The following is a 69,519-nucleotide window of genomic DNA, read 5'->3' as shown; positions in this document are numbered from 1 at the left end:
TCCAATTCCAATTCTTGCTCAATGTTCTTATATTAGTATTTAATCTGATTCATTATAAATGTTTTACATTGCAAATTATGCCCTGATTCTAAATATAAATTTGTCCTTTAGCCGTATGTAATGAATTTCAAGAATCATTTTAATCTGTTACATAAAATTTGAAACATAGTTCCATCGTTCCTGGTTTTAAAAGACTCGGACCTCAATCAGCCGATAGTCTTGTCTTATATAGCTTTTTTGCCTATTCTATGCATGTTTAAATGTATTATATAATATTGTATTGTACACTTTTTTAAAGAAATAATATGTAATATGGTTAATTTAGTTTTTGATAATGAAATATCAAAATGTATATTATCTGCATTATTTGTGCAAACAGTGTAAATTATTATATCAGTATTTATTATTAACTAAGAAGTTCCAACACTAATAGATATGTTGAGAGCACTTAAATGATTATGCAATATAACCAAGCCCAATACAGGCATTTTATAGTAGTTCATTGTAACTGCCCAAAATGTTAATTTATGGTTTATTTAAGGACTGTTTAAGCCAGCTGCTACTGTTTAGCACATTTTCTATGAGCAACACTACAATTTGTTTAATTTGGGTAACAAGTGATTTTGTGGACAAGACACTTCAATAATGTCTTTTATTAATTAAAATTGAAATTAATTGAATAATTGTGTGAATGTGAATTCAATAGATTTCCCCAAGATTTTCTCATCTATGACCTATTATATTACATATGTATTTTGTGTGGATTTATGTGGTACAAAGCAATAGCATTTAATATAATTTTGCAATACATGCTTACATGTTAACAGAAATTGTTTCATGGTGTTCATTCACTAACCTGATATACAATAAATATATACCATCTAGTCTGCCCATTTTTCTAATGTAAAGATTCAGACCTTAATCAGTCCTTGTTTTTTTGTCTAACATGCAGGATAGCCAGATTATGTATGCACAAAATTAAAAAAAATCATCTGTCCCCTTGTAATTCTTTATCCTTTACCCACAGATTACCTGGTTAACTCTCATTATGAAACTGCTTACTGTTTCAATTCTAGTTACGCTCCTGGTGGTCTATACAGGTGAGGCGCTCATTATCAATAAATACCTATAATTGTAAATTATAATTGTCAAACTACCTCCCTGCAGTCTGTGTTGGAGCTGCCAAGCTATTCCTTTTAGGTTCATAATTTGTGGCCTTTGCTCCTGACAATGGCCCTGGGTCTCCAACCAGAACCAGCAGTGGCGGAACTACCGGGGTCGCAGGGGTCGCGACTGCGGCCGGGCCCTGGATTTCTGCCACTCAGGGGGGCCCAAGCAGGGCCGGACTGGCCCACCGGTTAATTTACCGGTGGGCCCGCAGATTCGTGGGCCCGGCGGCCGGCGGAGCGGGATTGGAAGGAGCGGGCTGGGCAGGGGGACAATTGCCGAAATCAAATCTAAACGGCCACTGCGTTAAAGCGCTACTTTAATTTTTTTTAAAGGATCGGCTTGCCATATTAAATTAAAAAAAAAGAAAGTGTTAAAGTGTGCAATGGCCGCCTAGTGATGGGAGCAGCGTGAGGGGTGAAAGCTCCGCCCCTCGCACGGACCTTTCACCCATCACGCTGCTCCCATCACTATGCGGCCATCAGATTGCTGGAAATCTAATCTAAACGGCAGATGCGTGCTGATGCCGCCGGCCAGAGCTACTTTAACCCCTTAATGACCGGGCTAATTTTTCGTTTTGTACCCTGTGGGACCGAGGCTGTTTTAATACTTTTGTGGTGCTTGTGTTCAGCTGTAATTTTCTCCTCACCCATTTAGTGTACCCACATAAGTTATATATTGTTTTTTTCAGGACAAGATGGGCTTTCTTCAGATACCATTATTTTGATCGTATCATCTTATTTACTATAAAAAAAATAAAAAAAACATGGTGAAAAATTGAAAAAAAAACACATTTTATGACTTTTATTTGAAAAATCTTTTACTCACCTAAAAAAGCAAGTAAAAAAACTAGCTAAATAGATTCTACTACTTGTCCTGAGTTTAGAAATACCCAATGTTTTTATGTTTTTTTGCTGTTTTTTGTAAGTTATAGGGCAATAAGTACAAGCAGCGTTTTATGATTTCCAAATCTTTTTTAACAAATCTGGTCATTCTGCCTCCATCTCCTCTTTGGAACATCTTTGAAGCCGGTTAACTCAATTTAACCCATTCAAACCATATATTTTTGAAAACTAGACACCCCAGGGTATTCCAAATGCTGTTATTTTAACCCTTTCCATGCACCAATTATACAACTACACTTTGTCAAACTTTGTAATAGTAATTTTTTTTATTTTTTTTTAACACAAATTGTACTTTAGTTATAGATATACAGGTCCTGGTATATGCCACTGTCAAACAACACCCCAATGTGTGTTCAGGAACATCTCCTGAGTACAGTGATACCCAACATGCATGGATTTGTCGTGTTGTTTGAGATTTAAAATGCCACATTTGGGAAGTGCGCTTTTTTTGTCCATTTTGGAAAGTCTGTACCTATCTTTGAGCTCACCCACTCCAATTTACCCCATCAGCCATTTTTTTTTTATATTAGACACCCCTTGGGTATTTGAAGTGCTTTTATTTTAACTCTTTGTTGAGATTTTTGAGAAATTTTAGCACTTGCTCAAAATAATAAACTTTATTTTTTTATTTTATTTTTTTAATACTTTTTTTTTATATATTTTTTTACACATTTTGCTGGATGGTTCATCTAGTGACATCACTGCATAATTATTTTTAAATGTTAGCACTTTTAATTTTTTCCATATTTTTTTTTTCCATATTTTTTTTTTTTTTATATTTTACTAATCACATTGTGATTAGAAAGCTGGGCTCCATTGACTTGCATGGTTGAATGCAGTACCTGTATTCAACCTGCAAGTGGAGCCATCTAGCTAACTTTAAAAACTTGTTTGTTTCTTTTACAGGGCGGCCGCCATCTTGTTGATGGCGAAGAACACCGGCAGCTGCGGCTGTGACCGCTCTCCGGAGCGGTCACAGCCCACCCAGAGGTAAGTGTTTGGTGTCGCTGGATGCCTCCTGATCGAGGCATTCCAGCGACACCATTTAAGTTTAGGAGGCGATCGTTGATCGCCTCCTAAACGCTTTTAAAACGGGCGTCCGCCGCCATACAATGTATGGTGGCTGTTGACGCCTCGGGGAGGGGCCAGACATGGCCCCTGATGCCGATCTCGGCGTTACTGAATGCCTCGACATCGAGGCATTACAGTAACGCCGTTTAAGCGAAGAAAGTGATCGTTGATTACTTTCTAAGCTTATTTTACTTTTTGACGGTTCAGGACCGTCAAAGGTCATTTAGTGACCTTCATGTCATGACGGTCCTGAACCGGCAAAGGTCGCGAAGGGGTTAATACTTTATTTATTTATTTATTTTTAATATGGCAAGCCTATCCGGCATATTAAATAAATAAAAAAAGGATTAAAGTAGCTCTGGCCGGCGGCATCAGCACGTTTAGATTTACATTTCCAGCAATCTGATGGCCGCCTAGTGATGATGAGACTGAGAGCAGCGTGAGGGGTGAAAGCTCCGCCCCCTCGCATTCAGACTGCTGGAGCACCGGATGTCGGGTCAGTGACATCCTGTCAGCAGAGAGAACAGTGTGCAGCTACCAGAGGACGGAGGACAAGATGAAAAAGCCCCAAAGTGGAAGAAGTAGAAGGTCAGTAATTTATTTATTGTTTGAACAAACTGCATAATATTTTTTGTATTTTTTAAAAACAAAAACAATCAGTATGTGTGTGTATGTAAGTGTGTCCGTGGGGGACAAACAACATAATGCTTTTTTAAATTATTATTTTTAAATGATTAAACAAAAAAAATATCTGCCTGTATGTGTTCACAAGTTCAGCTCCCCAGTGCCACCTCTGTCCCCTTTCAGCCCCCCATGTAATCTCTGTCCCCAATGAGCCCCTCCCAGTGTCACCCCTGTCCCCATTCAGCTCCCCAGTGTCACCCTGTCCCCATTCAGCTCCCCAGTGTCACCTCTGTCCCCGTTCAGGAGGCAGAGTGCCCCATGATATGCCTTTTAACCCCCTTTATGCCACTCTGTCTCCAGAAATGCCTTTTAACCCCCTATATGCCAGAGTGGCGTATAGGGGTATAAGGCATTTCTGGAGGCAGAGGGGCATATAGGGGGTTAAAATGCATATCAGGGGGCAGAGTGGCAAGCCTGGGGCAGATGTGCATAACTGGGGGGGGGCAGGTTGGCAAATAAAAGGAAATAAAAACAAAAACCAAAAATTTAGCCTGAGAAGGGGGGGAGAGGGGGTAGATGGTGTGAGAGGAGGGTAGATTGGGTTGAGGGGGGCCCTTAACAGACTCTCGCACCGGGGCCCTGAGGCTTCTAGTTACCAGTGCGTCCTCTTTAGGTTACTGTTTGACTGCAACATGGGTCCAGCTCACAAAAACAAACACCCAATCAGATTGATATTTCTAGATGTTATACTTGCAAAAATAACAGTAGATGTAATAATTTTGAGCATTGTTATGCTTGTGAATGTACAGTAAATTGGGCACACAATGAACTTTAGATGCCAAAGCAAGTGCCAACTATATCTCCTTGTAATACTTTTCAGGGGCAGAAGAGCATTCTGAACAGCAGAGGACGGTACCAGAACAAAAGCATCAAGATGATAGTTCCAACATGGTATTAAGACAAAATCCCTTCTAACAATTCCATTATCTGATTTGGTTTTCCGTGTTCTGCTATATACTGCCCCATAATAAATGGAAATAAAAACATTTTGTTTCCTCCCAGAATATTAAAGAATTTATTAAAGATTGGATTGGATCAGCTAAAGGGACAGTGGAAAAGATTGAGTCCTCAAAAGTGGTTACTGAAGTCAAGTAAGTGACAGTTCCCCAAATCAAGCATTAATACTTCCTCAATTGCCAGACCTTGAAAAGAGTAATCTAAGCCTCAACTACCCCTGTGAGTATTTCAATAAATCACTAACTGCTTTTCCTTCACACTCCATGTATTTTAAACATGTTGTGAGGTTCAGTAGCATAAAATAAAAAAAATTGTATTTCTGGTAACATTAAATGTCTCAAAGGGTTAAAATGTAGTGCAGTATACCTTTTAACCCCCTAAGGAACGGGCTGTTTTTAAAAAAAAAAAATTGTACTCTTCGTGACCGTTGCTGTTTTAAACACTTTTGCGATGCTCTTCTTTAGCTGTAATCTTCTTCTCTCCCATTTACTGTACCCACACAAATTATATATATTGTTTTAAACCTGCTAAATAGCTAACACTATTTGTCCTGAGTTTAAAAATACCCAATTTTTATGGTTTTATTTTTTTTGTTAAAGGGCAATAAGTACAAGTAGCATTTTCAAAACCATTTTTTTCCACGCCCCACTCATTTCACCTTTAGATGAGGGTGTTCTGCCCACTGACATCAGTGAGAATGCTCTGGCATCTCGCAAGGCTAGGCTCCAGGTAGCCTGAGCACACAAGTTACCAAGTGTGTAAATAAGTCAATTTTTTTTTCCATCAATATCTTTGTATTTATGACTGAAATGGCCATCTGCGTTTATTAAATCCCGATCTGAGTTTCCTCCAGTCACTGTTGCCTTCATAAAATTTATCAAGTATTTTTTTTTCTGCACATTAATACCAATATGTTTAATTCCCAGACGCGTGTATAATATTACCATGGATTACCTAGAGGACGTGTATGACCGGACAGTCGGGAAACTGTGGTCAAAGTGGGAGAGTCTGACTGGATAGGGTGGGGACACAGAAGAACTCTTCACAATTTGAACTTTGAGCAACGTGGGCTGTAAATCATATGTATGAAATATTATGTATGTTCATTAAAAAATTAAGTGCTAACATTTGTCCTTTGCTGTATTGTATCGACTAGAAACATAAGGTGTAGAGGTATTTGTATCCAGTTTTACTGGAGTAAGGAATTAGAACTTGATTGTGATCTACTATGGACCAAACATGTTCCAAACACCCACTGCTTATGGGCATTTTGTTGCCATTGAATTTTGGGTCAAGAATATTTTCCTAAATATAGCAAACCAAGCAAATAAAATCTATTAATTAAATTAAAATAAAGTCAACTATACATTAAAATGTTTGGATTGGTAGTGTCTGTGTTATGCTGATTGAAAAAGAAAGTTGAGTGTACTCAAATATCAATTGTTGGAATGTTTCAAATTATTGGAATGGACAAGCATCCTTAAGACAGATATAAGAGACAGAAGCTCCAGCTATACACAATACTACATGAAACTTTTCTACTATAAAGCAAATAATGTATGCAAGAAATCAGAACCATTGCTTTCAAGATCAAGCATCCTGCAAACCTTAACTAAATCCCATGTCTTTGGACTGTACCAGATAAAGTTTGCTTTTCAATGTAGATTATAGGCCATACAGATACAAATATTAACAAGTATTATTACTTGGGTGTGACACACATGAAACTACCAAAATACTAGTTCACTCTCTTGTGGTTATTGCAAGCCTACTAACTGGTCTCCCACTTTCCTTTTAGCACTCCAATCCATCCTCAACACTGGAGCTAGAGTAATCTTTCTCTGTCATCCTTCTTTATCTGCCGGTCCACTGTGCCAATCACTCCACTGGCTCCTCATACCCTTCAGAACCAAATTCAAACTCCTGACCTACAGAGCCTTTAACAACTCTGCCCTCCCTTATATCTCTACTCCTCTATCCAAATACACCCCTAACCACCCTTTTGGTTCCTCTCGTGACCTGTGCCTCTGTAATTACCTCTAACGACTTTTTTCAAGAAGCGTACAACCCTTCTTCCTAACACTTTCAGCCAAGATCCTAATAAAGCCACCTGAATGGCCAAAACCCTGACTCGACCAACTCATCCACATCCAAGCTGTACTCTCCTACTGTTTCACTTCCCCCTCAACCCCCACCAATATTGTAAACTCGCAGGGCCCTCTTCTCCTTTAGAACCAGTTTGTTATTGTTTGCTATTTTAATTTATTTTACTGGCACTATATAAATAAATGTAATGTAATTTCAAATGCTTTGTTCGTCCAGCTAGGCTTAAATTCACCCGGTTACCAGTTAATTCAAAACAACATTACCACCGAATCTCCACTAGATGGCAATGGCGTTTTCATTTGAATTTTGATGTTATCTGTATTGAATGACTGCAATCACTTGCAGGCGGGTTTTTCAAATTTAGATATAATCCTAAATCACAAATGAATTTGAATTACCTCTAAATATCAGTAATAATGACATATCTTATATATCTGCTATTTTTGGAAGGTGACTACCTATAGTTTGGTGCTATTTTAAAGAAAAAATACACATTAGTGGAATGGTAAAACAGTATTTTATCTAAAGAACAGGAATACATGTACTTTAACTTTTTTGGTATCTATTATGCAGTTAGTTACGGTATATACAAACAGAAGCTTGGAAAACCAATAGCCATTTTAAGATCCCTCCTTAATTAATAATGCACCCTTACTTATAGATATGCCAATCTGATATGCTTTATTCCCCCCCAGATATCCCTTATACCCCTATAAGCCACTCTGCCCCCCCAGGCTTACCTATGCATCCCTAGACTTGCCACCCGTGCTTCAAACTCCCTGCTGTCTAGTGGGGTCAGACGGTGAACATCTGCACCACGAGCGTAGACAACCTCCGCTGCTGCCTGTCACTTTCCCCGGGGCTTCTATGGCGGAGAGCCGGAAGCTCATGTCACACCAGCGCTGTGTTATAGAATGCCCTAGGCAGCTGCAGATGTTGCCAGAGAGGAGGGTCCAGGTCCCCTGCAGCGCTGCAAGGAATCCTCCTCTCTGGCAGCCGGGGAACGTCTACGCGATGCATGCAGACAACCACTGCTGCTGCTGGCACTTCCACTGGGGCTTCTATGATGGAGCACCAGAAGATCATGTCACGCCGGCGCTTGGTCATAGATGCCCTAGTGAAAGTGCCGGGCAGTAGCGGAGGTTGCATTCGCCGGCTGCCGGAGAGGAGGATCCAGGTCCCTTGCAGCGCTGCGGGGGACCTGGATCCTATCCCTGCTGCCTGCCCGCAGGCAGCAGGGCTAAATGAAAGAGAAGAAAACGCATCCCTGCGCTTAACCCCCATTATATTATCGGGCCAATATGGTATATGTCAGAATCTGATACATACCTAATGACCAAATGGTCATTTTTCTCATTTGCCAATATTATTCCCATTGAGTAGTTCTTAGAAACAATCCATTAATGGCATTACCAAAGCAACATTTTCAGCGTCCATTTAAAAAAAATGATGTACGTGTCAGCACTACTTATGTATTTACAGAAACAAGCAAAAATGATTTTAAACATGCACAAAGAAATCCGGTGAAATGTGCACCGGGACGAAGAAGTACATTTGGTGACAGAACGTGTACAGCCCAGTTAGCCCTAAAAGCAAGGAATTAAGATTACAAAACTGTTTTAATTACAATAAAATATATTTTCTAATGTTTGAGTGACTGTCCCGCCTTAAAGAGAATCATTCGGATAAATACAATGTATCAGTATTTACAGTGTTTATTCTGACGCTGAGGTAACTCTCCACCAGCTCCTACAACACTCCGGGATAATTATGCAACTAATAAAAATTTAAAACTGGGCGTGGTTAACTTCGTACAGGCAGCCTATGTGGGAGGAGTAAACTGACAGCTGGTTCCGGGTCAGAAGAAGACACGTGTTTGCCTTGGCTTTCGGGGAGGGAGTACGGAATATCCGGGGATACCTTGTGGAGCGGCAGAGAACTGTAGAGGGAATACAGCCTGCAAAGTCGCCATGTCGGTTCTCCATGCAGCGGAAACCCGTAATGCGTCATCTATTTTCCGTGAGATAAACGCTGAAGACGAGGAGCAGCAGCCGGCGGAGATGGAGTCTCTGTGCATGAACTGCTACCAGAACGTAAGAGAAGCTGCAGTGAGGGAGGGAGCTGGAAAGTTCGATATACAGTAGATCCCATGTGATTACACCCTATTAATTACTGATAATAGACCTCACTGCCCGCATCTAATTGTTCTAACCTGTCAATTATTGCACTGGTTGTTGGCAACTATGCTGAGAGCACGCTAGTGCAGGCAGGGATGTGTATTTACATTTAGTTTATGGGCTGAAATGTGATGCACTTAGTATGGTGTTAAATGTATGAATCTCAATGCTGTATGGGAAGCTCTGAGTTTGCATGGAACTCATATGTTTAATTCTCTTTTCCAGGGAGTTACCCGATTACTGCTAACCAAGGTGCCATTTTTCAAGGAGATCATTATCAGTTCGTTCTCGTGTGACGCGTGTTCATGGAGCAACACAGAAATCCAGTCTGCTGGGCGTATACAGGAGCAAGGTGTCCGTTGCACGCTCAGCGTACGAAGCAAACAGGTGTGCCAACTTTTAGGGATCCAGATAATTACAGTAGAAAAAGCTCAATAATTCCTGAAGGGCCCCAACCCACTTAGTAGATTTATCCAATATCTGTGGAAGTTATCTATATAGATTGTACATGTAATCCATATAGTAGGCACACATAAAATAGGGTTAAATGTCATACTTAGTAAACACATTCTGGGGAGAAAATGCACATTTTAGCACAAATGCCACCCTTTCTCTAGCTGGTGCATTTGCTTATGAAGAATATAACTGCAGTCATCCAATTTAATTAGTCTGGCTGAGGGTGGTTAAAGCTGTAGTACACAAAATTTAATGTGGTATTTAATGTTTTCTTTTAATATCTTCTTTCATTACTTTTCATCCGAAGAAGAGAGCTTCACCTTTATGGGTAAACATAACGCATCTGACATTAGTGGACGACTTGCTATGGGGGGACGGAGACGGGGATGGAGAAGGCTTCCAATCAATTCAGTAAAGTTTAAAAGCCCCATAAGGCTGCAGAAAAATATTTTTAATGAATGTTAACAGAAAGTGCCACTACATGGCATCATGAGCCCAGTTTGCCTGCTGTGCATCTCCTGTGTGGTTGGTGCTCCGGGTACATCTGGACATATATACATTAAGCAGATGTTTTTTAAGGCCCTGTACACCTACTAATTATGTTGGCTTCCACATAGAGGGATTTTTTGTTTTTTGCTTGGGGAGGATTCAGACCACAAGCATTTATAAGTTCAATGTACGATCTTCATCACGCAGGATGTGAACCGTGAGGTAGTGAAAACAGACTATGCAACAACACGGATACCTGAACTGGATTTCGAAATTCCTGCGTGCACGCAAAAAGGAGGTGTGTATACCTCACAATGATCACAATGCTGTGGTAGATCTGCTGTTGTGCTTGGGTTCATTGTCCTGTTGTATGACCCAATTTCGGCCAAGCTTTAGCTGTCAGACAGCCTTACGTTTGACTCTAGAATACTTTGGTATACCAAAGTGGTCAACTCAATGACTGCAATGTTCCTAGGTACTGTAGCTGAAAAACAAGCCCAAATCATCACCCCTCCACCACCGTGCTTAAGATCTTTGTGCTGATATGCTGTGTTTGGGTTTCGCCATATGACCAAACCGCTCCACTTTGGTCTAGTCTGTCCAAAGGACATTGTTCCAGAAGTCTTGCGGTTTGTTCAGATGCAACTTTCCAAACCTAAGCTGTGTTGCCATGTTCTTTTTTGAGAAAAGAGACTTTCTCCTAGCAACCATACTTGTTCAGTCTTTTTCTAATTGTATTGTCATGAACTTTAACATTCAACATGCTAACTGAGGCCTGTAGAGTCTGAGATGTGACTCTTGGGTTTTTTGCAATTTCTCTGAGCATTGCATGGTCTGACCTTGGGGTGAATTTGTTGGGATGTCCATTCTTGGGAAGATTGGAAACTGTCTTGAAAGTTTTCCACTTGGGCTTATAACCCTTCCCAGATTGATTAATTACTTCTCTAAGATCATTGCTGATGTCTTTCCTCCTTGGCATAGTGTTAACGCACGCCTGAATGCTCCAGGTCGGCAAACTGCCAAAGCTTCTGCTTTTATAGAGGTGGTCATGCTTGCTGATGATCAATTAAGCAAGGACATTTGATAAGCAGCACCTTTCTGCTACTTAGCATCTTAATTCCTATGGAGGCAGCAAGGGTGTACTTAGTTTTTCACACACAGCTTCTACATTTTGGCTTTATTTTATTAAATAAGTAATGACACTGTGTAATATGTCATGTGATGGTGTTTATCTGAGGTTGTATTTACCTTGTTTTTAGAATTGCTAAGGAACAATTGATTATTATGTCCTGATGTGTAAAACCATAGAAGACAGAGGGTGTGGGCATTCTGCTGGATCTTCCTTTGCATTTGCAAAGTCAACACTGTTAGAATTTTAAAAGGACCACAGTAATTAAAGTGCATATGATATCTGGAAGCATCCCTTCAAGGAAAGGACTTCTGAAATGCTGAATGAAGAGAGAAACCTAAATCATGTATGTACATACAGGTGTTTAGAAAAGTATTTCTTTTAATGTGTATGTGTATATCTTCTCAGCACTCAGTACAATTGAAGGAATCCTGGAAAGAACCATTGTGGGTCTGGAACAGGAGCAACCATTGCGCAGGGTGAGAATCTACAATCTCTACATATGCAAGTGTTTTAGTTATTGGTCTGTAATTTGAACATTTAAACATTTAAATATTTACACAAAAGCTCATATAAATGACATGTTCAACTTTTTTTTTAATCTCTTTTCTCTAGATTGAGAGAGTGGGAAAAAAACTAAAGAAAATGTATAATTGTAAATCACACAGGATTACAGGCCTTACTGCAGATATTTAAGTTATAGTGAAATATGTTCTTATGTTCCATCAAGTCATACATTTTTTAATTTAAGTAGACACCCCATTGGCATTTAACATGCCGGTATTTTAACTCTTTCATGCGAGAATTGTTTTAAGATATAGTGCTAATTTTAGGACTTGCTTGCTTGGACTTCACATCAGTGAAATTATTTTTACATGTTACCATTTTTTTTTTGTAGCATTTATTTTAATAATCACACTGTGATTAGAAAGCTGGGCTCCATTGACGTGCATGGTTGAATGCAGTACCTGTATTCAACCTGCAAATGGAGCCAGAGTTATCAGGAGAGAGAGAGGTCTTTACTTTTGAGAGGACGCACCGCCGTCTTGCAGGTCGCAAAATCTACCCAGAGAGGTCACAGTGCCTTCTGGGGTGGGTGTTCGTGTCATTGAATGCCTCCTATCAAGGCATTTCAGCGACAAAATTGGAGTTTAGGAAGTGATAGTTGATTGACTCCTAAACTCTTTTAAAACTGGCATCCTTGTTGACGATCCGGGAGGGGCCAGATATGGCCCTTGATGCCGATCTCGGTGTTGCTGAATCCTTTGCCATCGAGACACCGACTGGGTGCAGAAAGCGAAGATAGATTGTAAGCTCGCAAGAGCAGGGCCCTCTTCTCCTTTGCACCAATTTATTGTATGTGTTTCTAAATTGTTCTACTGACTAACAGCGCTGTGGAATCTGCCGGTGCTTTATAAATAAATGTAATCGCTTTCTGCACCCTCTTAAAGCCATGACGGTCCTGGCACATCACAATTGTAAGGCATTAGTTATGCAGGACCCTCTTCAGTTTTCTTACGGGAGAACTTGCCAGGATTGGGCCTTTCTAATGCATATTGCAGTCAGGGAGTTGAAACAGCAGATTCGTTACAGACTCCCATTAAACTGAGTTAGTGCCAAAATGTGTTTTACCTCCCTACAGTGTAGCTTATTGTGTCATAAATTGTTAGTCCAACTTTCCCGGATATTTCTAACATGCGAAGTTTTGTAACATGCGAAGGTGAAGTTTATATTCTAATCCTAAAACATGTTACTACAAATCTCTTAGTAACGGAATAGCTGTTTATGCTCTATTGATTAAAAGAATTCATGCTCTGAAAAGACGCCTGTTACAAAGAGGTGTGATTTTTGTGGTGGGGGGGTTGTTTTTTCCCCTGTTTTATATGTCAAGCTGAGTATTTTGTCCTTCTCATACCTGCAGGCTGAAGATGAGTCAGTCGCGAATAAAATTGATGAATTCATCACAAAGCTGAAAAGTCTAAAAGAAGGGGACACCCACTTCACTTTTGTAAGCGAACTGTCTTGAATCTATTGCACTTGCCCGTTTTCTGAAGCTTTTTCTTTGCCTTTTTGAATTTGTGGTTAGCGACGAGATGCTTGAATCAGGAAAGCTCCTGATTCCCGCTAAAATCTTACTGATAAAAGTATACAGTTATGGAGTAGGTCAGAGAGTGTTACATGTGACAGCTAATTACAAACTGTGTGAATGTACAGCCTGGTGGTCTGCTTTTGTGTCAGGTAGTCACTGTGTACTGAATTTACTCCAATTAGATCCTTGATGACCCTTCTGGGAACAGCTTTGTGGAGAACCCTCTTGCCCCCCAGAAGGATGAGGCACTCACGGTTACTCATTACAAGAGGACCCCGGAGCAGGACACGCTGCTGGGACTTGAGGTTAGTTTATTCTATAGTCTTAACTGTTCATTTAACACAACAGAACGCTCGCTCTTTTAAACATGACGGATCAAACGTTGTTGTTTTGGTATAAAGTACTTGTGACTGTTTCAGTATTTATTCTTGACATCTAGAGTACTGTTTCTGCCTAAAAAAAAACACCAAAACGGTTTAATCTTTCTGTTAATCTGTCCAATAATGACCTGTTTTCAGAGGAACCATATGTGATTTTATGAGTGAGAACGTTAGTCCTTTTATGCAAAGTTGGATTAAAAATAAAGATGTATGTGTGTAAAATATATTTATTATAGTGTACTAACTTATAATGCAGTATTGTAGTTTGGTGATTAACATTTCCAAACGCGCGTTTTCCTTACGCATGTCTGCTCTCGTTCAGAGCACTGTCCTTCAGGAAGACTCTAAAGAGGGACCAGAAGCTGGAGCAGAAGAGCTGAGAGACGAGGTACTTTCTAGGCTGTTATATTTCTGTGCGAATTATTAAAATAATTTTAAAGGTTTAATATAATTCGATTCATTCTAAAGAGGTTACGTGATGTGCAAAAAAACCCGTTTTGGAGGTATGTAAACTATAGATTGTGACGTCTGACTCGTATTTATCTCCGGACAGGTCCTGCAATTCCACACCAATTGCCCAGAATGCAATGCTCCTGCAGCCACCAACATGAAACTAGTGCGTATCCTTTACATAGTTAACTGCTTTATATGTTGTGAGTGAACAAGCCAAACACGCTGCTGAGCTGTGCCCATGAGTAACACTGGTCCCCTAGGAACTCCCATAAGACATTTACTGTAAGGTATGTATATGTTGAGTAAAAATAACAATTGAGCTATACGTTTGGCCACCATGTTTGAGTTTAAAGTTGTTCTCATGTCTCATTTGTATACATAATATCTTTTATGGCCACTACTTGATTATTTAAAACGTTTTATTGCTTGATTGGGGTCTGGAAGCAGCTGATCAGGGGGTGAATTGTGTAATAGACTAGAAATAAAACACTGTTTCCCTTAATCGAGCAACAGAAATTCCTCACTTCAAGGAAGTCATTATTATGGCTACAAACTGTGATGCCTGTGGTCACCGAACTAATGAGGTAAGTGTTTGAAAGCTTTCCATTAATGTTTTCAAATAGCTGCAGGTTAGTCATGTGTACGTATGTGTTCTGGCACTGTTATGTTATCCCTGTCTGCTAGACAAACACCCTATTTATCATTCTGCCTCCTCGAAAACTATAGAATGGTCCAGTTTTAGATCTCTCTTAGACGCTGACTAATGGAAGTCTGTGGAGACTAAAATACCGAGAGTCTGTGGAGACTTAAGCGCCGGGGACTCAGATGCAAGGGACCCGGATCCTCCTGTGTTATCCCCCCCCCCAACTTACCAGTGCTTCTGAGTCCCTGGTGGTTAGTTCGGGCAGCGTGTCGAGCTCTACGTGATTCGCGTAGACAACTTCCACTCAAGCATGTAGAGCTCTACACGCTGCCCGGACTAAGCACCGGGGGACTCAGAAGCACCGGTAAGTTTGGAGGAGGGAGGGAGTGTTAAATGGGGGGCATAAGGCATTTCTGGAGGCAGAGTGCTCTGTGAAATGCCTTTTAACCCCCTTAATACCACTCTGCCTCCAGAAATGCCTTTTAACCCTCTATACGCCACTCTACCTCCTGAAATGCTTTCTACCTCCCTATATGCTTCTCATCCCCATAATGCCTTTTAACCCCCTAAATGCCAGAGTGGCATATAGGGGTATAAGGCAATTCTGGAGGCAGAGTGGCACATAGGGGGTCAAAAGGCATATCATGGGGCACAGTGGCATTTAGAGGGTTAAAAGGCATATCATGGGGCACAGTGGCATCTAGAGGATTAAAAGGCATATCATGGGGCACAGTGGCATATAGGGGGTATAAGGCATTTCTGGGGCAGAGTGGCAAGCCTGGGAGCAGATGAGCATAACGGGGGGGGGCAGGTTGAAAAAAAAAAAGGAAATAAAAACAAAATATCTTTCTCAATCATAGCTTTTATTAACAAACAATTGTTCACATAGTTTACATGAATTAACATTTACTGGTAACACTTTTTTCCTATAGGGTCATCTTATATTCAGGCTTTTTCTTTTTTTCATAAATTAATATTCAGATTTTGGGGGGTCCTCTTATAATCATGATTGTCTTATAAGCGAGCAAATACGGTATTACAACGGCAAATGACCAAGCGTTCACAGCGACTTTGTTTATAACAGGTTAAATCAGGAGGGGCTATCGAACCACGTGGCACTAAAATCACCTTGAATATTACTGATCCATCTGACCTCGCGAGGGACGTCCTAAAAGTGAGTATCATGATAAAATCATCATTTTCAAATGTATAACTGCTATTCCATAATTGTCCTCGGACCTTTGGGCTCAAAGCACACAAGGCAGCTTCTTTTACTGCTTTCTATAAGCAAAGGAATCTGTTCAATAAAATAACCTGTTTATGAACGTTGTTGACTGCTATCAATCAAAAGATTGATGCTGTTTCTGCACAGATGATGTATTGTACCTCCCCTTTTCTAGAAGAAATGTCCTCCAGCTTCAGAGTCTATACCAGGGGTGTCCAACCTGTGGCCCCCCAGCTGCTGCAGGACTACATCTCCCATAATGCTCTAGCTAAGCGGCTGGCTGAGGAGTATGGGAGATGTAGTCCTGCAACAGCTGGAGGGCCGCAGGTTGGACACCCCTGGTCTATACACTCATACTCAATAGAGACGTTCCCGTAAAGACTGTATAGCAGAGCTTCAGGTCTGCATTACTTAATGTCCTAAGGCTTCAGATCTCTGGATTTGTACCTGACTGTGACACACATGCCACATGTATGAACGTGTGTGTGTGTGTTACACAGCAACATAGTAATTTAGCTTGAAAAAAAAACCCAAAACTAAATCCGCCAAGTTCAACATTTTGACATATCCTTACTGCCTTTGCTCCCAAAGAAAGCAAGAAATTATGCTATTTTTCAAATGTTGCCACTTGGTGGTAAGGATTGTTACCTGCCTCCAAAAGGCAATCAGATTTCTTTTTGGATTAAGAAGCTCTAAAATATTAATGTTCATTTATAGCCCTGTATGTTTTGCTTTTGTAAAAAAATATCCATTGTGAAGGCATCCGTTGTATCTGATGGCACCACCTCTCTTGGCGGTGAATTCCATACCTTTATTGCCCTTCCTCCAGTTCTTTATACATTTCTGTTAATGCACTGTTTGTATTCAACAGTCTGAAACCTGCGGTGTAATCATACCTGAGTTGGAGTTTGAGTTGGGAATGGGAGCACTGGGTGGTAAATTCACCACTTTGGAAGGTCTCCTGAAGGATGTCAAAGATTTGGTAAAATATGCTTTGTTATATTGAGTTTGAATGGGATTATATCATCCATGATTAGGTTTATTAGTTTAGGTATTTGGGTGGTGCTTTGCCAGGGGAACACAGAGATATTCTTTTATATTGAATAATTTTTATAAAACTACAAATTTTAACTCTTAAAGGGAGTAATCTAACAGCCCTGCTAAAAAGGAATATAGTTATAAAAGCACTTGCCTGAGGTGGAAGCTGCACCCACCTCCTCCATGACTATTCTCACCACTGGTGCATTGGTCTGAATAGGGCCCACTGGACTCACCGAGCCAGCACTGGCCAAAGGGGCAAATGTATATGGGGGGGGGGTAGGTATTCTGCCAGCATATGCACTAAAGTGTAAATAATGGCTGGAGCGTCCATGTAATGTAAAAATGTGCAACTGTGGTCAGTACATTAATTTTCAGATGGTGTCCTATTAATATATATAAGCATATAATATATATGCTTATATAACGTTGAGGCCTTATTTTTTGTCTAAATGCAGGACATCCCAGCACTTATTCTTTTTATTTCACATAATAAAAGTTATCTGTTAATGTTACTGGGGCCACATAGACGGGATATTTTGGACTCTGTGTTTGTGTGTTAATATGTAAATAATTAATAATATTGGCCATGATTCATGCAGTTGAAACATTAAGTCTTTTTTATTTGCTCCCTTTTAGGTTGTTGATAAAAATCCGTTCACTCTCGGTGACAGCTCAACGTCAGATAGGAAGACAAAGCTTCAGGAATTTGGAAAGAAAATTGACGGGGTACAGTTTGAGAGAAATGTGATATTTTTTGTTTTCGACATTATCGTGGTCTTTAATTGTCAATCTAGCAAGTATTTGCATATGGATACTAGATCTCAAGGTGACTGTTTTAACCGTAATGACTGGATGACTTTATTGCCTTTTAGTTATTAAGCACCAACAAATTACAGTGCTGTTCAATTTAAATAGGGTGGTTAACACATATATAACAAAAATACATTTACACATACAGCTACAACAGGAGATGAGAACCCTGCCTGTGAGCTTGCCATCTAGGCTCAGGGTCCTTTATATAAAGTTCTGGCAGAAATAGTGGGCTTAAAATCTAAAGGAATATTATGAGTAATTGAAACAAAAGAAGTGGTGAAAGCAGGGGCTAGTATCTTTCTTGTACCAGTAATTAAGGGTAAGTGGTTTCAGGATGCAAAAGAGGATGTATAAATATAACGAACAGAGGGGTGGGAGTGTAGGACAGGTTAGTGCTTGTGTCAAGATGGTGGCTAGCAGGGGGCTACTGCTTAACCAGTGTCGCCGCAGTTGCTTGATTAATGGGAAGGAGGAAGAGAAACGTCTGATTTTTCCATGCAAAAGTTGGAGTCTATTATGTAATGATTTATAAACGTTAAGATGCCTTTTTCATACGACAACCCCATTGTGTATCAATTGAAAGAGCCTGATTTTCTTCTATCTAGATTCTAGAGGGACAGCTAAAAGCCCACCTAATTTTGGATGATCCTGCTGGGAACAGCTACCTCCAGGTAACCCAAATGCATCCCCCAGTTATGAAAATGCATTAATGCACATGTCTGGTAACATTTGCCATCATTTTGTATCTTGCAGAATGTATATGCTCCTGAGCAGGATCCAGAGATGACCATAGAAAGCTATGAGAGGACATTTGAACAGAATGAAGACCTGGGGCTTAATGACATGAAAACAGAGGGATATGATCAGAATGAATGTTAATTACACCTCTTGGGACTCGGACATCATGTCCAGGGAACACCAAACCAGAAGAACGTCTGAGGTTTCTCTTGTTGGTTTCAATGAGTTCTCAGCTGAATTGACTACAAATGTGACCTGGTTAGCATGGGATATCTTGGAAAAGGAAAGGACTTGGCACCTCGGCAGAGTGTCACACAAAATATAATTCTGCAAGTGTGTCCCGTTCTTAATAGTTGTGCTATAAATGACTGTTCTTTAAAGAGCAACCTGAGCGTTGGAAAGGCTTTTCTGAAAACCTGCACAGTCAAGTGAGTTTTGAAGACCTGACTAGGGACCGCAGCTTTATAGCTCATTTTGAGAAGGCCTTCATGGGCCATTTTTTGTGTTAACACAATTTGTTCTGAACGTTCTTCAGTGTAAAACAAATCTGTTATACACAGGCAAGGAAAACACCTTCCCTATTTTGATATATGGATGCTGCAGTGAAAATATAGCGCATGTGTACACTCAAGACAGCAGATCACACCTGAATCTTTAGAACATTGGAACTGTTAAAACTGCAGCAGACGATAGAAAAGCCAAGTATTTTCAAATGTATTTTCTTATTCAAATTTATGAATGTGTGTTTTATTTATAATGTTGCTAACTCAGGAACATTTATCTGCTATGCTTAAGACTGTTGCATGCAGACTTTCTGCCTAAAATAATTAAAAATAAATCCGTAATATGTCTGACATTGCAGAGGTGATATGCAATGTGACCAGCAGTAATCCTGGTTTGGCTTGGTGGGGTTATGTTAGGACAGGAACGCTATAAATGTTAGCGGTAGTATTCTTGTTTTTTCTTTTCATACCTGTCCAAATAAAATGCAGATCTTACCTAATCCATTGTATGTTTGTTCTGTTTAATGTTGAGGACCTTGGCCAATGTAACATTTTGCCTGATCTGTTGTATAACTAAATAGATCATAGCTGTATTGTAATCCCTAACTGTTCTTGTGCTGGCCCACCATTTTAAGACTACAATCTCTAATACATTGTGAAGTATCAATGACCCTGCTGGGTGGGTTCCAATGGTGTTTGCAGGTTAAACTTACAGCTATCCTGAACATTGGATAAGCTACATATCCAACAGAAATCCATACCATAAACTGTATTTGCAGGTAAGTTGTAGTTTGAACACCCTGGCTTTGCAGCGCATTAGTGACGAGCAATAACTTCTGTAAGATGGACTTGGAGGACCTGGTATATGCCAGTGGGATTTCTTCCAACAAAGTAAAAACGATATGCCCATTCACTTCTACCTGCAGGAGAAACTAATCAGGGTTGTTGGTCACACCTTCTCTTACAAACTTTTTGTTCTTGTGGCATCCGCAACATGGCTATCTCTGTGGTCTGAATCCTACCTCTCTGACCATTCCTTTTTTTTTAGTGTCTCCTTTCTGGAAGTTATTCCTCTTACTCTGGTGTCCTTCAGGTCTGGGATGCCTGCTCAATGCTTTCAACTGCCTCTGATAACACACTAACTTTTATTTCCTGATCACTCATCCTCTCACAACTTACTTCACCGTCTTTCTGAAATAGTAAGACACCCTCCATGATACGATCATCTCCAAGACTGAGTTTCTAGTTACCCCCTCTGCCTGTTCCGATATCGCCATTGCTCTTGAATTTCTCAGTATGCTCAACAGACAAAGTTCACTGTTCTGGAGTCACTTAACTGTCTCTTACCAAATCCTGCCCCACCTGAGAGCAAATTTCTTTGCAAAATAATAATAATGCATTCTCTTGATAGTTTGTCCAGATTACTGAAACTCCCTTCTGTCTCCTCACTCGCTTTTCGCCAACCCAATCCATCCAGAACACCTCTACAGACTAACTTTCTCAACACATAACTTGTCTGCTGCCTTCCCGTTTCCACTAGCATTAGATTTAACTCCCGGTGCTGTCCTCATTTGACCCTTTCCCTTTATCTTGACTGTTTAAAGCAGTCAGTGGCAGGAAAGTGTTCCCATTGAAATCAATGGCAACATAGTATACACACGTGCACGGGGGCCGGAGCGATCCATCATGCAGTGAAGGAGGAGAGTATGTTGCATGTATGGAGATGTGTTCAGCCAAACATGTATGCGACACACCATTAAGCTGGGTGGGTTAACAATTGTCAAAATGTATATCGGATGGGAAGTTCGGATCATTAAAGTGAATCGGATCATTTCGACTCGTTCACTGAAATGATCCGATTCATGATCCGAATCTTCGGATCACTCAGTGTGACTCACAAGAGTTACTGTTTCCCAGTCCCTCCGTGCAGGCACACTAACAATCGGCCCCGCCCCCTTTCATTAGTCAATGAACCCGCCTGCCTACTCGAGTGATGTCAATGAAGGCAGAGAGTCGTTCAAAGATTCGGATCTGACAGGGATCCGAATCTTACAGTGAACGACTGCCTTCATTGGGATTTGAAACATTAGAGAATATCGCCATACTTTTATAAATAAAATACATTAATAATTACTGCCCCCAGGATTTACATTCCCCTTTACCTCCAACTGCACCTTAAGTTAACTTTATTAAATTAATTAAATTAACCCTTAACACCCCATTAAGCATAACTGCCTCTAAATTAACCCTAAACACCCCATCAACCATAACTGCCCCTAAATGAATTGCATGTACTCCAGATAAATTACCTAATAAATTGGTATGGTTGATGGGGTGTCTAGGGTTAATTTAGGGGCAGTTATGCTTGATGGGGTGTTTAGTGTTAACTTAGGGGCAGTTATGGTTAACGGGGTGTTAAGGGTTAATTTTAGGGGCAGTCATGGTTGATGGGTGTTATGGGTTAATTTAATTTAATAAAGTTAACTTAAGGTGCAGTTAGAGGTAAAGGGGAATGTAAATCCGGGGGGCAGTGATTATTAATGTATTTATTTATAAAAGTATGGTGAGATTCTCTGAATGTTTAGAATCTCTGTAAGATTCGAATCATTTGAATCATTGAACGACTCTATGAGTCATCTTTCCTCTGAATGAATGAGCTGTAACCTGAACCCAGAGTCTGTGTCTGAGTGCTCTGCAGATGACTCGCTCTAGGATAAGGTTACAACTGCATGATTCACAAACTGAACTGCTACAAATGAATCGTTCAGTCTACTGAACCGATTCATCCGGATCACTAAAAAGATTCGGATCAAATGAATGATTCGTTCATGATCCGGACATCACTAAAAGCGAGATACAGAAGAAGATCAACACATCGTTACATGCACTCACCGACCGTTCACAAGCAGTACGCGATGACGCCACATCACAAAACGAAAAAGACGCACATGGGACGCCAGAGGGAACATAGAACACAACAGAGCCGGAACAAACCTCCTGAGGAAGCCACGCAGTGGTGAAACGCATCGAGGATTACCATTTTCGACTATACTTGGATTTTACCTGCTTTTTATCCTGTAGTTTTTTTTAACATTTTTATACCTATCATCATTTGTTATTATATGCAAAGTGTTTTTTTTCCAGATTTATCGTGAGGGCTGAGTCCCGGAATAAATTATTTATTTAACCTAACAGATCATGGAACAAATAGTATTCTCCTTATAAACTATTGCACACACTATTTCATTTTATTTGTACTTCACACAATATCACACACATTATAATCAATGATTTACACAAGCACTGGCACTTTATTCAAAAAAAATAAATAAAAAAAATATTGGAACAGAGAGGAATTTTCTATCCAAGATAGAGAGGCATCCAGGTTCTATTGGATCCACATCAGGAAACACACCAGAAACCACTGCAACTCCAAGAAATACACCAGAGATGCTTGATATATCCATCTATATGTAAGTGCAACCCATTACTGCGCATGTACTAGTTTTGAAAGATATCATCCTATGGTGGATATATTTCTTTTCTTCTATGTCCGGGGGGTTGATGAACTGACACACATACCAAGGAGTTTTGCATTTGGAAGCCTGAATGACTCATACACATTGTGAGTGCAACAATTGAAGTTTATCCTTAAGTTCCCAAGTGTATTTGTATTTGTTATTTTTTGTTTTCCCGAGTCATTAAGACCGATCGTTACAAGCGTCCCTAGACAGAAGTCTTGTTGGTATTCATGCCTACGACCAAGGTAAAGGGTAACTTACTGAATCATTACACCCAATCCATACCGTATTGGAAGAGCCGCCCTTGAAGATCTCAAATAACCTTCATCCAGTTTCAAGAGATTCAATACCAAGAGGAACCCATCAGCAGCCTTCTCTCGAGAGTTCCTCAGCCTAAGTGACTTGTACCCCACAGGGCTCCCCACCACCCCAGCCTAACCCGTAAGGTGTTGCCGCACTCCTGCAGCCTATACTGGAAGATCACTGTAGTCCCTGTGCTCTCGGAGCTGGGTTTACACAGTCTGGGTCCGAGGCTCAGATCAGAGGCTTTCACCAGCCTCCCATTTCTATACAGATCCCTGTTCACAGACACCTCCATCCTGTCCTCCATACAACGCATGCTGATAGGATGCTCTCCAGAGGCCTGCAGCTGCCTGGGCTGACCAACCACCCCGCCATACTGTCTAACAGACCCCCAACCAGACCAAGGCTGAGATCCGCTCCTCCAATGGTCCCACTGATGCGGGTTCCTGGCCAGGACCTGCTGACTGGAGACGGCAAACACTGGCCCAAAGAGCAGGACCACCAGAGCCGGGCAACTCAGTCTAACCCACTGCCCCATTCTGACCACAAGACAATGAGGGAGAGCACAGAACAGGCCTGTATATACCTCTCCCAGCACCTGCCTCTGCCCCACCTGGGGCAAATAATCACAATCACCTGGAAATGATCCCACGTGGAGCAGATAAAACTCATCCTGCCCAAAGTTAACGAGCCAATCATTTAACGTTCAGACAATGAAGTTGCGGAGGTTGTATTTTGCCTGGTGGAAGCGCAAATCACAAAATGCTCAGCCAGTATCCTAAAATAAAAGGCGCGTGTGTACTGATAGCAGAGCATCGCGGAAATAGCAGATCAAGAAAAGAGGGGCGACAACCCCAGAGCTAAACACATTATGATGACCCACGAAGGGTTAAATTCAGGCTTTCACACCCACTGAAAGGCTTTCATGATCTCCTCACATGAACTCAGGAGAGCCGTACCCCGAAACTTTCCAAATTATCTCACTTTAAAGCCCCCGAACATTAACCCTTTATTAGTCTCTTCCGCTATAGAGACTCACTAATGGTGGCAGCCAAATGATTCTCTGATGGACCTTATTGAAACCCTAACCTCAGGATATTGTGAATGAAGTCACCTGTATTCAAGCAGGGATTCCAGCTGTGATATAACAGAGAGAAAAGAACCAGTAAGGATGCTCAGATATCATTAACCCCCCCCCCCCCTCCAATGCACCGAGACTGGGGTAAAAACCCTAAGAATCTGCCCGTTCACCACAATAAACCAAGACTGGTCTAAAATTACAAATTCTTTATCACAGTTTTCTCACATGTCTTGTGCACGCCTCCACCATGATTTCATTCCATGTACCTACTACCCTTTCTGTTAAGCACAAAACATAACGAGGCACAACTGAGATTTGAACTCAGGATCTCCTGTTTTCTAAAAGGACGCTTTATCCAACCGAGCCACAGTGCCACACGCGAAACTCATCGCAGAAATAAAAAAAGATGAAGAGAGGGCTTCTTTAGATGAGGACAAAACCCCAAAACCAAAATGCAGAGAACCCAAAAACCTCCTAGTATAATCCTAAAATACAGGGGCCGCGGGGGGGGGCACTGCACCCATCACCTTCTCCAGACAAACGGTCGCGGTTAATTTAAAGCACCGGAAAGAATAACAGTGCAATAACTGTCTTTAACCCCTCCACCACCAAGTATATTTTCCATGTATGAGCTCTAAACACCAGAGCTTTCACCAGGATCTCTGCGACATGCTTATTCATTTATTCAGGAAGGGGTTAAAAGCTTGATTTGGTTGGGAATCTCTGGCTGATACAATGTATCTCGGGTCTGTCTCTTTCTCTGCTCCACAGAGGAGAGGAAGGGGGAGAGCAATAGGACACGGCTAGTGATCGGATCACTGCGATAGCCAATCACTCTAATACCCACCAATCAGGTCCCGTACACTGCAACCCTGCGTATACAGAAGCATCTGTAACTGAGGATTAAGGAGTGGGCTGAAGTGGATCCGTCTCCCGGGAGAAGAGGGGTTTGTTTTTGCAACTCTGGTGGAGGGTTATAACGGCCATCACCATCATCATTTTCTGCCTGAGGGTAACCGGACTCCACAAGAGCTCATCAGTCTCTTTATTTGTGCCTTTGTGAGTATTTTTAATAATTATTTCTTTTTCACTATATATTATGGTTGTTTCAATAATTAGCAGCAAAATGTTGTCCTGCCCCTTTCCATACTCAATTTACATACTAACCACACCCCCTTTATCCTTCCCCTTTCCATACTCAATTTCCATACTAACCACACACCCCCTCTCTCCCCTTTGCCTTTCCATACGCAATTTACATAAACACCACGCCCCTTTCTCACTCTCCTGCCCTATTACATGTCCTCTTGGGCAGAATAAGCAGACGTATGGGATTTATTTATATGTAAAAAACGTTTCTGCCGTACATTTCTAGCCTGTACTGAGCTGTAACGACATTAATAAGTAGTGATTGGCGCATTCATCAGCTTGCTGTTCAGGACGAATCTGACATGTTTGTGAAAGCAAGCTTCCGGCAGTGGTGTCACAGAGGCAGTGATGTCACAGAGGCAGTGATGTCATAATTCAGGTTAGCTTATCTAGGATACGCAGCCAGCCAGGGTCTCATTTGCAGACACGACTCGGTGCTTGCAGGTGACTCTTGCTGTTTAGCAAATTCTCAGAGAGATTTACAAAGACTTTTTATCAGACATCGTGCGAGTCGGGATTCCTACACATTTCACCTTTAGCGCAATCTAGAATTGCAGCGGACTTTACAAGGTGAAATAACAATGGACATTCCGTGCACAGAACACAGTGACACTAATCAGGAGGAGGTGATCCTTTCACTGTGTCAGGTGATATCCTCCTTCTCCATCCTCCACCCAGAAGATGTCACTGAGGTTATACTTCAAAACCCTCTGTCCTGTTTTGGGGTAAGACATGTTTTATGGAGATCCGTGGCCAAAAACCCACCAACAGCCAACAGAGTTCTTCGCGTCCTTCTTCAGCAGATAAACAAAGAACTTGACCGGGGACGTTATGACTCGGCTGTCGCTCCCAAACACAGATATCTCGTCTCTGTCATGGCCATGTCAGCGATCTGTGAACTCCTGAACGCTCTGGATGAGACATCTGTTGACGCTGACATTCTCTCCCAGCTTCTGTGTGCGCTGATCAGGCTGATTAGCAGAACTATGAGAAGGATTGGGAGAACAGACGTTGGAGAGAACAGTCCATGTGGCATGGCCGTGAACACCATCAAGACCATCTTCAAGAGACAGAAGGATTTTACAAATGTGAAGACAATGGAGAGGTTCGAGCTGATGAAGGACGAACAAACGCACCCAGCTGGAGTGATAGCGTTAAGTAAATACATGGTTTCCTCAGGATCTGGACACATTGGAGAAGTCATCCGTAGTCTCCTGCCACTATTGGAGACGTCCCACCAGATGCATTTCCTGACCAGCACTGCCTTTTTTTCAGAGCTCCTTTATTACCCAGGAGTAATGGACAAGAAGAAAACTAAAAAGGTCATCAAAGCCATGATGAGGAATTCCATCCACCCCGATCCTGTCATCCGCTTCCTCTCCTTGCGGGCTCTTGGGAATGCTGCCAACGGGGCCCACAAACTGATCCGAAAATACAAGCATCCAATCTTGAGACTGTTTGTGGATAGCATGTGTGACATTCCATTTGTCACGACCGTCGATGGAGAATTTCTGAAAGCGGCGGAAATGTTTGTGAGGCTCCTAACCAGACGTGAAATGGGCGAGCAGTTTTACGGAATGATTGCTTTTTGCCGCTGGTTCCTGAACAATGGAAAGCAGAGCATTCAGATAAACTCTATGCTCCTGCTTGGAGAGCTCGCCCGGAAATGTCAAGATAACTTCACAGAATCAGTGGTCAAATTGTTCAAGACCTGCTTGACATCTCTACTGATGAAGCTTCAGTCTAAAGATGTTGAGACTGTCTCAGCAAGCATGTTCTGTCTCTACTACTGCTTGCCGATTGTGGGCTGCGGGGACCTGCAGACACTACTACAGGGGCAAAACATGGCCCGAGGGGACGACATGCATCTGAAATCCATCTTTAAGACTCTGGTAGAGCAGCATTCGAAGCTAGCGCGGTTCCTTGTGCTCCGGTCCCGTAATCTCCTACTTCACCATCCTCTACTGAGTGAGGCCATCAGGCAGATCGGCTTCCTCGTAGGATTTATGAACCGGAAAGACCTCCTAAAGTTAAATACAGAATTCAGAATAGATGATCTCATCAACGAAATGGCGGAGCTGTCACAGAATCCCTGTAACAATGTAGGGAAGGCAGCAATGTGTACCAAGAAAGTTCTGAAATTCCAATGGACTTATGCACAGGGGAGAGGAGGAAACTCTCTGATGATGTCATACCCGTCTCAGGATTCAACGACATGAAGGCGGCTGCGGTGATGTGACATCACACTTTGGGGTCAAGAAGGATTTTTTTCCCCTGGTTAATGCAAAATCGGAAAGAGCCAAACTGGGGGTTTTTTTGCCTTCTTTTGGATCAACAGCAACAAATGAACAGATATAGGAAAGGCTGAAGTTGATGGACGCAGGTCTTTTTTCAGCCTATATAAGATTTAAGAGCGATGCTGGCGGATTGCAGGAGCCGATGTATCAGACATTAATAAACATTCTTTGTCTGATATATAATGACGTGTGATGTGTTTTACTTTTAAGGAAGTTATTAGCGCAATATAAATAAATGTAATGTACATATAGAAATCCCCTAAAAGAGAGATACTGAAAGTCACAGACTGACTGCGTCCCCTCTGAACTCGGGACGCAGTTTGTTGGCTTTTCTTTGGTTAATTAACTCTTGTACAATTTAATGTGAAAATGAGCAAAAAGCAGGAATATAAGGGAAAGCAGAGATGTAAAATAATAATAAAAAGGGATATTTATTAAATGGAAGCTGTTTTCTTGGTGCGCAACAACCACCAGAAAAGACCCTCCGAGCAGGTCTGGACCGGCCATTGGGCGATACAGTCAAATAAATGATTTTCATTGGTTGGATTTAAAGTAGTTTTAACCCCTTAATGACAAAGCCCGTACATGTACGGGCTCAAAATGCATGGTTTTCAATAGGTTTATGGACCGCCCATTGTCCTTAAGGGGTTAATTTAGAATGGCTAAAGGAACAAGACTAAACAACCATTACTATAGTCCTCTAGAAAATCAGGGGGTAAAGAAATCAGAATCACATCCGTGATATATAGTTCCAGAATATGCTATTAGCCACAGGATATGTGCAGACAAAGGGTTAAAAAGGAGGCTAGGGAGGGAGTATGTATACATCCGGGTATAGGAATCCCGCTATACCTACAGATACACCGTATTCCTGCCTGCCTGTAATAGTAGAGACTGTGCATGGAATCAGCATGTACAGAAATGAAAGGGTTAATAATGCGTGCATGGAATGATCGGACAGTAAGTAACAAAAACGCATCCACATAGTGACTGCCGGGAACGCCGACAGACTACTGAGGGGGATTCTATGGGCCACACGTGTCATACACTATTGGGGAGGACTAAAGGAACAGAAAGAAACATGAACCAATCAATTAAAAGTTTATGTTTTAAATCAATAAAGAATTCTGGGTGTTTAACCAGCAAAATCATATTAAACAAATAAAATATTAAATTGATGTATTCCTAATGAATTAAAAAACATGAAATAATGGGATTATTATTATAGAAAAGCCGCTCCCCTCAGTAGGAGCTCCTTCAATCCTAGCAGCGATTCCTCTGTAGGGTCCCGGCTCAATCTCTGATATCCCCTCCGCTGATACAATATCTTTACACATCTGGAAGGGCTGGCCGATCTAAAATGTTTCCTTCATTGTCTGTCTCTACTACTGCTTGCCGATTGTGGGCTGCGGGCACCTGCAGGCACTACTACAGGGGCAAAACATCGGTGAGGCCACCGAGGTTTCATGGAGTAGCTGACGGGGTTGTAGTACAGATTCTGCACTCACCAGATGCAGCCTCCCTTTTCCAAGGTCTCCTGCGTCTGAATGGAGCTGGAGCGGTGCAGGTACCGGTGTCACAGCATCTGCAGATATCATTGGAGCCTTCAAGAGCTGACCAGCTGAGGAGACAACATGGGAGTCATTAAAAAACCAAGACCGGCAGACCGAGCATCACTCAGATGCTATCCATAAGACCCATAGAAGTTGTACAAATTACACTAGTTTGGTACCAACTGGACAGTAGATCAGGAGCTGGGTTATCAAATTATGAGCCCCGATACTCAGGGTAATTAAATGTGGAGGTTACAAACATTATTTTATGTCTACAGATGTAACAGTTGCCTCCATTGTCCATGTTTTATAGTCAGGACCTCTTTTTCTTAAATGGCTTCCATATTCTAGGCCAAGCAGCATTACCGCACTCACCTGTTGGTGGATTTGCTGTAGGAACAGGCCTTGTTTAGTGGATCTAGGACCTGGTTTTCTGCAGCAGCTCTCAGGTTACAGGTGATGTAGATCTAGATCCAGAAGGACATTAGAGACACCTAAAGGAGGCATAGACCCAGGAGATCAAACTTCCAGAGATACTCATCAGTCCAAGTAAACCTGAAAGCATCCACCATGAACTGCAGCGTGTCTGGACAGGGTCTCGGGGATCTGAAGGCTGAGGATGAATCCTCCTCTCTACCATCCGACAAACACCTGCCAAGCAGAACCGGGTTACATGTATTTACCTGCAGCCATAGAAACACCTGGGCATGTAGTGTGACCTAATGATGTCATAACGGGGACTGGAGGAGCCAGCAGGGGATAACGTGGCCACACAGCTGTCCACGAAGATGCTCATAGGCACGTGGTTCCCAACAGCGACAGAAGCCTCAATGTGGAATACTTCACCCAGCTTGAAGCCTGTAGAGGATCTTGGGGCAGACCAGTTCTCTGTAAAGAGAATACAGAGACCAGAGGGGTTAGTGGGGTCTCAGCTACACCCCCTAAACCAGACTAACCTCCCAGATTACCATTCTTCAGCTGAAAGGAGGACAGACCTTCCTCTGCAGATACGGTGGAGCTGAAGGGCATCCACGTTGGCTTGATGGCGTTGCTGCTCACATTCCCGTGTCTGCAGGGGTGATAGGCACACAAAGAATGTCTTCTTGAGCTTCAGAAGAAAAGATTTATATAAACCATGCACAACAGGACTTGAAGTGGACCTACCTGGGGTAGTAGCACTGGATGGGCACCACAGCAGAGTTGGTTCTGATGCTGATGCTGCAAAGACTCAAAGGCTTACCATCAAACACCATGTTATACTAGTAGCATAGGACGTGCGAGTACCACACGGACCAACTGCCCCGGTGCTTACCCAAAAGGCCTACCGCAGCTACCCAACTAAAGACAGAAGTAGAACATTGTTTATGAATCACAGCTTGCAGAGACCCCACCAGACTGTTTGTCTCCCCCCCCAGGATTTTGCAACAGTTTAACCCCTTGACTGCTAACGACGGCATGGTGCCGTCGCTAGCAGTCCCAGTCAGGTGCTAACTCTCCTAGCTTTATGGAGGTCTGTGGACCCCCATCACCACCTACCCCGGCGATCTGCCCCTCACACTGAAGGGCATCACCGGGGCCACCCGGTGACGGCACGCGCAATGACGTCACTGCGCAACTTTATTAATAACTGACAATTGTCAGTTAAAGCAGTATGGGGGCATGCTGCTTAGATGCCTGTATCTCAGACCCCCTACATATACCATTGGAAAGGTAATCGCCTCACCTTTCCAATGGTATAATGCTTGTGAAAAAAGAATAAAAAATATTAAGTAAAAAAAATAAAAAATGTACAAAAAAAGTAAAAAAAAATGAATTGGGGGTCTCTAAAGGCAGATAAATAAAGATCAAAATTGCCTAGAGACCCCCAAATTAAATTATCTAAACAAACTAGTTTAACGTTAAAAAAAAAAAAAGTTTAAGTATTCTAGCTAAATAATCTCTGTGGTAGCCAATGTTACCACAGTGATCATATAGCTATGAAAAGTCACATTCCCTTTTTAAAAATGGGCGATACTAAATTTTAACCCCATGATCCCTTTGATCATGGGGTTAAATTTAGCCAATGGTAGAGGGAGACAATTTTTGAAATCCTGATGAACTGCAAATATTATTAAAATCAGCCATTTAGCCCGTGTGGTACGTGAGTAACCATCTCATCCCTGGAGCTCCTTGCATTTTTACTGCAAAATTTATATTGCTGTAAAAGTGATTTTTTTTTCTCCCTTTACCATCATTTCTTTGGGATTGTAACAGGCAAGAATGGTGTGTGCGTCTGAGTGAATGTATGGAAAGTATGGTGTGTGCTTCTGCGAGTGAATGGTCAGTAATTAGGGCTGAAGCCTTGACGTGGCATTACTGCTCACGTAAGAAGTTAAATTATGGCACAAAAAGTACATATTTGAAAAAACTATACCACTTGGCGCATCAAATGAGGGGCTGCATGTGCTTCTAGTACAAACCTGGAGTGCGCAAGACACAAATGAACATGTCGCTATGGTTAGAAAAAACATATTTTCTAGCCAAAGCGACATATTCCATCATTATTTGTGCACTCAACTTTTGTCCTAGAAATACATGTAGCCCCTCATTTGAAGCGACAAGGGGTGTAGCTTCTTGAAATGTGTACTTTATGTACCCTAATTTAACTTCCCAGATGTCTAGACCACTTTAACTTCAGATATGGCAGATTGGAGAATTGTCTTAAAACATTTAGGGGTGATGCCTGCAATTAGACAGCTCTAGACAGCTGGAAAGTTAAATTATGGTACATAAAGTATACATTTTCAGAAACTACACCCGTTGGCGCATCAAATGAGGGGCTGCATGTATTCGTAGCACAAGACTAGAGTGCGCAAGACATAAATGAACTTGGCGCTTTTAACTTAATTTTTTTTTTATTTTTATAAGTGTGATATTAATTTATTTGTTGTGCACGTCAGATTTGTGATACAAATACAAATAAGACCTGATTTGCTGCGGCTGGGTGTGTAGTTTCTAAAAATATATAGTTTTGTTGGCATATTTTAACATCCCAGGCAGCTAGAGCTGTTTAATTGACGGCAGCCATGCATTAAATTTAAAGATGTGTTTTGTGATAGTCTAGTAAATTTAACTTTTAGCAATAAAATATTAGAAAAACAGTCTACTGTTATCAATTTCTGTTTATTTTAGACCAGTTACCTACTAAAAATATTTAGCAGCACAGCTTTTGATATTAGAGTTTAGAAAAATAAAATTACAAACTAGTTTTTATTGAGTCGGAAGTGAAAAATTACACTTTTTTCCCATTTTTGGCTATATTTTGCAAACCTGATGAGACATACACATATAAAAATGGTATATTTGGAATCTGCTGGGTGTCCTGAAAAAAACAATATATGGTTTGTATTGTTTATTCCCAAGAAATTTACTTATAAACGCGTTTAAACGTGAGATGCACCAAAATGCCGAAAACCAGCTTAGCACCTGGGTGGGAAATGGCTTAGCAGCCAAGGGGTTAATATACAGCACATGACTAAAGAGGCCGTTACAGTTACAAGTTTATAAACCTACCCTGTTCCTATACACAATATGGGGGCTTTCAGGGCTGTGGAACCCTCTGATACCCCCATACCCAGCAAACATTCAGAGCGCCTAGAAGAGAGGGGCATCAGGAGAGACTGGCAGAGATGGACCTTTTACTACAAGGGTTTGCTCCACCAAGCCACTTACCCCGGTTCCACCTTTCCAGGGTAGCATCAAAGGCAGGCCAGCTGGCATTCATGCCTACGAATATGTAGAAAGTGAAAAGATGAAACCCCGTGTCAAAAAAGTAAATGTGAGAAGACCAAAAATAAAGAAAATACTTTCCTTTCCTTTGACCGAGTTAGCAGCTGCAACCCTATAAACACTCTCCACGGAGTGTTGCACAATGATACCAACAAGACTTCTGTCTAGGGGCGCTTGTAACGATCGGTCTTAATGAGTCGGAAAAACAAAAAATAACAAATACAAAATGATAGTGTAATATGGTAAGACACTTGGGAACTTAAGGATAAACTTCAATTGTTGCACTCACAATGTGTATGAGTCATTCAGGCTTCCAAATGCAAAACTCCTTGGTACCGATCTTACACACACTTATCGATATCATCCCGTAAAAATGACTATTTATCAAAATGATCAACTATGTGTATCCCCTGTACTAATGAATATCTCCCTTTTTGAAGAGGAATCATTTGATTAATTTCTTTCTTCCATCCATATGCACATAAATACATATTGTTTAATTCAATAGTCCCCTTCTACTTATTAGTGTCTTCTATAAGTTTTCTCCCGCTACGGTATCGTATTGACATATACCGTACATTGATAATCCCACAATATATGTCCCTCGGCAACCAAAAAAAAGAAGACCGCAATAAACATGATTTTATTAATCGCCATATTCTTCTTCATAAGACACAACGGCACAGAGATCATTCCTTCTATAAAGAGACTGTTAGCACTTTGTAAATAGTAGTGAACTCAGTTGAAATGACATCTCTGGGTATTTTTACAAAGGCATGGGGTTTAATGGCAGCATGTTGCATATATAACAAAACTTAACGGATTTTGGGTATGATAATGGGGTTCTGACGGATAATAATCAAGCAACTGAGAGATGCTTCTCTTTACGCAGTGATCGTTACCATCCGAGAAAGCATTAATGAAAACCAATTTAATTTGCTGGATATGTGTATATGCCCTCTGATGCGTACCAATTAATTTGTTTATTTAATAAGGGAATATTTTGGGACATGACAACATCTCTTTAAATAGTCTTACATTTCTGTAAGACAAAACCCCAACACAGTGGCCATTATTAACCCCTTATGGATGTATGAATGCCTTGGCAGACACAAGGAGTTTTAGATATTAGGAAGAAGCCCCGGAGCAACCCTCTCCACATCAAACGAGCAATAGCCAGAAGATTGTTCCCAACTGTAATAAAACTGGGAAAACCGTCCCGACCTCCCATGAGGAAAAATGTACCCTTGGCGCTAAAAGGGTTAATTGCTGTTGCTCGTCACATGTTCTACCCAGTGAACAGCAGACTGCGAACTGTAATAAAGAGTGCGAGTGCAGTGTCGGGTAAAATAAGCATGAAATGGTAAACACATACGTGCTTTGCTTCGTTTAACACCCCATGGGCGCAAAAATAAAGGACCGCTAATTTTGACCATCTCTGTGGGGCGTTCTCCTTAACTGCTCCACGTAAACCACGCAGCTCAAAGCCAACCCGGTGTTTGCGGCGGAATACAATACAGCCCGGAAGTATTTGCTGCTGGTGAACTCTCATGACCGGAAGTGCTTGGTGCATACGTTTCCGCCACCGGTAACATGGCGGCCTCCGCAGGAAAACCTCAGTCTCTTTCTAAAGCTGAATATCTGAAACGTTATCTGGAGTTTGATGGCAACCAGAAAGGAGACGACGTGGCCCCAAAAAAGAAGAAAAAGAAGAGGAAGCCAGAGGGGAAAGGGTGAGATAGCTTTAACTGACGTGATAAGTGCGTTTGCGTTATGTCATTATTTTAGTTCAGCGGTCCCTAGCACGCGGTAACGTGGCTGTGTGCTTTTATTTACAAACACAGAGCGTGTTTCGGTTTACAATAGCTGGGCAATGAATGAATGGTGATAGCTAACAAAATACGCGAGGGAAGTTAATTTAACATGAGGAGAAATGTGGGAGCAACAGGTGATCATATATATATATATACATACATACATATATATGTGTGTGTGTGTAAAGGGTCAGAGGTTTAGATGTAATGTAACAAAGTTTTGTTACATACTGAAAGGGTGGCATGTAAATGGAACAGCCTCCCAGCTGAAATGGTAGAGGCTAACATAATTAGGGAATTTAAACATGCATGGTACATGCATGTGAAGCTATCCTGAATTTAAGACAAGACCAAAGACTGATTAAGATCAGAGTCTTTACATCAGGAGAAATTGGCAGATTAGACGGGCCAAATGATTTTTATCTGCCTTCAAATTCTGCGTTTCTGTAAAAACACACGTAGTGCATAAGTCATTTACTGCCGATAATTCAGCTGTCTAATGGAAACTAATCGGTGTGTTTTTAAGGTAACGTAAAGAGTCAGGGATGAGTTCCAGTCTATCCTATTCCACTGCTTTGGTAATGTGCTGGTTGGATTAGGAAGTATAAGGGTACATTTCTGCCTCAAACTTTGCCCACTAAATAATTTTGTGATATTTTTATTATTTCTTTTTATACTAAGTTTGCTCTATATTCTATTGACTCGCATATTTACTGCACCTAAATACCTTGAAAATTTGGAAGTTGGAGACACACAAGCTTAGAGGCGTAGTGCACGTGATCAAACAAAATGAACATCAATCATGAAGAAGAGCCGCATAGTTACATAAGGAAGAAAAAAAGACCAAGATCAACCCTTCCTACCCTACCCTAACCTCCCTACCCTAACCTCCCTACCCTTTATACAAAAGAAGGCAACCCCCCAACACCTAAATTAAGCTACTTCGAATTCTGCCATCAGGAGGAAAAATTCCTTCTTGACTCCAAAAGGCAATCGGATTTCTCCTTGGATCAAGAAGCTCTAAACTATTAATTATTTTTATAGCATGTACAGTATACTCCCAAGATTAGTCGAATGATGACCTGCCACAATCCATGCTTGGATTCCTCTAAACTGATGGAACAAAACCTACAAAACAAAAACCACCATATAATGTCATGGCTGCTTTAGTTAGTGTCGTACCTTGTTTCCAAGCATTTTATTTAGTGTCACTTTTCTGTGTTTCATGTAGTTAGGGGTAATTCAAATTTACTAGCAACTTAGTGTACTGATTGTGATAGCCATACCTTTCATGCTCTGGAAATCACTTTGATGGCAACTTTTTGTTGTCTGTTGGATGTTATTTGTTCCTTTTTAATGGATTTTCCTTTGGTAATTTGGAAATGTTAATAATTAAAAAAAAAAAAAATCCAAAGAAGCTTGATTTGGAAAATGTTCTTAAACTTTGTTAATGAAACTTTAAGAAACAATACCTGTGTTTTGTCACAATAAATTAAGGCATGCTGTTTAAGACTCAAGCACTCCTGTAGTATTTTTACATACTCTTGCTGCTTTTGTTTGTTCCTTATGTAGTTTACGTATAGTGGATGACGATGCAGATGATTGGAAGAGGGTGCCCACCAAGGTGGAAGAGGTCTTGGAAGATGATGATGAACCAGTGGTAGGTGCTAAGCAGTGGCTTTGGACAGACATATTTGAGCCATCACAGTCTCTAACTTGTTGCATTTTCAAATTTAAACTTATGTTTACAATTGACGCCCTATAGAAGTAAATGAATTCAGAGTAGGAAACCGTATGGGGCACAGATCACATACTCCGTTCACGTTGGCAGAGATGTTCTTAGTTGCATAATCTAGTTTAGGGCTGCAACAACTAATCAATAAAATCGATAATAATCGATAATGAAAATCGTTGCCAACTAATTTCATTATCGATTAGTTGAATCGATTTTTATCTATTATAAAATGTTTTTTCCAAGCAAATGTTCGGAAAAACACCCCTCGTTTTATAATCAGTTTGACTCACAGCAGCAATTCCTACTTTCCAGTCCCTCCCTGCAATGGCTGCTGGAGAAAGAAAGGGGCGGGGCCAATCATCAGTGACTGCAGGGAGGGACAGGGAATAAGAATTGGGTGGAGCCAAACAGTCAATTTGCTCCGCCCATTTCCTGTAGCATCCACATGGCTGTGATACTCATCTAACTGTGAGTATAAAATTAATATTTGGGCTGCTGAAAGTTAGGGGAGGTGGGGGTTAATTTAGGGGCAGTTATAGTTAATGGGGTGTTTAGGGTTAATTTAGGGGCAGTTATAGTTAATGGGGTGTTTAGGGTTAATTTAGGGGCAGTTGTGGTTGGGGTATTCAGGGTTAATTTAGGGGCAGTTGTGGTTTGGGTCTTCAGGTTTAATTTAGGGGCAGTTGTGGTTGGTGGGGTCTTCAGGGTGAATTTAGGGGCAGTTGTGGTTGGTGGGGTCTTCAGGGTGAATTTAGGGGCAGTTGTGGTTGATGGGGTCTTCAGGGTTAATTTAGGGGCAGTTGTGGTTGATGAGGTCTTCAGGGTTAATTTAGGGGCAGTTGTGGTTGGTGGGGTCTTCAGGGTTAATTTAGGGGCAGTTATAGTTAATGGGGTGTTTAGGGTTAATTTAGGGGCAGTTATAGTTAATGGGGTGTTTAGGGTTAATTTAGGGGCAGTTGTGGTTGATGGGGTCTTCAGGGTTAATTTAGGGGCAGTTGATGGGGTCTTCAGGGTTAATTTAGGGGCAGTTATGGTTAATGGGGTCTTAAGGGTTAATTTAATTTTTAAGGTTAAGTTAAGGTGCAGTTAGAGGTAAAGGGGGCAAACTAAGGGGAATCTAAATCCTGGGGCCAGTGAATATTAACCCTGTATTTATTTATAAAAGTATTGTGTCTGCGAACGAGTCTGCAAATCTATGAGTGCACTATGGCATATCAGGGGGGTATAACAGCATGTCTGGGAGGGCAGTGTGGCATGTCTGGGCTCAAATGTGCATAACTGGGGGGCAGGTTGGGAAATAAAAACAAGAAATGCATTTTTATCAAATTTTTTTTATTCTGCCATTTGTTTTTAACATCCTACGTTACTTTATTAAATTATTTTAAATAAATGAAAAATTTACTTTTATCCGATTAATCGAAAAAATAATCGGCCAACTAATCGATTATGAAAATAATCGTTAGCTGCAGCCCTACTCTAGTTGTACTGTCTTCGTTTTGGTAGGTGGCAGAGTTTGTAGACGAGCGTCCAGTGGATGTAAAACGAATGGAAGAATTCAGGACTAGCAATAAATGGAAAGTGATCCAAGGTGAATAATTTAATTCTCTTTCACTCTATTGTTTGCTAAACCTTTCCAAATTATGCAGCTTGATTTTTAGTAAACATATCCATGCATGTTCATAAAGGTTTTTTTTTAATCATGCCTGCATTAGGTGTGCAGAGCTACAATTAACAGATTGCTGAACTTTGTGGCTGGTGAATGTTTATGATTAGCAAACGTGGTGAGATAAATAAAAGCAACAACATATGATATTAAATTAATTTTTGTTCCCCCTTGTTTTGCAAAACCAAGCAGACGAATCATCTGGATTAGAGAAAGAAGATCCCGAATCAAGGTAAAACTTTATTCTAAATGTAGTTATTTGGCATCCACAGGATAGGGACTGCTACACACACGCTTACACATGTTTACACACACTTTCCATCGCCTATCTGCATAGCCCTTGTGGGCCTACCTTTTGTGCTTGTTGCGTGCAGGGTCCAGCAGCAGGGAACACAATGTAATGCTTGCAGGAATATCTCGAGTGTCACTACACACTGTATGCATGTCAAGCGAGAAGGGCACCGAGGGTAAGGCTGGAGCCGTTCAATGAGGGGCACATCGGCATGTACACACAGTAAATAGGCAGTAATAAATGGCAAGAGACAGCATTTGTACTAAGGAGATTGGTTGCCTGTAAGGATTTAGTGTTAATGGTGTAGATTCCATCTTATCCACTAAAAGGAATTTGTTGGAAACCAAAATGTACAAAGGCATGGTGATGTTTTGGGGTTTTTGTCTTCAAATATCTTGGATTTTTATAAATATTCTTATTTTTTTTAATATTTTCAAATTTCTTGCTTTGCTACCTACAGGGGCAGACCTGAGATAACCACATCACCAACGAGGACCTGCAACAACTCCCCTTTGGTTTCAGATTCACATCCATCTCAGACGGGGAGACGCGACTCTGACTGTTCTCCTCCAAGGGGAAGGCATGATTCTCCAGATTCTTCCCCTCCTCGCAAGGGCAGACACGACTCCCCAGACCTTTCCCCTCCTCGCAAGGGCAGACACGACTCCCCAGACCTTTCCCCTCCTCGCAAGGGAAGGAGTGGGTCCCATCCTCACAAGGACAGACACAGGTCTCCAAATAATTTACCATCTCGCAGAGGGAAACATGACTCTTCTAAAAGCAAGAAAAATCACTCACCAGGCCTCTCGTCCTCTCACAAGAACAGACGTGACTCTCCAGACCTTTCACCTGCACGAAAAAGTAAATACAACAGAGCTGCATCATTCCAAGTTCTGTGGTCATCTCACTCTGCTTTTTCAGTCTTCTGTCAAACACAATGCTCGTTCTGATTTCTTTATTTCTGAGAAAGCAAATTTACTAGAATTAAACAGAAAGAAACAAAGTTGGTTTAAAACAGTAAACATATCTGTCGTACAGTATATAGAGTGCTTGTAGTCAGTAAAATGTGTGTTTCTGTTGGTTTTATAGACCTCACTATACTCCGTAGCTCTTGATTCATCAAATGTATGGCAGTACTTCTTTAAAGCCTACTGTGACAGCCTGTTAAAGCATACAAATAGGCAATGTTGCGGTCACGATGGTACATAGTACAGGCACTGCTTCGCAACTGATGCCGTCCGTAGGAACCAATACGGACTTTTCACCTATCAGTACATATTTTTCTGTGGAATTACACTATATTCAATTTTCTTATATCTATATCTAATGTATTTTTCCCCTTTCAGCACAGCAAAAGCGGGATTCTGATTCAGACTTATCTCCCCCAAGGCATACCCAAAGGAGAAGAAATGCTTCGGATTCAGACCTTTCACCTCCGCGTAGTTCTCGAAGGAAGGATTCAGACTCTGATCTGTCCCCGCCGCGACACAGGAATGGTGCAGTAGCAGGTCCAGTGGTTTTGTCCTCCAAGAAAGACGCAAAATCCGGGGTATGTATGTACCAAAGGTAAAGCAATCTCAGGATTTTGTTCTTTGTAATACTTTCCAACGCTAGGGTTTATAACATTTGGTACATGGCAAAGCCCACCACTGCAAAATTAGCCCAACTTCATAATATGGCTTTATACAGTTAACATAAGAAAATACCCCATTCCCTTATCGAAAAGTAGCTGGAAAAAAATGACAAAGCGTAAAAACTGCATTTGTATTAGGTGGCGCTCAGGTGTTTTGAGCTAGTTTGCTACCCTTTGTATACCTGTTGTTGTCCATGTGATTGCAGCTCCGCTGCGGTTATAAGAACCTCCTATAATTGTGTGTTTCACAAAGTTTGTATTCGATTAATATTGTGGCTTTTTTTTTTTTTTTAAAGATGCTTTCTGGTGGGAAAGCTGGCCTAATATCTGCTGAGGTTCTAAGGGAGGAGAAGGTGCAGCTAAGGAAAGCACAGAAGGATAATAAGCATCTGGAAGGTAAGCAGGTTTATATCAATCAAATTTGCACCCATAGTAGAATATTCTCACCTGCGTAAAGCAATGAGATATAATGTAAAATAACTTTGTGGAATTAAGCTTTGTCTTGCGTTCTCTGGCTAATCTAAAGTTTATGCATTATGTGGCAGATGATTCCATGAAGGCCGAAACTGTTTTTCGAGATAAATCTGGTAAACGAAGAGATTTAAAAGCAGAACGTGAAGAGCAACATAGGAAACAGGCCCTTCAGGACAAGAAGGAGAAACAGTATGCCGAGTGGGGCAAAGGGTAAGAAAAAAGCCAGAGGATGACACTGGTAGTTGGGTGAATTGCTGAGTTGGGGATGCTAAACAATCCATAGAGATCTTGAAAGAAGGGTGAACATAGTGTTAATGTAGTAGAGTATTCAGTGTTGTGTCAGCTGGTAAGAAATAGGCAATAAGACATATCCAGCCCATCTAGTAGCTTTTTTTTTTTTTTTTTTTTCTTTTTGCTGTAAAGAAGTAAACCTGAATCTGTCCATCTCGCCAAAGCAATAATGAATAGAGGGAACATGATGGGCTTAAAAATGAATAGCCAGATTTTAAGATTTTTGATCACAGAGGGCTTTTAGGTTAATTATTAAAAAATATTATTCTACATACCTAAGCCTTGCACAAAAAGAGAAGCAGCAGCAGAACTTGGAGGAGGCTGCTCGAGAGATTGAAAAGCCTCTGGCAAGATATGCTGATGATGCTGACCTCGACCAGATGTTGCGAGAAAGAGAGAGAGAAGGAGACCCAATGGCTAAATTCTTACAGAAGAAGAAAGAAAAAGAGAACACTGGGAAGAATGGTGAGATTTGTTTGTGTGACACAGTTTCTTACTGTAAGTGCATTGTTATATATAGGGGAAACCAACCTATCCAATGTTTTATTCACAAATACATCAACTTTCATTCTGGGTGGGTGTGTGTGCGGATGGGTGGGTGTGTGTGCGGATGGGTGGGTGTGTGTGCGGATGGGTGGGTGTGTGTGCGGATGGGTGGGTGTGTGTGCGGATGGGTGGGTGTGTGTGCGGATGGGTGGGTGTGTGTGCGGATGCGTGGGTGTGTATTATAAATGTTTAATATTGTCTTCTGAAAAGGGTATAGAGTTTGAGTATAATGCATAGCAGTAACAGCTTGCAGTTCACACCTTCTGTGAGGAGGTTTTGAGATATTGTCTTTACAACATTGTAGAAGTAGTTCTTGATCACCAAGGAACAGACAGATGCATTTGGGATATGAATTACAGGTGTATAAACCAATGAAATATTTGCTTTGATCACAAAAAAGCAAAGTTTTACCTCCATGATACATGTTGTTACTAGGCTTCACACGCACGAGAGAAGACGTCTTTGCATTGGTGAATCATGTTTAAATATTGTCAAGTGAGAATAACCGTACAATTAGTAAAATTATTCACAATATCAGTTGAGTTTTTTTTTTTTTTTATTTGAATCACTTGGCATTTGCTGTCTTCAGGTTATTTATGTTGTCTCTTGCCTTTTTTTTTTTTTTCTCCCTCTTGTTCAGAACGCCCACGTTATAAGGGAACAAACCCTCCACCAAATAGGTATAACATATGGCCTGGATACCGCTGGGATGGTGTAGATAGGTAAGTGGTTTCTTTCTACTGAATAAAGACTCTGATTCTACACCTCCCATATATGTATATATATGTCTATAGGTGAATAGTAGAAAAGGGCTGTTAAAATGATCGCCTGTGCTCCCTTTGTGGCATTAAAAGCCTTGTCACTGTGAGACTTGTGGATGAGGCTTAAAGCAAATTGTGTTATGATTGGGCGTTTGCTGTATAACAGGTTTCGTACCAACACAGTGGTCTCTCTGCTGGTGTTTCCTGCAGTGCAGGCTGCAGGATGGTGTTTGTGGGGCAGGTGACATAGATAATGTTCCATATAGTGCTTTGACGGATGGGAAAATATCATTTTTTAAACTTTTTTTTTCCCCCCCAGTTGACAGCAGTATTGCTAGACTAACGTTTCATCTCACTCCATAATTGTTTTCCTCACTATTACGCTGTCTCTCTCACAGGTCCAATGGCTTTGAGAAACAATATTTTGCACGCCAGTCAGACAATAAGTCTATGCAGGAGGCCGCATACAAATGGAGTGTCGAGGACATGTGAATATCGACAGTGTTTCTACAGAATAAGAGTAGCCATCCAATCTTTACTCTCAAGCAGGCACAACAATATCTGTATATAAATGGTTACACTTCGCCAGCTTCAACTCAGACCCATCACATATTTGTTTGCTATGTTGCTCACTGTCTTGATCTGTTTTACCTGTGATGAATAAAGTTCCTATAAGAGAGAGTATAGATGCTGCAGTCCATCAATACTGCACCATTTTTTTTATTTTTTTTTTACTCTGAGTGGGGCAGGTGTTGTGTGAAGTCTGAGCTATATACCCTATGGGTATGTACAGCTATCTATATCTTACATTACACATAGCTTCACTGACGTCTCTTGGCTGTAAGTTGTGCTACTCTATTACAAATGCCTCATGAGTCTATATATATATATATATATATATATATTATATTTTTTATTTTTTTTTTGAATATTTGAGATCCATAACAATTATTGTGTTTATATTAATGTGATTGGATCCTGGGCTGTATTATATTAAATGCCTCCTTTTTAAATAATGTGTGTTATGACTTTTTTACTTTGCTGATTAAAGGGGCACTCGGCCATCATATGCACTTTAATGCATATATCTGCGTGCCCCCTTTACATTTTTATGCGATGTGTTTTGCGATGTGTAGGGGAGTTCTGCAGTAAATTCTTATTTGCAACACTCCCAGCTAAACATTCTGCAGGCGATTCAGCCGAATGTATCTCCCTGCGCGTGATGTACTCGCCTCCACACCATCTAGCGCTAGCTTCTCCAAACGCCGTATGTAGGGGGTATTTTTTAGACCCAAGTGCAGATGTTTGAAGTATTCCCATTGATTTTGATCAACATTTTCCTGCTAGAGATTGGCTGCTTAAACTTTCAATCGAGGACATACTCCTATTGGTTGCATTGGAAGTACCTACGGCCGCTGATCGGCTGTAAATGGCTAGAAAGTATGTTCTAGGTAAGCTTTTTCCCTTTTGTAAGAACGTAAATTTACTTACCCACAAAGGAATTTTAATATGCATTTTTCTATAGTGGAGTGTCTGGGAGATTAGTCTGTCCCTCTTAATATAAGGAAGTAGTAAAAACTTAACTCTGCTTGTTGTTGCTAAAGGTATTACAGAAGGGTTGGTGAATACATGAAGCATTACCTCAAACCTAGCCTGTGAGATATACCGTACATGTGTGTAAGGGCTTGATTAATAAGTCATTTCTTCCATCATAGAAATGAGTGGGGCTGTAACAGATCACAATTTCCCTACTTTTCTAATCACCCCTGAATTCTATAGTTTGTTTTTTTTTTTGAAAATATAATCATTAAACAGCATTTATTAAAAACCAAGATTCAGTTATTGCATTGAAAGCTATAGGGAGTTGGATTAGATAAGTCGTTTGCCATGTTCACGTGGATGCGGTGTAAGCTTGTATATCCGTAAAGTGCTCCTCTCAGCGCTTGATCTCCTCATCCACTGCAACTTTCTTTTCTTTCATTTGCTGGAGATGGGCAAGAAGTCGACATTGAGGTAGTGCTGGCGTCCTGTAAAGGGAAGAGCTATGAGTGGTGCTGATTCGGTCCCTCCTTTTAACCTCTAAGGCTAGTGAGTACACCAGCAAAGGATTAATTATGTGATACATTTTGAAAATAAAGTTTTAATGGAGAGAGGACCATACGTTTCATAAGTAACATTTGGGAAATAGTATTTCATTGTTTCCATGACAACAGGGGTGTCCCAGACACTGTCTCTCTGCCTATTTGCCATGTACCTGTATGTATCTCTGTGCACAGTGGTGAAGTCCCTCTCTCCATACAGTTCTATGTTGTCCTTTTCTGGTTTGAAGTTCTTCACCATTTCTCCTTTTTTTGGCACAAAGGTGGTTCCAGAGGTGGTCTGACTGTCCAACTTCATCTGTAAAAAAAAAACAAACCAATATTTTGCTATTAGGACAGCAAAGAAATTTTAATGTTTGCCTTATTTCCAGGGCAGATGTTATAGGTTGACTTAGAAGCAATTTATTACTTATCTCAGATTGTATTTGTAAAGAATAGATATCCCAACTAACATGCTCTTTTGTGGCACTTACATACTCCTTCCAGAAATGTATTGACATCTAGGGATTTAAACATCATGTGATCTCTCTCCCCCTAGGAATAACCAATGACTATTTTTTAAGTTATTAAGGGATTTTGCACTACTTGAAGCCTAGCTTTATAGGAATATGTTCAAGCAACAAGCTACAGCATTTAATATCGGTCTGAAAGACATAAAACTATATCATAAGTGACCAAGACCACAAAACAGCTCGAATTGCTTTTATTTCTTCCCCTAACTTTTTTCCTTTGAGAACAAAATTGGGATGCGCACCAAAGGTCTAAGTGAGATGCCATCTCTAGGATCCCCATGTCGTTTGTGTGGTTGGACACCCCAGTCCTTAAAGACACTGCTGTTGTGAGTGGATCCATCAAACTTTGCATTGAGTACCCGAAGCACAGACCGTGGTCTTTGAATTGGATCCTTTTGTATCGGTTCTGGAGGTTGAAAAGCTAGCTGGGAAAGAGAATGTTGTAAAAAGTTAGTTTCTAGGCTTATATCGAGAAGAAAATATTTGAGGACAAAGAACTCACATCTGGAATAACTGATGAGGGTAACCAAGCACACGTTGGAAACACTGAATATAAACACTTATTTAAAAAAAAAAAGGTTTACTCATCTTTATTTATACAAGCAACAATAGCCTAAAGAGGCATAGGATGTGTAGAGGGACAATGTTAAAGGGAAAGTATTAGTTAAATCAGTTGGTGTAAACTTACTATTATTAGTGATTACACTAATAAAAAACAAAATGTCCGTGCTGCTGGCTGGGGTACGCAGGTCCGATAAGGGAACGTTAACAGAAAGACAGACAGGAAAGTGAACTTAACTATAAAGAATAAAAAGTTTGTTAGCCTTAATCAAGCATTGGGGAAGCTCAAGAGATAACAGCGGTAATGGAACTCGATAGAAGCCAATCCTTGTCTTTGAGTAAAAATAGGCTATTGATTTTGTTGAACTCCAAACTACCATGAAATTAGCAAAAACTGACATTGCATGCCACTTTATTCTTGGGCCAGTTGGGGAGATCAGAGATGTCCATTGTAACTGGCCTGAACACTTTGTGTTTTCTTTGTGCTATGGTGACAGAATAAGTGTCTGAAGACCCCATTTAGAAAAAAAGCTGTCTTCCTTACCTTAGTCACTGTGTTCCCATCCACTTTTCCCCTTCGCTCTCTCTCCATGGAGGTTAATTCCTCTTTTAAACGGACAGGCTCAGGCCTTGGGTTCAACAGGGGGTCCCAGCCAGGAAAAGTCTCTCTTTGTACTGTCTGAAAGTTGTTACTTTTAAAAAGAATCATACAAACGTCCAGGGGTTACTAAATTCACCACATAATCCATCGTTATACTCCCCACAAACTTAATTAAAATAACTGTGGCATAGAAAATGCTCGCTACAACCTTCCAACGCGGTGTTAAATCCTGCTTATAACTTCATATTGCATCAAAGCAGACACATGAGCTGCTATTTGAAGTCAATTATTCTGAATTACAGGATTTCTGATTAATGAATTAAACTCTGTACCGGTAATCCATATACTAAATGTTACTCTGTCCATTGTGTCTGATGTTGCAATTGATAAAGGCCAACGCAGTTGAGCTTGTTGGACAAAATGTCTAAAGACCTACTGTCAAGATGAGCTATAAATTAACATCGGTTCTGGAATTTATAAAAAAAAACAAAAAAACAAAGAAGCCTGATGAACGTAAAAAAAAAAATAAAAAAATGCAAAAATGGTTCTGCCACAGCTCTTTGATGACTCAACAATCTGGGTGGCGGGTAGACCTCTGTGAATGCCCCACTTTAAAAATAGGGGATATACACAGTTTTGAATTAAATCCAGCTTCACTATACTGAATCCAGCCGCATTACACTTATTATACTCTGCAAAGCTGGCCTTAAACGTTACATATAAATATAAGTCAGCTTTAAAAATTCTCTGAAGAAGCCTCTTGAGGGCGAAACGCATCAGTTCACTGGCATTTGTGTATTCGCTTTGCCAATTAATTGTATATCATATCAATAGTTTTTTATATGTTTATATGTGTTTTAAATATTGATGGAATAAGCATCTATTAAATATATTATTTTCATACTGTTTGTTTTGGAGCTAGCGCATACATCAGAATTTATAGAAGATTTTAAGAGGTCAAAGAGGACAATTTAAAGAACGTCTCGGAGGCATGACTGGGACAGGGTTTTAACAAGACCTTTTTGTGGCCTATAGATTGCTGCTTTTGAAACAGTAAGCATTTAGAAAAATAATGCATCTTATTTACAGTTTAATTTATAAACATATTTCTGCTGTTTCTATACATATTATTTTGGTTATATATATATATATATATATATATACACACACTTTAATGATATAGAATACTAACAATTCTGAGCCCATAGAAAAAGGGATTCAAAGAAGAAAGTAGAAAAAAAGTGAAATTTGTGAAAGTGTCAGTCGTGTGCTCTATTACCTCTGCACTATGTAACACATTGCTTGAGTCTCACCTGAAGTGGGAATTCACAGTTAGGTTATCAGGAGGAGGGAGGGCTGCTCTGGTCGGTTCTGTGGCATGGCGGGGCATCGGAAAGTCACTCTGATACTTGGTCACAGCCTCCATCTGTGGTCGTTGGATAGCTGTTTTCGGTCCTTCTTTAATTTTCCTTCTTCTTGCTTTTTTCTCCAATGGCAGAGGGTGGAAGGTAGACTGATGTGTGGTTGTCATGTCATGTTCACCTTGGATGGAGGTGAACATTATTTCAACACAGCAAAAAAAAAAACAGAGCATGCTCTCGGCCCTGCCGCTCATACAAGTCTGTTTTCTGGCTTAAATGGACAACATTTGGATTTTTAGCAATTTACTTCAACACACACATTGCAAAATTGTTTGTAGGTGAATAAGGTTGTCCCGGAGTGATCTCTTTAAGAATGTCTTAAGCAATGATGTATTTAGAACATGTACGCTATGCACATAATGCGAACAACGTACTCAAAGTATTAATAGTATTCAGAATTTTTGGAAGCAACTGACCGGCTGCACTGTTTAGCTTTAGTAAAAACGGAGTAAAAGCTTTGTAAACACTAGGAGGAATGCTGTATGCTGTCTACAGCCCCTACAGTCTGTCCTATACACCTGTCCATAATTAGCACGTTTCAACCTCTCATGCAACAACACCTAACAGAGCGGGGCTTTGTTTGCTTGAAGTGAATGTGTAAGATACAACACAGTAACCACAAAGGTTAGTCATTTTTAACTCATATTTTTGGGAGGCTATTTCTGAGTTCTGGAGCGGTTATGGTATAATTGAAGTTTAGTTAGCTCTCAGACAAAGCTAGAGTATGTAGCTTCTAAAAAGGTAATGTTCATTGAGCCCCCAATTTTAAAATAAGCAATATTTTATATTCACCCACCCTAGAACAGTGTGCTTGTTTGAGTGTTTGTAGGCATTCTATGGTATATATTTTAAAAGGGGAACATGCCTTTGTGGCTCCTGTTCAGCTGATGGGCCTATTAAAGGGACATGCACCTGATGCTTCAGCTCCATCAGCATCTATGTTAACCTGGCAATGTGTATGCCATAAAAGCACCTGGAATTATTGTTCTCCGTTAGGGAATTGCAGTACTTATATTAAGTAGATATACCAGTTTGGCATATCATGAATCCTAGAGGTCAACTTAGGTAGTTGTGGTAGGTGCTAAAAATATAAAGCTGGATGTTTCTTTTAAAACTTCACTTTGCTTGCATACCTGCCTGTTTTTCTAGAAGGCGACCAGGTAATAGACTATATCTTGACATTTCCCTACCTTCAATGCTTAAGTGACACTCCACGGCTCTCACTGGGGCAACTTTTGACATTCTCTTCTCAGTAAAATGATCTTGAGTTGTAGTTTTCATCTCGTACGAGTCACCAGGGAAAAGGAGTGATCCTAAAGAGGGTTATCAGTATAAGGAGCAGCAGAGAAAAGTGGTATCAGGGTGGCAACAACAATTTTGGAGTAGAAAACGGTAGGGGGAACTTAAATGAGAGGTTAACAAAGCAAACTCATGGATGACACTTGGTGAATAGTGAATGGAGAAGATGTCATGTATCTACATTTGATAAATCCCCTCATATCGCTTCTCTCATAGGATATATTTAGGAACATGCTTTAAAAATAATTTTATTTGTTGTCTGTCTAAATGTCATCGCTTTTTAAATGCATTTAATTTGGCTTTTGTATTTTAAAGGGAACTCCCACCATTCTTTTATATACTTTAGTTATTTTTCTAAAGTTGTAAGGAATACACGTGCAATATTTACATTTACAAGTAGCAAATAGATCACATTGGAGGGAAAAGGCACTAAAGGACACGTGTGCAAAACTTTATGAAAGTTAAAAAAAAACTACTTTGCATATATTGTTAGATTCTCTATTAACAAAACAAACATGGCACAAAAAAAAATCAGAGTTCCCCTTTAAATTCTATTATTATAAAAAGACCTGCCAAAATTCCAATGTTATTTTGAATGAATATTTTTATTTAGTTGACAAATTAAATTTAAATCCTATGAAGTGTGGTTATCAACAGCTAGATCTGTCGTTCTAAACAGTCTTAGGTCTAGATTCACAAAATTCATTCTATGGCTCCTGGGTTTCAAACTAGGGGAAAGTTACTGCACTTTATTTATGGCCAACCACAGAAATACACTTAATGGTTGGGTAATTATTTCCTGTCAAGTTCCAATAAGATCAATGGGTAATTTTACTATTAACTGTTAATTCTAATGACTTTTGGCACTGTCGCTTCGTAAATCCCGCTTTTAGTATGTAATGTTATTAATTTTGGCAACAAAAATAAACTTGTAATTCATCCACTAAATGAGGCAGTGTTACGGGAATCCCAAAATGGGAAGGTTTTCAGAATAATTCTATACAGAACACGGTGAAATAATGTACGTTGTTAATCAGCGGATACAAAGAATCATAAAATATCTTGTATAAAAAGCTCATGGGAAGAAACTATAAGATGGCCATATTATAAATCAATGTTTAGATTGAACCTCCAACAAGTGCTAAAAATTTGAGCATTGGTTCTCAAAACAAAATTCTAAAATTAGTTAAAGGAAGTTTAGTTTTGAAGGTACACTGTAAAAATTTAATTATTGTTTAATGTGGCGTGGGTACTTTAGGGACAGGTTGCCACCCTGTCCTGTACCTACCTGCCACATGCGGGTAGAAGATTGGGGATAAACAGTACCTTGTGGGATTCCTGTTCTAATAATATTATAACCCATCTATTCCTGTTGTAATAATATTATAACCCATCTATTCCTGTTCTAATAATATTATAACCCATCTATTCCTGTTCTAATAATATTATAACCCATCTATTCCTGTTGTAATAATATTATAACCCATCTATTCCTGTTCTTATAATATTATAACCCATCTATTCCTGTTCTAATAATATTATAACCCATCTATTCCTGTTCTTATAATATTATAACCCATCTATTCCTGTTCTAATAATATTATAACCCATCTATTCCTGTTCTAATAATATTATAACCCATCTATTCCTGTTCTAATAATATTATAACCCATCTATTCCTGCCATCACTGGCATTGCCCAGGTTACAGGAGGAGAAATATCTATATCAGAACAAGTACTTAATGCTTCACACTGGACCACAATGAACAGAGGCCATGGGTGTGCAGTGCTGCAGTCCTCCCTTAATGAGACTTTATTGTACCCGTGTTACATATTTCTACTACCTGCAATGGCTGGCAGTTCACCATACTGTGGCTGACGCGCTGCCTTCCATTCTTTGGCTGCCTTCCATTCTTTGTACTCTTCCTTGTTTGTGGTGCTGTGTTGAAACTTGGAAGGAGGCGGTTGGCAAAGAGTGTCAGCAGGCCGTGTAGGTGCTGTCTTTTCCGCTTCCTTAGGAAGATAATGGAGGCTATAGAGGGTCTTTTCCATTAATTGCTCCCGTGGGCTCTGGTAGTAGCTTTCCTGTATAGAGAATATTCAAAATTGTTTCATTGTTGAAGTTCGGCTATTACACCAGAAAATCTATAGATCAAAATGGAAATGTCATTTTTGCTTTCTCTTGTTCAGTGCCTATTGCCAAGTTTGCTATAATGTATATTTTTTAATATTCAGCGACCAATGGCATGATTTTGTTGATTATTGCACTTTTACTGCTTTATAAATTAGCACCTCTCCCTGTGTTTGTAGGTACCATGCACAAAAAGGCTGCTCAAGTCACAAATGTCCATCTTTTTGTAGTCGTGTATAAAAAAACAGAAAGGCACATAGGGAACATTAGACAGGAGGAACTTAGGAAAATATACCTTTTTGCTAGTGTTTTTATGAACAGGTTAAAAAAAGCAGGTCTGGTTTACTTGGGAAGTATCCCAGATGATTAAATGTAGCCTTCAGTTTTGTTGTAAGCTAAGTGACATATTCTTAGTTATTTGAAATGTTGAGAAGTAGCCCATACTGGCATGAAAAGCGAAGTAACTGCAGGGCCATCTTGAGAGCGGGGCAGGCGGTATTATCCATGCTAGCATTCAGTTGTTTTTTTTCAGACCTTGTCGCTCATGGTTACTTCCTGTTTGGATGGATAGTCTTTGACTATCATGTCTTCTGTACGCCAACAGCTTGCAGTGTTATCATTTATACCGTTTAAACATGGAGTTATTTCATAGTCCCTAAGTGACCAGATACATAATTGATTACTTCTTCATTAAGTAAAAAGCTTACAGTTATTAGACAGAATGCCGTTTGGATTATTTTCCTGTTAAATTATTAGGTCATTGTGATTACATGGAAGCAGGGGGGGTGCTAAAATGTACGGGTGTGATGTAATTATCACTGGTACCAAGAGCAATTTGCTATCTTGGCATAGCAAAAAAAGAATCTACAATCCAGTGTATATAATATCCAGTGCTGAATGTTGTGAATAATACATTCAAATGCATTTTTTTATTCACACTTACCAAAGGAATAATGGGCTTGGCTCTTCCCCCAAGTGGTCGAGGGATGAATTCAGCCCGTTGTGTAGTGACCAAGTTCATGGGGGGTAGGCTGCAGAGCTGGGGAGTGTGGGGAGGTCTCTTGCTGCTCCGAGGAGGGACATCTGAAGGAACACAAGAGTTATTACAGAAATAGAGATAGGTGTTAAGGGTCTGAATGAGCCTTTTATCCTCAGATGTGAATTCAATGCTCCATATGTTTGGAATAGCCTGAACACAATTCAGGCTAAAATTGGTGAAATAAGTACAGTTCAGCGTATTCTGGCCTAGGCCGGCAGGTCTTGGAGGGGATTGGCGGGAGACTGCTTTTATAAACTGCTCTATTGCACACTTAAGCGCTCTGCTGTGCCACTGCTTAATGGGTACCTGGTTTCCTAATGTATTTATACCTATTGTACCCTGACTAAAATGTAGACTACTATACATATTATATGACTGCAGTTAGTGCATATCCACTTCTGTTATACTGTAAGTACATCTGTTAGCGCTTAGTAAATACATATAAATATATCTGATCTCCCCAGCTGTCCCATTTATACTATGAAGGACTGTACGGATGCTGCACAACCTCCATAGCGCACTGTATCTGGAACACCAGGACATGATGCCATACCTTGAATGGATGGTAGCTGCAGAGGTACGTGACAAGAATAATAGACATGAAGTAGAAAACCCATGTTGGTTTACACTGTAAAAGTAAGAGCTTGCACTCATCAATGGAAACTTCCAAGCAGCCAACTTTTACTTCTGGCCACTAAACAAGGTGATGATAGATGTATGAACCTAATTCTTTCCTCTTATGTCATACTTGAGAATCTGGATTTGAACTATTATAAAGCGTATAGCTTTTTTAATCCTAAGGGTCTTCATCTACTCACAAATGGGAACAATATTGAAAAAAACAAACATACAAAGTAATGTTTAGTAATCTGCTTATCAGTAGTGGGGCATGGAGGACACAAGGTTACCCCTTAAAGCTTGACAGAAATAATTGCAGCTAAGAGAGTTTATTAATATCAAGAGCAGTAAAAATGTTTTGTTGGCTTGAGATGCTATTCTAGCAGATACAGATGATATTTTTCAATAAAAAAATGGGTATTGTTCCAGAGAGCACAATACGAACATAAAAATGAACACAGATTTGAACACGGAATGTTGACCCAAAATGAAATAAAATTATTATACTGATATCACGAAAAACATTTAGCTGTTTTTATTCAAAATTGTAATTGGTTTTCCCTGCTTTTTTCATTCTGCCGTTTCTAATATGAAAGAGAAAAGATTAGTGAAGGATTGACTTTGATGTACTTACTACAAAGTTACATTTGCAATAATTTAATTCACGAGATGTAGAAGAGAATCTCATTTTCGGTAGATTAGGTGATGCAAAATGAAATGGTCTGGAACTACGCATACAGTATATCTGCTGTATTTCTAATATCATTTCATCGATTGAATTAAATTTGTTTCTAATGAGTATCTTAAACATTTTCTTCTGAAAGACTCTGTTTGCATAATAGAAAACCAGAATTATAAAACAGCCAAATGTAATAATTAAAACTGCTTACAGGGTAGTGTTTCCTGGTTTGTAAAGCCACCAGGATTCACCGTTCTTTAAACAGGGTATAAAGAGAGGGGACTTTGCCCATTTCAATATACTTACAAAAGTAAAGCGGGCTGTTTGCGCCATTGTATCATATATATAGAATACAGGAACGAGAAAATTTACCATATTTGCTCAATTATAAGACGACCCCCCAAAAATCTGAATATTAACACTACCCTATAGGAAAAAAAGTTTTACTAGTAAATATTAATTCACATGTAAACAATATTTCATATTTAATAAAAACTATGATTGAAAAAAAATGCCCCAGTTATGCACATCTGCCCCCGCCGATATGCCTTATATGCCACTCTGCCCCCTTATAAGCCACCCTGCCCCCAGATATGCCTTTTAACCCTCAATATGCCACTCTGCCTTCCTGACATGCATTTCAACCCCCTATTTGCCACTCTCCCACCAGGATATGTCTTATACCCCCCTATATGCCACCCTGCGTCCCTGATATGCTTTTTAACCCCCTATATGCACTCTGCCTCCAGAAAACCATTAAACCCCCATGCCACTCTTAGACCCCCCCCGACTTATCAGTGCATCCCTTTACTTGTGACCCGTGTTCAGACTCCCTGGTGTCTAGTGGGGCAGCCGGTTGAGGTCTGTGCGATGCAGACCTCCGCTTCTGCTGGCCAGTACTTGACCTTCCGGTGCTCCACCATAGAAGCCCTGGCGGAGGTGCCGGCAGCAGCGGAGGTAGTCTGTGCGCATCCCGCAAACGTTCACCGGTAAGGCACTGTAAGGCACTTTCGATGCATTTAATTACCGTAAGTTTCTTTACACCTCACTAAAGTAAGCGTTACTTAAAAAAATGTAACGGTAATAAAACCTTGTAATGAGCTAACCTTGGGAAAGCTACTGTTTTAACCCCTTGATGACAATTGCCGGTCCGGGCACTTCACGGAAAAACATGACCGGCACGCCTTTAAACGGGTGCAGAAAGTGATCTACTTTCGCTTTCTGCACCCAAACGGCGTTGCTGTAATGCCCCAACCTCGAGGCATTCAGCAACGTCACGATCGGCACTAAGGGGCCATCTCTGGCCCCTCCCCGGGGCGTCAACATCCGCCATACAATGGCGCCCGTTTTAAAAGCGTCGTTGATCGCCTCCTAAACTTAAATGGTGTCGCTGGAATGCCTCGATCAGGAGGCACCCAGCGACACCAAACACTTACCTCGGGATGGACTGTGACCGCTCCGGAGAGAAAACAATAAAGATGAAAAAGTTCGCTAGATGGTCTCCAGACCCTCTAGAGAACTCTGGCTCCACTTGCAGGTTGAATACAGGTACTGCATTCAACCATGCAAGTCAATGGAGCCCAGCTTTCTAATCACAGTGTGATTAGTAAAAATAAATTAAAAAATAAAATAAAATTAATAATAATTAGAAAATAATAGTAAAAAAACAGTAAAATGTAAAAATAATTTCCCACTGATGTCACTATCAGGGGAACCTTCAAGTTGAAAAAAAATGTTAAATTTTTTTTTAAAAAAAGGCAAAAAAAAATAAAATATATATATAAAAAATATATTTTTGTGAGCAAGTCCTAAAATTAGCATATTAGCTTAAAACAATTCTCGCATGGAAAGAGTTAAAATACTGGCATATTAAATGCCCATGGGGTGTCTACTTTTAAAAAATGTATGATTTGATGGGGTAAATTGAATTGGCCGGGTTCAACAATGTCCCAATTAACACGGGGGGAAGGATGGCCACACATCTAATTTCCAATTAGAAAAATGCACACCTACCAAATGTGGCCTTTTAGTTCCCCCAAAAAATGACAAACCCATGCATGTGGGGTATCACTGTACTCAGGGGATGTTGCTGAACACATATTGGGGTGTCGTGTGACAGCGGCATATACCAGGAGCTGTAAATTCATACATAACATAGGTGTGTGTGGGAAAAATACACACAAAAGAATACTACTGCAGACTTTGAAAAAATTCTGGTGGTAAAATGTGTGCATGCAAAGAGTTAAAATACCAGCATTTAAAATACCCTGGGGTGTCTAGTTTTCAAAAATATATGGTTTTGTTGGGCACACTGAAATGGCCCGGCTCAAAGATGTACAAAATAGGGCATGGGCAGTGGATCCACAAATGCCAAAGTTCAACATTGAAAAATGCGCATGCCCTAAATGTGGCCCTTTTGCCCCCAAACACCCAGGGAAAATCATTCATGTGAGGTATCGCTGTACTCAGGAGATGTTGCTGAACACATATTGGGGTGTTTTGTGATAATGACATATACCAGAACCTTTTAATTCATACCGTAAGTAAAATGTGTGTGACAAAACAAATGCAAAAAAATGACTACCACAAAGTTTGACAAAGACTGGTGGTAGATATGGTGCATGGAAAGAGTTAAAATACTAGCATTTGAAATACCCTGGGGTGTCTAGTTTTCAAAAATATATGGTTTTGTTGGGCACACTGAAATGGCCCGGCTCAAAGATGTGCCAAATAGGGCATGGGCAGTGGATCCCCAAATGCCAAAGTTCAACATTGAAAAATGCGCATGCCCCAAATGTGGCCCTTTTGCCCCCAAACAGCCAGGCAAAATCATTCATGTGAGGTATCGCTGTACTCAGGAGATGTTGCTGAACACATATTGGGGTGTTTTATGATAGTGACATATACCAGAACCTGTTTATTCATACCTGAAGTAAAATGTGTGTGAAAAAACAAATGCAAAAAAAATTACTACCATAAAGTTTGCTAAAGGCTAATGGTAGAATTAGTGCTTGGAAAGGGTTAAAATACTAGCATTTGGAATACCCTGGGCTGTCTAGTTTTCAAAAATATAGGACTTGATGGGGTAAATTGCGTGGGCCGGCTTCAAAGATACCCGAAATGGCACATGGGGGAAAGAATTACTAGATTTGGAAAAAATGGCTTTGAAATAGCAAAACGCTACCTGTACATATTGCCCCATAATGTGTAGAAAAAAGCAAAAAAAACATAAAAACATTGGGTATTTCTAAACTCAGGACAAATAGTAGAATCCATTTAGCAGGTTTTTTCATTACCTTTTATAGATGAGTAAAAGATTTTTCTACTAAAAGTTAGAAAGTCATTTTTTTCAAAAATTTTCACCATATTTTATACTTTTTTTAATAGTAAATAATATGATATAATCAAAACAATGTCATCTAAAGAAAGCCCTTCTTGTCCTGAAAAAAACAATATCTAATGTGTGTGGGTTCAGTAAACGGGAAAGAAGAAAATTACAGCTAAACACGAGTAGCGCAGAAATGTTAAAACGGCCATTGTCACGAAGGGTACAAAAAGTAAAATCAGCCTTTGTCACGAAGGGGTTAAAGTAAGTAAGTGAAACATTTATTATCTCATGCCTTTACATGGTGTTACAGAGAGACATTTAAAGTCACGGTCAGATCATGTGCGTAATACTCACTCCATGGAGCGTTGAAGGTGGCCTTGTAGTGCGAGATGTAGCAGTCACTCTGTGTTTCCCTGCGCTGAACACGCCGCTGTTTCCTGCAGTCCTTGTGATGTTTGTGACGCCTACAAAAAAGCATTCAACAGCTTCACCTTTCTGTCTGCGATGTAGGGGGAGCACGGCTGAATGTTACCTGTCTGTTCTGTATTTACCTATGGATTTGTTTATTGACTGTCTATACTGAGTGTGCTGTATTTATTCACCTGATTGTTATAGATAACTCTCTACCCACTTCAGCTACCCAACTGAGCCACAATCATATTTACTAATCTGTTTTGATACCTGTTTGCTGTACTTTCACTCGACGTATTTATATTACACGTGTATACATACATATATATATATATAATTATAATTGTTCAAATCTCCATCCAATGCTGGATAAATCCCAGGAACCAGGTAGTCATGGCTACTCTTAATAATATATAACAAACTGACAGTTACTTATTTATACCAGTCAGAAAGTACCCAAGAACCCAGTAGTCATGGCGTCTGAGATTCAATTACTGCCACCAGGCACCGTGATTGAAGATTTAAATCCAGTGCATGTTTGTTTTAGATTTAATTATAGATTAAACAGCTTTGTGTTCTAAATTTTAGATTCATTGTTTTAAGATGGTTTATGCGGTAGGTTTCTCAAATTCGTTATTCATTCGTTTACAAACTCACCCGCAGTCGCACAGTTCACAGATACAAGAGACTGACGGGGTTTCCATGTTCTGGAGTCCAGCATCCGCTATGGGTTCAGAAAACCCTGTGTTGTGTTTCCATGGTCGTTCCCCAGACCTCTCCCTCTCTCTCAGGAGGGGTCAGGAATGAATGAAGTGTTTAGAATATGAAAGCCGGTTCTCCCAGCTGACACTGAGCCAGTTTATTGTGTGTCTGGGAGCTTGTGGTCTGTGTACCTGACAACCTCCCAGTAAACAGTGACACACTGTGATTTGTGTACACACGCACACAGCCGGACAAGGGCTAGAAACTCAATAAAGCTGACAGGGACAATGCCTCAACTGTGGGGCAGAGAACATGCTGTACCCTGGAATGTTACATCTCCTGAAGTTAAAAGATACAAATCCCTATTGTACAGATCTGAGATGGGATCAAATTCAAAAAGTTACACATCTGCTACCCATTTCTTATCTTTTACACATCACAAACATTATTTGAACGTAAAACATGTACGTCTTTTCTGTAGCTCACTATAGAAACCTAGAAAGTGACAACAGATAACCATTTGGCCCATTCAGTCTGCCCACTTTTATCCGTAGCGACAGTGGCTTCGATATCCCTAAATAAGATGACCTTAAGACTCCCAAAATTATTATTTTTATTTTAATGCTTGACAGCGAAATGGCACCTTATAGCCTACAGTTTTTTGCATCCAAATGCATAGGTTCAGTGGAATCTTCTGTATGCAGTATCCCTGTTCTGCAGCTTTTTGATTTGCAGAAGTTGCATTTGACCAAGTTGACCTCCTGCTCGCACCTCCGCTGCTGGCTCACATTAATTACCCCCTGGCACAACGCTGCATCCCAGGAAGTACATCAATATACATTTTTGAGTTGTTGATACGGCTAATAGGGATCCTAAGCAGTAAAGACCTGACCGTTATCTAAGATCTCTATTAAAATAAATGTATTATAGAGAAAATTTTAGAATGTAAGAGAAATACTGAGAGAAACCTGAAGAGTATGCGCATGTATAAAAGATTTTGCTTAATTTCTGCCAAATCACAGATACCTGATAATGGCATTACAAGAATACATTAGCAATGTCAGCAGATTGTTATAGAGAACCCCCCACACACACACCCTACATACATTGCCATGTAATTACCCCAGAGATAATTCATATAAAAGGTGGCATCTGCAGGGACATGCATCATTTGTATCAAACACCCAGTATTTCTAAGGAAAAAAATGATGGCAACACTTTGAATATTATAAAAGCCAAAAACTAAAATATATTTCCCTCTATGGCTTTGTATGACAATACATTAGCCTCAGATAACCTAAAAATCATGCAATTCAATTGCAATTAATGCAATTCCCCCTCTCCCGCCTTTCACCGCTTCAGTCCATCCTCAACACTGCAGCCAGATTAATTCTTCTCTGCCGCCATTCCTCATCCGCTGCCCCTCTATGCCAATCACTTCATTGGCTCCCCGTACCCTCCAGAATCAAATTTGACCTATGACCTATAGAGCCCTCAACAACTCTGATCCACCTTACATCTCTATCCTCCAATCCAAATACACCCCTACCCGCCCCTTCGCGCCTCTCATGATCTGCGTTTTTTTTCTACTGTTGTTACCTCTTCCCACTCCCGTGTTCAGGATTTCACCCGCGCCGCTCCTCCCCTGTGGAATCCCTTTCCCCGTTCCCTCAGACTTTCTGCCTTGTACGCAACTTTCAAAACCTCTCTAAAAATCCAACTGTTCAGGGAAGCGCACAAAATTCCTTCCCAGTACTCCCAACCATCATCATAATCAAGCCATCTTAACAATCAACAGCTTCAACACATCATCGGAACCAGATCAACTCATCCCCATCCAAGCAGTCCTCTCCTATTGTCTCATTTCCCCCTCAACCACCTACTAGATTGTAAGCTCGCAAGAGCAGGACCCTCTTCTCCTTTGCACCACTTTATCGTATGTGTTATTGTATGTGTTTCTAAATTGTTCTACTGACTGTAACAGTGCTGTGGAATCTGCCGGCGCTTTATAAATAAATGTAATGTAGTATATTTCTGTACCTGGAGTCTGTATGGGTGTCCTACTTACATGGCAGGCCATGTCTCTGAGGAGCCTGTTTTTTTATAAATATAAATATATGTCCCACTAATTAACAGCTGCTATGCCTTTACATTGGACTATTGCCTTTTAACCCTGTTCTGTTATTCATGTTAGTGGTCCTTGTAATGAGAAATTCTCATCTTTCCGATTATAGGCATCCGATTATTTAACTAGGGCAAAACTAGAATCAAAGTTATAATTGTTGATGTGGAGGTCTTTGCTGGAAAAGAACCCGCTCCTCTCCCTTTTATAGAAGATGAGTTCTAGAATAGTCCAAATCAAATCACCATTTACATTAGTATGCTGAGTCTTACAGAAACAAGATTGTTGGATAGAATGTGCCAAATGCGAATTAGGGATGTAGCTAAAAGCATATTCAGTTAATGACCATGCAATTGTTAAATGCAGATTAACTAAAGTGACTTTGATGTAAATGTATTTGCCGCCCCGAGTTCTAACACTTGATACAATATGTATAATTACATTATCTAATGATGGGAAATGTTAGGAGTAAAGGGCTAGTAGCTGAGTCTGACAATGAACTGCACAATGCTTTCATTAGAAACCCCACTCACTTTAGTCCCTAAGCATTAAGCATACTAAAATAAACTTGTGAACTTGCATGAACTACTGTGAGCTACTACCTTCAATCTGGAACATCGTATAAGATTGTAAGAGCAGGGGCCTCCAAACCATTGGTTTCCAAATGCCGTTGTAATGCACTACTTCATCCACTGCACAATATGATAAATCGTAAATCATAAGTCTAATAATAATTAGTACAACAGTTATTTTCATTGCATTATTATTAATTATAATGAATACCAGTAAGCTATAGCAGATAAACAAATAGTATTTTAAGTACCTTATATCACAACAGCGCAGTAGATACGTATATTACAGATTTGTCAGTCATGTGATAGACAGAGGTATTTTTCCGTACGACTTTGTAGCCACTTTTGATAACCTTGCCTTACGCGTTACGGACTACATTGCTTATCCCCAACAAGAACCTGCACCAAGCAAAAACCTGCAGGGGAAGTCTTACATGTTAAACCGATAAAGTCTTACATGTTAAACCAATAAAAAGGAAAGCCTTGCATTACAGTTAGTATCGTTATAATAAGAGAAAATGCCACCACCTTATCCATTGATCAGCTGCCCAGTGTGCAGATTAAAACTCCCAGATGCCTTTACTCTAACTCACATTTCCCATAAAAAAACAGCAGAAAAAGGGAAAATTAGCTTTTAGGAATGTTGAAGGGTGTTATAGTACACAAAAGCAAAACATATGTGCCTACCCTGTGATGCGTTGCATACTGTCAACTACATGGCCTGTGTGAACAATCCAAGTGTACACTATATGACCAAAAGTATGTAAACACCCGTACTATTTATTTGAGTTTAGGTGTTTCTGCAGCCATCAACGTCTTTGCCCCTTAGTTCCTGTGAAGGGTGCAGCATACAAAGCCATTTTTGACAATTGTTTGCTTCCAACTTAGCCACCTTAGGCGAATGCCCTTTCCTATTCCAGTATAACCGTAAAACAAGGTCCATAGAGACATGGTTTGAAGAATTTGGTGTGGAGGAACTCGAATGGCCTGCACATCTATACTATATATTTAAAGTGAAACACATACATTCACTTCCTTCCCCTCATACCTATATATTTACCCTCACTTACATTGTAGCCCTTGCCCATACAAGCACTATCTTCCTTTGTCCCGAGCTGTCTTATCGTGTTGTGCTGTTGCCATTGGATCCTGAATGGTTTAACAGACCTCCTGTTTGGTCTTGACCTTCGTTCCTGCCTTTACTTTCTAACGTATCCTTCTGCACTACATTCCTGCTGTTCCTGCGCTGTGTTTATCAGGTGATACTGTGACAGAATGACCTGTAATACAAGGCCCCAAGGTAGTCAGAGATGGCTCCAGCCTGGCTGCCAAACAGGCAGGAACTCCATTGTGTAAACTAATCCCATTAACAGGATGGCTGCCAGGGGGAGATTCAGTAGCTAAAGGGGATTAAAGGTTGAGTTGTCTACATGTACCTGTTTATCAATGTTAATTTATGTTAATGAAGTTATGTGGCTATATGAGTCTATGTTTTACAAGAATAAACTGTTCATTTCTGCTGTACCCAAATCAAGGTAGTTGTGTCTACTTATTGGGTACACATAGCAGGGTTCCAAGGTGTGCATGCTGGCTGGTGCTGAAAGTGATTCCGGAGACAACAGGAGGATACATGTGGGTGATCTCTGGGAGTTACTACAGCTCTCTTGGTGAACCCGTTACAGATACCATCTCTATATTCCGGATCCTTACCCTGACTCCTGATTTCCTATACCTGGCATGACAGGGGAGCAGCTCCACGTTAGGCCTAATTCTAATGTCTAATTCTGAGATATACCGCAGAGAGGTCTGCATGAGCGGTCTGCACAACAAGTGAAAACTATATCCTTTACTGATGATTCCTTCACACATTACCTCCAACTAATTGATACAAATTGAAGGATAGCCATCACCTCTGTGCTCCATTTGAGCTTCAAGCTAATTGCTTATTGACAAACCTGGACTACAATTCTGTGTATTAAACTACCCTTAATAAATAGGGACATTACACATTCTTATGATCAACTTGTCTGTAGAATCCGAAAGGCGAAATGCACTAGGGCAACTGTTTTGTCCAAGAAATCTTGTTGCTAATACCAAAAATTTTGCTGTGTTTTACATTTATCATATTATATTTATTGCAAATAATATTGTGATTTTATAACCTGTCTTTTGCACTGATAACTACTGTACCACACTTGGAAGATTGGTCTGGCATCCCACAGGGAAAAAGGTGTCACACTGGCAAAAGGATTAATTTACTTACATTTATCAAGTGTAAAGGTGACAACTTTCCTCTAAGAAAGGAAGCCTGTCACTTCTTTACATCAACATTCAAAAACACTACACTGTCATTAACAAAGTGTTTAGCAGCATTAAAACAAATCTGCCGTGTGATTAAAGAAAATAAAAATAGCAAGCAACCCCACTTGAAAATTATAACCCTCTTCTTAACCACATTACTTAAATTACCCATTTATTGAGCAGACAATTTAACATGTACCCCATGCCGTGCCTTTGTGACGAATTAAATCATGCTCAGCTCCTCTAGCATAAAAATGTTCTTTCGATTCACTGTTGCCAACCTAAATTAGAAATATTGATTTCAGCCTCTGATAAATGTATGAAATTGTCTCTGTGGAGGCCCTTATTGTTGAATGCCAGATCTATGTGCCTAGATCCCCTTAAGCTTGGCAAAATTGTCTTACAGCCTTGTACAGATTTTTCTTGCGGTCTGAAGATCACCATCCTTTTGTAATTAAACACTAAAACTGAAAACAACCTCCGAACATATCAGGATTGAATTTGTCAATATTTTTGGTTTTCTCCTTTTTTTCGCAGACAAGGGAATTAATGCCTGTAGCAGTTTACTTAAATGTTTTATTTTCATCATTCATTGTTGATTCTTCTTTCTTGGATTTCTTGGATTCACAAACCAGTCATTCGCATTAGTGGAAGTTTGCTGGATTTGTACTGGATGTTCTTACGTAAGGCAGTCTCATGTCCTATGTCAGAGTATTCATTTCCATCTCTTCACTCTTAAAGGACAATCTACAATTGCATGGTAACGCAAGTTGCGTTCTTTCTTGAATCTGATGGTAGCTAAAATCAGGGCCGGCCCTGCCATGGAGCAGAGTGGGGCAATTGCCCCAGGTGGCACTTTTGAAGAGGCGGCACTTTTGCTGCCCTAATCGCCTTTTTTGAAGCGGAGGAGAAAGAGGGGCGCCGAGTGGATTTCACTTATCAAGTTTTCAGTACCCACTCAGGGCCGCTCTCTCTCTCCTCTGCGGGCCCTCTAGCTTGGTCTCGGTGCCGGCTTGTAATGCTGAGCGCCGGAATATGAAGTAATTTCTGGCACTCAGCAGCGAGCACCGCGGCAAAGCAGGGAGACTCTCGCCACAGGACTGCTGGAAGGAAAGTGAAGTAAAAGGGGGGGGTAGGGTAGATAATAGGGAGGGGGGGTAGATAATGAGCAGGGGGGCAGCATTTCAAACTAAGCCCCAGGTGGCACTTTTTTTTAATACATGCAATATATTTTTATATATGATATGTTTATTTTTTTCCAGTTTGGATATTAAAACATTGCATGGATACTATTAAGGAATTCAATATAAGAGTCACTTTGGGATCGAAAAACTGAGCAAAAATAGTCAAGTCTTCAACTCGTATGACCTTTGGATTGTATATACCTTTTGTTCGGTAGAATTTTTGTATGTATGTGTGACCTAAAGAGGAGAGCTGCAGCCTTCAGTCTGTCACAACAAAGGATGTAAGGGAGGAGCCCAGATGCAGGGGATAGAAAGTACCCCGAATGCATGATTAATGACCAGAAAGCCCAGAACCAAGCAGTGAGAAGTGGATGCACCAAGACAAGACTGCGACTAGGCCAGGTGGATACCACAGGCCGGATAGCCCGCGGACTAGGGGGCTGTGGCTGGATAGCCCGAGGACCGGGGCGCTGTTGCTGGATAGCCCGCGGACTGGGGCGCTGTGGCTGGATAGAGCGCGGACTGGGGCGCTGTGGCTGGATAGCCCGTAGATAGGATACAAACAAAATGATGTAATGGGCCAATGACACTACGAAGGCCGCAACTAAAACAATGCAAAGGCTCTATATGATGAAATCAGCAGGCATTTGAGGAGCCACACTCAGAAGAGGTGCCACTAGAGGCTGCAAGTGGAAACAACGACACAATGAGAATATATACAGGAACCTGGTGTATATGATGGAACCGTGACAGAGTATAAGGGAAAAGTCCAACAAAGTGTCCCAATGATAAATCAACGCTATACACATTTGGCAAGAAAGTGATCATTTAGAGATATATCTCTGTATAGAGAAACACTAAAAGCCAAAATAACAAAAAAACATTTAGACACCTATGGAATTAGGTTTTTCAAACAGTTAAATATTTTTAAGCTTCATACATTCATAAAATGTAATATCTACATACAGTTGTGAGATCGAAAGAGGCAGTTAGGTGAGTCCTGTAAATAACAGGTCCTCATATAATCAATCAATAGAATATTAAGTTAATATTTGTAATCGCATGTTTTAAACGCTATACTTTTTAACGCTGCACAATGATTTGAATTGCTATAATATATATTACACATCCTACAAATTATAGCTCTGTCAACTGCTAAATCATTTTTGTTATAGCAGATACATGCCTACCAAGCACTCTAGTCCCAAAGAAATGAATACAAAATTTCAGACGAAGCTGTGATCCACCTGGTCCAAATGTGACCAGTGACTTAAAATAAAACATTATATAGAACAGGCTTTGGGAAGCATCTGTCAAAATATAACGGGCCCTTAAATTTGAAGGCAGGAGCGTGACAGTGTAGGGAAAAAGCAGAATGATTGTTTGATGTCTGACTTTACCAAAAGTGTTTCCATGCACCTGTGTAACTGTTTTAGCCTCTGATGGGTATTTTAACTGCAAAGGGCATGAAGTAACTTAATTTGTCCCTACTCAGGGGAAGGGCATAATACAAATCTTTATTATATACATCTACTGTCCTACATATGAACCTTCATTACATAATCGGTTGATACGTGTAAAAAATAATAATCTTTTTCCAGTTACAGGCATGTGACCTCATATCCCAGCTGATTCAGGTTGCACAGCACACAGGGTAAGAGCTGCCGGTCATTGGGATTGAAGGCATGAGCATTTGTTCCCTCTGGGTTTGGAAACATAAGGCTAGATGGCAAAGGCAATTAAAAGAAGGGGTTAAAAAAGCAACAAAGAACCACACAGGGGAACAAATGGGGAAGAGGATGACATAGAGATGGGATCAGGGACTGCATGGAGAAACATTTGGAGGGCAAGGACAGCTGCTTTGGGACACTGATTGTAAACAGTGGTGGCATAATGTGATGTGTAGAATGTTGTGTTAATGTGGTTTGCTTAGTGAGTTCTGTGAACAAAAATGCATTTTACTAAGGGGCAGAATCCCCTCAAATGAATTTGCCCCTTTCCCCCGATAGCTAAATGCCCTATGCTCTTCAGACCCAAGTCGGCATATGGGAAAGTCCTCCTATTGATTTTAATTGGAACACTTTCCTGCCACACATTGGCTGCTAAAAATAAAAATGTGGGTTTTATCATGCAAGAATAAATATAAGATAGGTACAGTTCTCATAAAAGAGGCAATGACTCTCTCTGCATAACACACAGATAATCTTTTAAGGTTTTTGGTCAAGACAAAGAAAAATATTTGTGACAAAATTAGGCATTAGACTGCAAACACACAGTGTGTTTTAGCTGTTTATTAAATACTGTTCTGTTCCTGAATAGTGTTTAGGTGATTAAGACAGTTGCCAATTTACGCAACCAGCCAAACCTCAAATTTGTGGACAACACAAAATTATTTTGTATTTCTAGTTTATCGTATATTATTCTTCATCTTCACTGATAAATAGTGGTCACAAAATTAGGGATTCTACTGGGCTCTTGCACTGTGTGACTGTTTTTCAGTTGTTTAAAATTTATATCCTGTTTCTGAGTATTTAAGAAAGTTGATTTATGCAACCAGCCAATAGTTGTTTTATTATGGTTTATTAATAATAATATTATTATTTTCATCATCATATATTATTCTTCATCGATAAATATTGGTAACAAGATCAGGTATTTTATATATACTGTATATGTATGTATATATATATATATATATATATATATATATATATACACACACCCACACCGTATTTGCTCGATTATAAGACGACCCCGATTATAAGACGACCCCCCCAAAATGTTAATATTAATTTAGGGGGGAAAAAAGCCTGAATATAAGACTATCCTGTAGGAAAACCGTTTTACTAGTAAATATTAATTCACATGTAAACTATTTTTCTAATTTAATTAAAACTATGATTGAGAAAAATTGATGATTTTTTTTTTATTTCCTTTTATTTGCCAACCTGCCCCCAGTTATGCACATCTGCCCCCATGCTTGTCACTCTGTCCCCAGATATGCCTTATACCCCCTTATATGCCACTCTGCCCCAGTTATGCCTTATACTTGCCTATATGCTACTCTGCCTCTGTGATATGCATTTTAACCTCCTATATGCCACTGTGCCCCAAAATATGCCTTATACCCCCTATATGCCACTCTGTCCCCCAGATATGCCTTATACCTGCCTATATGACACTCTGCCTCCCTGATATGCATTTTAACCCCCTATATGCCACTCTGCCTACAGGAATGCCTTATATCCCGCCCATATGCTACTCTGCCCCCCAACTTACCAATGCTTCCCCAGACTGGTCCCCCGTCTAGTGGGGGCAGCCAGTGGACGTCTGTGCGATGCACATTACTAGAGAGGAGGATCCAGGTCCCCTGTAGCGCTGCAGGGGATATGGATCTTAGTCTTATAGACAGACCTCTATTTGAAGTCTGATTATAAGATGGCCTTGAATATAAGAGGAGCATTTGCTCTGAAAAAACCTTGTCTTATAATCGAGCAAATACGGTAATATTGGGAAAATTAATCTGCCAGTCCCTGCTTGCTCAGGCCCAGTACCTAATATAAGTGCTGCTGCTCCTCCTCTCTCGACTTCCTTACTCAGGGAATCAATTCTTATGTTTCCTAATATAGGGGATCAGTCTTGGGGCTGGATGCGACTGTCTGCCAGTGTTTGGCCTTAATGCCCTGTGCATTAATAACCTTCCTTACTCTGGTTGATCAATTCTTGTCCTTGTTTCTGATTTGAGGGGGTTTTCAGTCTGCCAGTGCCTGCCCTGTGCCCTGCTTTGCCTCTGTTGCTACTGGTAAATTTCCTTCGAGGGATAAATATTTTTGTAATTTGGGGGGAAATTCAGTGTCCTGTACAGTGGGGCTGGAAATGTGCCAGTATTTACCTATACCCAATGCCCTGCTACTACTGCCATATCACCTTCCTTACTCTGAGGGATCAATTAATCAAACTGGTCCACATTTTGGTGAAATTGCACCCATAGCATGCTGCTCCATGTGTGTGTATCCATTGGTGCCATGCTGCTGTTCGTGGTGGTGGTCCTGGAGTGGAAAACTGTGTGTGGATCTGTTCCTTAACCTTGGGTTGGTGATCCAAGAGAAAGGTGAGTCCAGAAGGTGTCAGGAACCCCCCCTTTGGGAATGCCCCCTAAATGTTGTTTCTGAATCAAAAAATGCTGCCGAATTTCCTCCGAGCCAAACAGATTTGTTGAATCAAAAACCTATGCAGATGCATGAAATGAAAATTGTTTCCAACAAAATATATATCATAAATGTAATTTGAGGAAATGTTGCATGCAGTGTGAAGTCAGTGGGTAGAAACTGTTCTCACCACTTTTGCATATGTCAATACTAAAGCAGCAGTTACACCAGAAACGAGTGAAAGGGCTGCCTTTTGGGTACATCATGTGAATGTGTTTAGATTTTGCTCAGCTCAGGTGCCAATATACAGTAGTTAGTTAATCACCTCTGAAAGATCCTCCTGTATAATGGAAAGCGATAGAAAACTGCTGCATGATGCTAGAAAGATCTCACAGTGCAAAGAAAAAGTGGGTAAATGACACTTGTTACAATGAGGTCTTGACCCGCCAGCTACTTATTCAAAGGACATGTCTAAATTCTCAGAGCCATATTTTATATTCTGTTTTTTTCCTTGTACATATAAACGTGAATATTTCTAAGTGTCCCTCTTTTGTATGGATAGTCCCCATTTGTCCCAAATCAAACTGGCTCTCCTTCATACTCTGCTGTTCCTACTTTACAATTGCTCGCAATGTTTATATTATACGATCACAGAGCTTCTCATAGAATTCATAGTAATTAACATGAAAAATGTTGTCAGGAAGGGTTTGCGTAAGAGTGAGTTGCATAAACCATAACCATGCTTAAAGCATGTCTTCACCTCTTGCTAGTAGTTTATTTACAGTGTAGTTTTGGAGATATAGCATAGAGGGTGCTAGGTAGGTTTGCACACTGACTCCACTCATATATTGTCCATCTCATGGCTCGCTTTAGCGATCCTGTCTACCTCTATTTAAAATACTGTGTATATGTCAATTAACTTCCTCAGCCTCTGACAGCACAATGGCCCAAAATATTTGATCTCACTGCTCCATAAGAAACCACCCACAAGAATCCGCATAGAAACTTTTGGCACGGTGGTACTGCACTCCATAGCTATTACATAAATTGTACCCACGTACCCCCAAAATGTGCTGGAGATCTGAGGGGGGAGACTGGCACCTTTTAATAGATGTGGTGGGACTGCAAAAAGATTGCCCCGTTCTGGTCAATAATCCTGATCATCGCTAAGGACATAACAGGGATAGATTTGGCATCGGACCCAGCAGAAGCACTCCTACACCAACTATCCAAGAAGCAGAGTAAAAAAAATATCTCATCCATCACATCCTAACTACCTATGCAAGAAGTTGGACCTCCTAACTGAGGTTCTATACACATTTGTAGTAGCCAGAAAAAAATGACTGATGATCAATTTACCCTTATTTACCTTTCTCTTCTCCTTTTTTTTCTTTCATTCATTTTTACACTCACATATATCACTCAATAAGTTATGGAAAATAAATGCAACTTTGTTTTCATATATAATTGTTTGCACAATGTATTTTGATGCTTTGTTAATTGGATTTGAAACATTACTCATTACATGAACCTTGCAAAATAATAGGATTACAAAAAAAAGTTATTTGGTTCTCACACGCGTCTGGGAAGATGTGTACATGGGGTTCTGGAATTTGGTAGGAATGATATCTCTTCCACGACCTTTACGTATCTGAAGAGAGATTTGTGCACTGTTTTGTCTGTCTGTTTATGCCTTAACATTTCGCATGATTGTTCTACTCAGATTCCACCACCTGGGAGGAAACTGATTTGTCGTCTTCATAAATTCAAATCTGGTAAACTAAGCCAAAGACATAAATGTTTTATATTGAATCTATGATTTGCCTAGTCTTACCCCAATAAACAGTAGATGGTGCTCTTCTCTATGCTATAGAATGTACTTGC

At 40.3% G+C, this 69,519-nt stretch overlaps 4 protein-coding genes across 4 annotated transcripts; 3 read left to right on the top strand and 1 right to left on the bottom strand.

Moving 5' to 3' along the window:
- Positions 1-8,860: 8,860 nt before the first annotated feature.
- Positions 8,861-18,664, top strand: LOC149298022 (zinc finger protein ZPR1-like). The gene is made up of 14 exons (XM_089487885.1): positions 8,861-8,983; positions 9,293-9,454; positions 10,220-10,310; positions 11,550-11,620; positions 13,063-13,149; positions 13,413-13,535; positions 13,933-13,998; positions 14,164-14,230; positions 14,577-14,647; positions 15,791-15,880; positions 16,803-16,913; positions 17,609-17,698; positions 18,391-18,456; positions 18,539-18,664. The coding sequence occupies exons 1-14, from the start codon at positions 8,861-8,863 to the stop codon at positions 18,662-18,664; spliced, it is 1,344 nt and encodes a 447-aa protein (XP_089344011.1).
- Positions 18,665-25,661: 6,997 nt separating this feature from the next.
- LOC149298021 (maestro heat-like repeat-containing protein family member 2B) lies at positions 25,662-27,299 on the top strand. Its single transcript, XM_089487884.1, has one exon. It carries the CDS (start codon positions 25,662-25,664, stop codon positions 27,297-27,299), a length of 1,638 nt encoding a protein of 545 aa, XP_089344010.1.
- A 1,119-nt stretch (positions 27,300-28,418) lies between these two features.
- Positions 28,419-30,183, bottom strand: LOC149298020 (zona pellucida sperm-binding protein 3-like). Its single transcript, XM_089487883.1, is given in 6 exon segments — positions 28,419-28,438; positions 28,886-28,998; positions 29,306-29,581; positions 29,650-29,818; positions 29,899-29,999; positions 30,095-30,183. Coding segments are annotated over 6 exon segments (768 nt in total).
- A 4,108-nt stretch (positions 30,184-34,291) lies between these two features.
- Positions 34,292-42,399, top strand: LOC149298019 (uncharacterized). Its single transcript, XM_089487882.1, has 10 exons — positions 34,292-34,431; positions 36,085-36,172; positions 37,751-37,835; positions 38,725-39,063; positions 39,549-39,751; positions 40,132-40,231; positions 40,381-40,519; positions 40,881-41,065; positions 41,787-41,868; positions 42,306-42,399. Exons 1-10 carry the CDS (start codon positions 34,292-34,294, stop codon positions 42,397-42,399), a joined length of 1,455 nt encoding a protein of 484 aa, XP_089344008.1.
- The last annotated feature ends 27,120 nt before the right edge of the window (positions 42,400-69,519 follow it).

Source organism: Sceloporus occidentalis, unplaced genomic scaffold (genome assembly GCF_023333645.1).
Source record: "Sceloporus occidentalis isolate IW3139 unplaced genomic scaffold, rSceOcc1.0.p SCAF_35, whole genome shotgun sequence".
Lineage (NCBI taxonomy): Eukaryota > Metazoa > Chordata > Lepidosauria > Squamata > Phrynosomatidae > Sceloporus > Sceloporus occidentalis.
The sequence above is the reverse complement of the archived record's forward strand: the minus strand, read 5'-3'. Positions and strand labels throughout refer to the sequence as shown.

Excerpts from the sequence above, each read along its gene's own strand:
- LOC149298021 (XM_089487884.1), top strand. The coding sequence starts at position 25,662 with ATGGACATTCCGTGCACAGAACACAGTGACACTAATCAGGAGGAGGTG.
- LOC149298019 (XM_089487882.1), top strand. The coding sequence starts at position 34,292 with ATGGCGGCCTCCGCAGGAAAACCTCAGTCTCTTTCTAAAGCTGAATAT. Across the intron at positions 39,064-39,548 it reads CCTTTCACCTGCACGAAAAA|CACAGCAAAAGCGGGATTCT; the intron begins GTAAATACAACA and ends TTCCCCTTTCAG. Across the intron at positions 40,520-40,880 it reads TATGCCGAGTGGGGCAAAGG|CCTTGCACAAAAAGAGAAGC; the intron begins GTAAGAAAAAAG and ends TACATACCTAAG.
- LOC149298022 (XM_089487885.1), top strand. The coding sequence starts at position 8,861 with ATGTCGGTTCTCCATGCAGCGGAAACCCGTAATGCGTCATCTATTTTC. Across the intron at positions 15,881-16,802 it reads TCGCGAGGGACGTCCTAAAA|TCTGAAACCTGCGGTGTAAT; the intron begins GTGAGTATCATG and ends TGTATTCAACAG. Across the intron at positions 18,457-18,538 it reads CTGGGAACAGCTACCTCCAG|AATGTATATGCTCCTGAGCA; the intron begins GTAACCCAAATG and ends TGTATCTTGCAG.